The sequence below is a fragment of the Apium graveolens genome, chromosome 7, assembly GCF_009905375.1.
Source record: "Apium graveolens cultivar Ventura chromosome 7, ASM990537v1, whole genome shotgun sequence".
Classification (NCBI taxonomy): Eukaryota; Viridiplantae; Streptophyta; class Magnoliopsida; order Apiales; family Apiaceae; genus Apium; species Apium graveolens.
In genome coordinates this window covers 148,586,919-148,659,007 of record NC_133653.1, presented here as the reverse complement: position 1 = coordinate 148,659,007, position 72,089 = coordinate 148,586,919, and the positions used below count along the sequence as shown (strand labels likewise).

The following is a 72,089-nucleotide window of genomic DNA, read 5'->3' as shown; positions in this document are numbered from 1 at the left end:
CTCAAGACAAGGAAGTTGATAAGGGGGACAAAGAACAGGATGATAAGGAGAAAGAATATTGGGTGCTCTATTTTGATGGAGCATCAAAAACAAATTCAAGTGGAACAAGTTTGGATTTGCAAAGCCCTGATGGGTTCTTGATTGAGTATGCCATGAAGTTAGACTTCCCGACCACAAACAATGAGGCAGAATATGAAGCTCTGATAGCTGGACTTGGCTTAGCAGGGACACTTAGAGTCAAGAACTTAAAAATCTGTGGAGACTCGAAGCTGGTCATATCCCAGGTAAAAGGAGAGTTTGAGGCAAGGGATGATATGATGGCTAAGTATGTCCGCCTAGTAAGGGCTGTGATGACCCAATTCGATGAATGCCATGTTGAGCACATTCCGAGGGAGGAAAATGCTAAGGAAGATGCATTATCAAAGTTTGCTTCATCTGAGATAGAGGAAAGCTCAGGAAGTGTATACTTCCGCGTTCTGAAGACACGGAGCATTGATGTTAAGCTTGTAGCTCCTATAGGTCTGGGGACGTCATGGATAGATCCCATTAAGACTCATATTGAAACTGGATGGTTGCCAAACAATGCTAATGAAGCACGAAAGTTGGTTGTTCGAGCGCTAAGGGACTCTTTGATAGATGGGATTTTGTATAAAAGATCTTTTTTCCCTACTTAAGGTGTCTCAGGCCCGATGAGGCACGCTTGGCTCTTGAAGAAGTACATAAAGGCATATGTGGGCAACACTTGGGGGGCAGAGCGCTAGCTCATAAGATAACCCGTTTAGGCTTCTATTGGCTGGAAATGATGGCTGATGCCAAAGAATATGTGAAGAAATGTGACCACTGCCAGAAGCATCAACCTGTCGTTAGACAACCCTCCGAGATGCTGACCTCCATCAACTCACCTATCCCCTTCGCTATGTGGGGAATGGATATACTTGGACCTTTCCCCATGGCCACGACACAAAGGAAGTTCCTGATTGTAGCCATTGATTATTTTACTAAGTGGATTGAAGCCAAGCCTTTGGCCAAAATCACAACTAAGCAGGTTGCACAATTCATGTGGGAAAATATCATGTGCCGATATAGAATTCCCCGCATCCTAGTTACTGACAATGGAACACAATTCAACAATAAGGAATTCAAAAAGTATTGTGAGGAGAATGAAATTGAATTACGATTCACCTCTATGGCTCACCCGCAAGCCAATGGACAAGCGGAAGTTGCGAATCGGATAATCCTGGATGGACTAAAGAAGAGGATCGAGAAGTCAAGGAATAACTGGGTGGATGAAATACTCCCAATACTATGGACCTATAGGACTACCTGTAGAGTCACGACTGAAGCAACTCCCTTCATGTTAGCATATGGGGCAGAAGCAGTTATTCCTGTAGAGATATTACATTCCTCCCCCAGGATTCAAGCTTTCAATGTTGAGGAAAATGAGGAAGGGCAAGGGTTAGCCCTGGATCTAATTGATGAAGTGCGAGATGAGGCACATGCAAAGATAGTGGAATATCAGAAAAAGGCTTCATTCTACTACAACCTGAGGGTTAAAGAAAGGTTCTTCAAATAGGGTGACTTAGTCTTAAGGAAGGTGGAAGCTTCTGGTGTAGGGCAGAAAGGGAAGCTTGCCCCAAATTGGGAAGGCCCATACAAGGTCAAGAGTGTTCAAGGTAGAGGAACCTACAAGCTTGAAACTATGGATGGTTTTGAATTCCCGAGAACTTGGCATGCGCAAAACCTGAAGGTTTACTATGTGTAAAACAGTTAAAGCATGATTCTCACTTGTCAGAGTGACGGGTAGGTTTAAAAGCACCTTGAAGCTTTGCTTACTTAGGATTTTTATAGAAGATATGTATAGATTTTATCAAGGTTGAACCCATCTCATGTAAGGTATCAAGAATACCAAGTTATAATAAAAAGCGTTCGACTTAATCTAGCCTATTAGATTGATGCATTGTGAAGGATAAAACCAAGTTATAAACTTGAGTTTGAAAACTCAGAAAAAACACGATGATACTTGGACAATACAAGTAAAAATAGTAAAAGTCAATTACAAAGTTCGATAATGTCTAAAAAAGAAAAATACATAATAATGCAAAGAACTTAGGCCTTAGAAGGCTCAGATTCTTCAGAATCACTATCCGAAGTCTCCTCGGACGTGTCTTCTGTCGGTCCCTCTAAAGTCTCTTCAGAAGTCTCCGCAGAGGTTTCCTCGGAACTATCCTTGGATGCTTTGGATGCCACAGGGGACGCTGGTTTTGGAGGCTCTTTTACCCTGTCCTTCTTTATAATAGGCTCGGTCTCCTCCTCAGAAGAAGATTCCTCCTCTTCAGAGCTGGATTCAAGCTCCTTCCTTTTTTGGCCTTGGCCCTGGATCCTGAGGGCGCTCTAACCGGGGACACTGAAGGGCCATCCTTAATCAAATTGGTGAGTTTATCTGCAACGCCCCCAAGTGCTGGGACTTGCACCGGGCAAGGGAAGGAAGATTGTTCAAAGACCTTAGGAAACTCGTCCTAGATAGCCTCTACAGCAGCGTTCCACCCTTCCTTATAACTAACTAGATGGAGGAGGGCATCGTGCTCTACCATTAAATCCTTGAATTCTTGAGTATCCATCCAGCCGTCAAAGGCTTTGTCTTTTTGAGCCTTGAGAATAACAATCTCATCCCTGGCCGTTTCAAGATCAGAAGTTGAGGAGGCAAGTTGGGCTTCAAGAGCCTCTATACGCTGGTTAGCCTCCTCCAGTTTCTTGTTTGTGTCTTCCAGACCAACTTTCCAAGCCTTGTCTTGGTGAATTGCCCCTTAAAAGTGGACGTTTGCCTGCAAGAGACAAAGGAAAAGTGAGAAACAAGAAAAATTACGGTAGGAAGCTATAGATACCAAAAGAAAAAGACGTACCGTAGCCAAGGCCTGAGCTCCGAAAAGCTTGTTAGCCTCCAAGTCCTGTTGAAGGAAAAGATCATGATAATCCACAAGAGAAATGGAATGCATAGACCATTCCTTGGAAAGCACTGTGTTGCCAACAATCGAATCCTTTCCCCGGATTCCCCAAGCGGGTTGGAAGAAAGCCCCTGGTTTTTGTTTTGTACGTAAAGGTTGGCTGGGCCTTCCTCGCCTGCTTCCTTCACTTGGAGTAGGAACTCTGGGAAGCGATCCCTGAGGCGCGGGTCTTTGAAGACCTTCCCGGCACGTTTCATCCTGGTCGTTTCCAGGTCTTTAGGCTTTGTAGCCTCTTTGATCTTCTCAGCCACTGCAACAAATAAGATAAGTGAATTGAGAAATTAGCAAAGTAAAAAGTGGGAGAAACGAAGATAGCTAGAGAAGGAAGGAAACATACTCTTTTTAGAAACGGGAGAAAGGCCACGTTCTACAAGAACGGTCTCCCTGATAAGATCCCAAGAGTGGGAAGTGAAAGAGATATGTCCTAAGTCCAATCATGTATGAGGATTTAGGAATAACTTTTATGTAATCTGTTTTGATTTCATTGATATTAATAAAAGACTTATTTTGTTGCGGGCTCTATCTATTTAAATGTTTAAATAAGATATACCACAGTTTAGAGTAAAGCTTTTTATGGATTGTGATGAGATCATAATAATGAGACCTAAAAGATGATAACTCTAAACTTAAATAGTTCCTGGTCGTAGGATTACTAACTGGTAATTAATAATCCGCAAAGATCGGTACATACTATGCTTGCTTCATTATGAATGATGTCTGTTCTCATAGACATTTGTGTGGTGACACTATAGCTAGTATGTAGGTGCTTATTATAGAATAAGTTCACTGAACATGACTCACACAGCTGAACAACTGATGGAGTTCACTCACGTGTCAGCAGTTGTTCATATAGTGATAGTTGTACAAGTATCCTTAGACTTGAGGTCATCATAGTCATCTTGTGTACACTGAACTATGCTTTGGTTTAGTTCTTAGTCTCAAGGGACAATTATAAGGGCTCTACTGGGTATAGGAATTTGTACATGAAGATAGTGTATGATCAATAAAGTATCTACCCCTTCCAGTGTAGGAAGAGAATGTTCAATGCTGATCCACTTATGTTAGTTCAGGAATCTCTGGCCAGAGTGAATGAAATTAGAAAGGAGTTTCTAATTTACATTAAATAGAACTAAGCATAGTGAATGGGAAAGCAAGTGATTAAATAAGATAGGCTTGACACAAGTTCCATGCCTTGTATTTAATCGTGACATTGCAGGGTAGAAGGAATTAATTGTATGATAACTACTCACTGAATAGGTTCTTGGTATTCTAAGCAGTGAATTCGTATTATCCGGATAGTCGCGATATGCTGAGAAGTATCCCTCACGATGTAGAATAAATATGATTAATTAATTAATCATATTTAATGAATTAGAGAATTTATATAAATAATGGTAAAATAGTTTTATTATTATTTATTTCTACTACCGGCTTAATATTGAACCTACAGGGTCACACCATAAAAGAGAATGATTTAATGGTGGAGGAATTAATTAATAATGGCTGATAATTATTTATTTATGAAATAAATAATTAATTGGCAAATTAAATAATTGATTAAATGAGATTTAATTGATTATAAAAAGGTTCTTAATATTATTAATTAAGAATTTAATTTTTGGAAATTAAATCAAGAGAGAGAATTATTTCTAAAGTATTTAGAAAAATGATTAATAATTAAAAGGTGTTTTAATTATTAATGAGAATAATAAAGTGTTAATAATAATAATATTTTATTGGAAAATTTCCAGCTGAAAATTTTGCCTATAAATATACTATTATAGACCCTATTTTTACCTCAACCAAAAAGATTTACAAAATCTTAATTCTCTCCATCTCCTCCTCCTTCATTACATCGTTTTCTTGGTGGATACCGGTGGAGTGCTTTATACTTGAGGAGTAGCTGCTAAGGATCTTCGTTCATCATTTTTGGATCGCCATTAAAGACCTCCATCTTTCCATTAACGTAAAGCTTCTTAAGATAAACATACTGAACTACGAATTAAATATTATTTTTCGCATGGATCATGCGGAAGGTTTCATTTTTTAAGATTTAAATTTACGTTTTCGTTGCGTTTATGTGCTAAAAACCCTTCAATGGCATCAGTGCTACTTGCGAAAAGTTTTTAATTCGTTTATGTGTTTAACTATTTTCGATATATGAGCATGTACGTGATTCGCCATAATTTGATGTAGATATAATATGCTTATATATGTATGGTTTTGAATATATGATATTCATGTGAGTTGTATAATCATAAGATGATTATGTAATCTGTATATATACTGATATATACATGATTTATGTTTGTTCTAATTATGAGAATCATATTAGATACGGATTCTGAATTGGCTGCTGCAGATTTGCTGAAATCTGGGTCTGGTGTGCGACTTACGCAAAGGAATACCCTATTCCATAGGTAAACGAGCGTCTAAACAAAACTGATAGCAAAAGCTATCAACAACTCGTCTATAAGGCGTTTGACGTCATTTACTGCCCGTAAACAGTGATTCTTATTTTTCTGATTTGATTTTGATTTTTCTGATTTTTGTCATATTTTCTTTTTATGATTAGATCATGGATAATATGATATGTTATGATCAGATTATGTGTTTTAACATGCTTTTATGTGTTGTATGAGCATGGTGGATGGTTATGGCCTTTCGACCTTAGTGTAATGGTTTTGGTTTTAAATACGAATTGCATGTCGTTAATCTTTGTAATCATAAATCTTGAATGTAACTCGAGTTATTCTTGTAAGTTCATTAGATTAGTTTTACTTTCAATCATGTAATGTAATTGAAGACTCAAGAAGGCTATCCAATGGAGGTGATACAAAGAAGAAGACGAGGCATACAAGAAGTCTAAACAAAGAAGAAGACTTATGTAATAAGTAGTTTTATTTATTTCCATCACCATATTAGATTGACCTTGATCTTTATCATGAGCTTGATAAAGATCACATAGGATGGGGCCATAACCAAACACATTTACTTTATTGCACTTTACATTTACTTGTTTATTTAATTTTATATATGAGATATATGCCTATGTTTACCATGCGATGATAGATTTAGGTGAACTTAAATCAATATAAGACGTGCTCTAGAAAATCTAGAATAGGAATCATTTCTTGCCTTAACAATAAATATTATGAATACGATCATGAGATTCTTGTGTTTATGAAACACGTAATTGAATATGAATTTTTAATATTGAGAGAAAGGATGATTCTGTCAACAACAGATTTCTATCTGTAAGAAAGGGTTATTAAGTGACGCCTCTTGACAATGCTCCACCCGATCTGGGAATCATCTGATTATCGATTATTGATTTGAAATATTTAATTTAAAAGGAATAATCTCTTTATAATATGATTATAATTGTAACGTAATATAATCCCTCTAAAATTAAATAATATCAAGTAGTAATTGGCCAATGACACAATGGGCTTGTGTTGGTCATAGCCTTCCAACATGGTAGAAAGTGGTTCTTATTTTTAAATCATTGTCGTTTCGTGCTACAGCCGAGGGCTTTGATTTCGAAATAAGAAATACTTGTCTATTACATAGAGATGGGTACATTGAATTAGAATATAAAGGTCGGTACGTGCCACAGTCGTGGGCCGTTGGAGACTGATTCAATTGTACGAAATGTTGGGTTAGACTTGACTTAGAATATTGAGTTTGTCATGCCACATCCGTGACTCAATTATTCAAGAGGCTAAAGTTATATTAGGGAATAACATAAGATGTAATTGACAAGAGTTTTCTGCCTATTGAACATCACATGATGTTTCGTGCCACAGCCGAGGTTGTGTGATGGAATGTAGGATCCCTATTCCCACTAGCATTATGAATGCTTAATTTTCACTTAGGGGGTTGAAAAAATTAGATAAACTAGTGGGAGACACTTATGAATAAAGACCCGATTCATATAGTGTTTTGAAATGAAATTGAATATTTGCTAAGTATTGTTATTTGTTTATCATTTACAGATTTACTATATTCGTCATGTCTTCTACACTATCACTCCGGAGCATACTAGATGCACACAAGTTGACTGGTCCTAATTTAGCTGTTTGTTTTCACTGTAACAAGTTGGGGCACTGGAAGAGGAACTGCAAGGTTAATCTTGCATAATTAAAGAAGAAGAAGGGTAGTAAGACTACCGCTTCTGATTCAGGCATATTCATGATCGAAGTTAATATGTCACTAGGTCAAATTTCTACTTGGGTATTAGATACTGCCTGTGGTTCTCATATTTGCAATTCATTGCAAGGACTAAAGGGAAGTAGGACTCTTGAAAAAGATGAGGTGATTCTACGTATGAGCAATGGAGCAAGGGTTGCAGCCATATCTGTAGGATCATTTAGTTTACATATGCTTATGGGCATGACTATTATTTTGAATAATTGTTATTACGTTCCCTCTATTGTGAGGAATATTGTTTCTATTCCTATGTTGGATGTGGATGGTTTTTCATTTATTATTAAGAATAATGAATGTTCTATCCTTAGAGATAATGTTCTTTTTGGACGTGGCATTTTAAATAATGGTCTGTATGTATGTGACGTAGAGCATGATTTACTTCAGATTGAACAAACTAATAAAAGAAAATGAGAAGATGAAAATCTGACCTATTTATGGCACTGTAGGCTAGGTCATATTAGTGAAAATAGACTGCGGACATTGCATAAGGAAGGGTTACTTGACCACTTTGATTTTGAATCATATCCTACATGCGAGTCTTGTCTATTAGGTAAAATGACCAAATCTCTTTTTAGTGGACATGGAGAGAGGGCTGCAGATTTGCTAGGATTGGTACACGCAGATATATGTGGACCAATGTCTACGCAAGCCATGGGTGGATTTTCGTACTTCATTACTTTCATAGATGATAGATCTAGATTCGAATATGTGTATTTGATGAAACACAAGTCTGAAACCTTTGAAAAGTTCAAAGAATATAAACATGAAGTGGAGAAACAAACCAAACACAGTTATAACTCTTCGATCAGATCGAGGTGGTGAATACTTGAATGGAGAGTTTCTAGATTATCTCAAAGAAAATGGTATAGTCTCTCAGTGGACTCCTCCATATACTCCACAGTTAAACGGGGTATCTGAAAGGAGAAATCGAACTTTGTTAGACATGGTTCGGTCCATGATGAGCTATGCGAATCTTCAAGTATTCCTATGGGGTTATGCATTGGAAACCTCAGTATATTTACTGAATAAGGTGCCTTCCAAATCTGTTCCTCAAACACCATATGAGATATGGAAAGAAAGGAAACTAAGTCTTAAACACGTTAAGATTTGGGGATGTCCAGCTTATGTCAAGAAAGTTGACCCAGATAAGCTGGAATCTCGATCCGTAAAATGTAATTTTGTGGGATATCATAAAGAGACTTTGGGGTATTACTTTTACACCGATCATCGGGTGTTTGTCACCAGACATGCTACCTTCTTCGAAAAGGAGTTTATCCTTGAAGAAAATAGTGGGAGCAAAATTGAACTTGATGAAGGTCAAGAAACATAAACTACTACAAATCAAGTGGAAACACCTGTTCAGACTGAACAACCTTCTGTGGAACAGCCCATTCGTAGGACAGGGAGAGTGTCTCGCCAACCTGAGAGGTATTATGGCCTTGTCATTAAGAATGACAATGAGTTGTCAATCATTGATGATGACGACCCTGTGACCTATAATGAGGATATGAGTAGTGTTGACTCAGAGAAATGGCATAGTGCCATGAAATCCGAAATGGAATCTATGTATACCAACCAAGTATGGACTCTGGTTGAGGCGCCTGAAGGTATTAAGCCTATTGGGTGCAAGTGGGTATACAAAAGAAAGATTGGAGCAGATGGCCAGGTGGAGATCTATAAGGCCAGGCTCGTGGCAAAAGGATTCATACAAAGGCAAGGGATTGACTTTGATGAAACTTTTTCACCTGTAGCCTTGTTAAAATCAATTCGGATTTTGCTTGCGATTGCTGCTTACTACAACTATGAGATCTGGCAAATGGACGTGAAAACGGCCTTCCTCAATGGGGAACTTGAGGAGGAAGTGTATATGACACAGCCAGAGGGTTTTCTTTCCAAGAGAAATGAACACCTAGTGTGTAAACTGCTGCGAACCATATATGGTTTAAGGCAAGTTTCTCGGAGATGGAACATCCATTTTGATGAGACAATCAAAGAGTTTGGTTTTATCAAAAATATAGATGAACCATGTGTCTATAAGAAGGTTAGTGGGAGCGTGGTAACATTTCTTGTATTGTATGTGGATGACATACTTCTTATAGGAAATGATATACCGATGCTACAATCAGTCAAAGTATGGCTATCAAAGAACTTCACCATGAAGGACTTGGGAGAAGCATCATACATTCTCGGTATGAAGATCTATAGAGATAGATCTAGAAGAATGATAGGTCTTACCCAGGGTACATACATCCAGAAAGTGCTTAAAAGGTTTAGCATGGAAAACTCCAAAAGAGGTCTCATACCGATGAGCCATGGAGTGTCCCTTTCCGAAAAAATGTCTCCTAAGACACCTCAGGAAAGAGAGCGTATGAGTAAGATTCCTTATGCTTCAGCAATAGGATCTATCATGTACGCGATGTTGTGTACAAGGCCTGATGTTGCTTATTCAATTAGTGTGACGAGCAGATATCAGTCCAATCCAGGTGAAGACCACTGGAAAACAGTGAAAAACATCCTTAAGTACTTGCGAAGGACTCAGGACATTTTTCTTGTTTTTGGTGGTGAATCTGAGTTGAAAATAGAGGAGATGTCAACGTCGAGAGAGTTGACACACATAACAACGTAGCAGACCCACTCACAAAGCCACTTTCTCAGAGTCACTTTGATCGTCATAAAGACAAGATGGGTATTAGATACGAGAGTGATTGGCTTTAGTACAAGTGAGAGATTGAAAGAGATATATCTTAAGTCCAATCATGTATGAGGATTTAGGAATAAATTTTATGTAATCTGTTTTGATTTCATTGAAATTAATAAAAGACTTATTTTGTTGCGGGCTCTATCTATTTAAATGTTTAAATAAGATATACCACAGTTTAGAGTAAAGCTTTTTATGGATTGTGATGAGATCATAATAATGAGACCTAAAAGATGATAACTCTAAACTTAAATAGTTCCTGGTTGTAGGATTACTAACTGGTAATTAATAATCCGCAAAGATCGGTACATACTATGCTTGCTTCATTATGAAGGATGTCTGTTCTCATAGACATTTATGTGGTGACACTATAGCTAGTATATAGGTGCTTATTATAGAATAAGTTCACTGAACATGACTCACACAGCTGAACAATTGATGGAGTTCACTCACGTGTCAGCAGTTGTTCACATAGTGATAGTTGTACAAGTATCCTTAGACTTGAGGTCATCATAGTCATCTTGTGTACACTGAACTATGCTTTGGTTTAGTTCTTAGTCTCAAGGGACAATTATAAGGGCTCTACTGGGTATAGGAATTTGTACACGAAGATAGTGTATGATCAATAAAGGATCTACCCCTTCCAGTGTAGGATGAGAATGTTTAATGCTGATCCACTTATGTTAGTTCAGGAATCTCTGGCCAGAGTGAATGAAATTAGAAAGGAGTTTCTAATTTACATTAAATAGAACTAAGCATAGTGAATAGGAAAGCAAGTGATTAAATAAGATAGGCTTGACACAAGTTCCATGCCTTGTATTTAATCATGACATTGCAGGGTAGAAGGAATTAATTATACGGTAACTACTCACTGAATAGGTTCTTGGTATTCTAAGCAGTGAATTCGTATTATCCGGATAGTCGCGATATGCTGAGAAGTATCCCTCACGATGTAGAATAAATATGATTAATTAATTAATCATATTTAATGAATTAAAGAATTTATATAAATAATGATAAAATAGTTTTATTATTATTTATTTCTACTACCGGCTTAATATTGAACCTACAGGGTCACACCATAAAAGAGAATGATTTAATGGTGGAGGAATTAATTAATAATGGTTGATAATTATTTATTTATGAAATAAATAATTAATTGGCAAATTTAATAATTAATTAAATAAGATTTAATTAATTATAAAAAAGTTCTTAATATTATTAATTAAGAATTTAATTTTTGGAAATTAAATCAAGAGAGAGAATTATTTCTAAAGTGTTTAGAAAAAAGGATTAATAATTAAAAGGTGTTTTAATTATTAATGAGAATAATAAAGGGTTAATAATAATAATATTTTATGGGAAATTTTCAGCTGAAATTTTTGCCTATAAATATACTATTATAGACCCTATTTTTGCCTCAACCAAAAAGATTTACAAAACCCTAATTCTCTCCATCTCCTCCTCCTTCATTACATCGTTTTCTTGGTGGATACCGGTGGAGTGCTTCACACTTGAGGAGCAGCTGCTAAGGATCTCCGTTCATCATTTTTGGATCGCCATTAAAGAGCTCCATCTTTCCATTAACGTAAAGCTTCTTAAGGTAAACATACTGAACTACGAATTAAATATTATTTTTCGCATGGATCCTGCGGAGGGTTTCGTTTTTTTTTAAGATTTAAATTTACGTTTTCGTTGCGTTTATGTGCTAAAAACCCTTCAGGAAGTCCCATTATCTTGAGTAAGGAGGTTGAAGGCCTTGATCTCCTCCTCAGATAAAACTATATCATTAGGGCTCCCATCCACAGCTAGCCGAAAAGACGAACGAAAGAGGGTGCCCCAATCGCCGCCCTCCCAAAGGACATACATAAAATCCTTCTTCCACCCCAAGTTATTATAAGGGATGGACTTCCCATTCACTATGTGGGGAACGGTGGGGCGTTGGTTCAAAGAAACCAATCCCGGATTCTTGTCGGGGCTGTTCTTGAACTGAAAGATCTTTCTGAACACAGCAACCGAGGTAGGGACGTTGTGCTTGGCGCATTGCGACAAGTAGCAAAGAATCAACCTCCAAGAGTTTGGAGGGAGTTGGCAAGGGCTGATGCCCACATCGTCTAGCAGAACAGGGATAAATGGGTGAAAGGGGAGTCTAATACATGCCCTTAGAGTGTCCCTGTAGACGCATATAGCATCTTTCTTCCATTGACAGGCCTTGTCGGCCGGACCCGCAAAAACCAGCTTGAAGGGTTCTTTGATTTTAAAACAAGTACTCAACTTGTCCAGCTCCTTTGGATCTCGGAAGACACTGATGTGGTCGTGCGCATCCAGATGCGCGTTAGACGGGTACTCATCCCCTCGGGTGTTGATCATATTAATCAAGGAAGTGTACCTTTATCGAATGGGGAACTCATTAGACTTTTTGGCCACGTTCATCTTGGCCAAATGAGTCATTCTCTTATCAGCCATCTGAAAAAAGGGCGCAAAAGAAGACAATTTTAAAACACAAGCTATGCAAAAACGAGCAAAAGAAAAGAAGAGAGAAAGGTATTTTACCTGAAGTGACGCTGCAAAAACGGGCTGGCTTGCTAAGTGAAGGTTTTGGGGCTCAAAAACTCCGACCTACAATTATTTCTCTGAGATCTTTAGGAAAAGAAAAGAGGAAGGGAATTCAAAAATGAGAAAGTGAGAAATGAGTGACCCTAGTTACTCCTTTATATAGGCAGAAAAGGGAAGATGAAAAGGCAGAAAAGCCCATTAAGCTGAAAGCTCAAAGAAAAAGCCTAAATTCTGGAATGTTACAGAATATCTTCAGAGTTATTAAGTTCTGAAACCTTCCAGAATATCTTCAGGCCCAAACAAGGCCCACATGCAAAAAAGGATTTGGAAAAGTGAAGGCCCAAACAAGGCCCAAATCCAAAAAGGATTTGGAAAAGTGAAGACCCAAACGAGGCCCAAATCCAAAAAGAATTTGGAAAAAAGCCCAAATAAGGCCCAATCCAAGTTGGATTAGGAAAAGCCCAACAAAGACCAGGGTTGAGGTCAAAATTGAGGTCGTAAATCCTATTCGAATTCTTTCGAGCAGGCGCCCGAAAAATACGGGTTAAAAAGACCAGGATGGAGGTCGAATTTGAAGTCGTGGATCCAGTTCGAATTCTTTCGAACAGAAGCCAGAAAAGCACTTATCAATAAGACCAGGATTGAGGTCGAAATTCTGGTCATAAATCAAGCATGAAACTTTTTGAGGAGGACCAAGATCCAGGTCGTAGGTTCGACTAGGATCCAGGTCGAAACCTTGGTCATGATTCCTAGTCGAAACCCTGCGAACATGAATCAAATAAGGACGAAAATCTCGACCAAAATCCAGGTCGAAGGTTCGACTAGGATCCTGGTCGAAATCAAAGTCGTGGAACCTAGTCAAAATCTTTCGACTAGGAATCAAATAAGGACGGAAATCTCGACCAAAATCCAGGTCGAAGGTTCGACTAGGATCCTGGTCGAAATCCAGGTCGTGGAACCTAGTCAAAATCCTTAGACCAGGAATCAAACAAGGACGGAAATTTCGAAAAAATCCAGGTCGAAGGTTCGACTAGGATCCTGGTCGAAATCCAGGTCGTGAAACCTAGTCGAAATCCTTCGACCAGGATTAAAAGGCTGGCCCAAAATTTGACTAGGATCCAGGTCGAATTTTTGACTAGAATCCTGGTCGAAAAAGGGGTAAAATTAGAAAATATTTTTGAAAAATTGCAGAAAATTTGGAAAATCTCGGAAGTAAAGGGAAAATTCCTAAAAAAAATAGCAGAAAATTCCTAAAAAGAAGGAAAAGGTAAGAAAATAATAGGGAAGTTTTTAAACAACCCTGAAGCCACGTACAAGGCAAATCGTTGTAAATGTGTAGGTCGCTCCACACTTTACACAAAACGATACCCTGTCAGGGAATGAGTGAAATTAACTTTTGCGAAATCTTATACGGTTTCGCAAAAGTTGGGGGGCAAATGATAGGGGATAAATAGATCCTGATTATGTAATTAAATATTACATTAATTACACATGATTTGGGCTGCTAAGCCCAATAAGAAGATGTATGACATTCAGACCAAAAAGGTTAACACATTGATCAGGCCCGATGGACCAGATCGGGCCTGATGGAACAAAGAAGGCCCAAAACCCTGAATATTAATTAATTTCATGATTAATTAATAAGGGAAAAGTCAGCTATTAAGAAGAGTCCCAATAAGGACATAAATCCTTGCAGATTAGCCTCCAAGGGACCTAGAAGGATAAGGAATCAGTTTCCTACCACTTAGGACTCCAAAGTCCATTCTAATTCTGAGACTTGACTACCAAGTATCCTATACAAAGTCCAATACAAGGACTCCCAACATCTATATAAGGGGCCTCACCCCACAAATCAGAACTACATTTTTGACTTGATCCTTGGCAATCAGCAAGGTACGTAGGCATCTTGTTAAGGCAGATTGAGTCACGAAATACAAGAGCAGTCAAATTGAGCCTCGAAGCTCACGTTCCTTAGTAATAAACACATCAATTATATAATTTGTTCCAGGAGAATCAAGTCAAGTGAAGAAGGAGAAGAAAGTTAATGTTGGTCATATGTCTATCAAGCAATTGAATGACAGATTGGAGAAGATTGAGATTAAAACAGAAGCTAAAAAGAAAAACAATAGAAATGGGAAAGTAGGGATTAACAAACATAACAACTACACACCTGATAAATATGCTCCAAGAAAAATCTGTGTTAAGTGTGGTAATGTTAATCACTTATCTGTTAATTGCAAAATTGCCATGCCTACTCATATGTGTGTACCCTCTTCTTTTCCCAACATGACTGACATGCCTTCTATGCCTATGAATGCTATGTCTGCTCAGAATATGAATGCATAATTTTCTAATATGCCATTTGCACCTAATCCTTATTATGCTGCATTTAGTATGCCTCAAATTCCATTTAGCATGCCTTACTGGAATAACATGTTTGCAAATAGCATGCCTTTCCCTGTTAATCAAAATATGCATGATAATTAAGTTTTAATGACTGGTTTCAAAGGTCCAACTCAAATGACTAAGGATGAATCAGAAATTCCCAAGTTAAATGAGGTCAAACCTAAGAAACCAAAGAAGAAAGCTAACAAGGAAGGACCCAAGGAAACTTGGGTACCAAAATCAACTTGATTTGATTTTGATGTGTGCAGGGAAACAGAAAGAATCTTTGGTACCTGGATAGTGGTTTTTCAAGGCACATGACTAGAGATTCTACCCTGCTCACAGAATTCAAGGAGAGAGCTGGCCCAAGTATTACCTTTGAAGATGACATCAAGGGTTATACTGTGGGATATGGCTTGATTTCAAAAGACAATGTCATCATTGAAGAGGTTGCCCTAGTGGATGGTCTCAATCACAATTTGTTGAGTATCAACCAGTTTTGTGATAAGGGCAATTTAGTAACCTTTAACTCAGAAGCCTGTGTTGTGACAAACAAAAGAAGCAACAAAGTGGTTCTCACTGGAGCGAGAAGAGGAAATATGTATCTAGCTTACTTCAACTCATCAAATGCAGAATTTGTTACTTGTCTTCTCAGTAAAGCAAGTCAAGAAGCTTTTAATAAAGCTGTTGCATCTAAACTTCAAGACCATGAATGAGCTTGTCAAGAAAGAACTGGTTAGAGGCATTCCTCAAGTGGAGTTTTCTAAGGATAGACTGTGTGATGCCTGCCAAAAGGGAAAGCAGATTAAAGCATCATTCAGAAAGAAGCTTGATTCAATAATTGAAGAACCTTTGCAATTGCTATACATGGATTTGTTTGGACCAGTCAATGTGTTGTCCATCTCAAGGAAAAGATTTTTCCTAGTAATTGTAGATGATTTCTCAACGTTCTCTTGGACATTTTTCCTAAAGTCGAAAGATGAGGCTAGTGAAATCATCATCAATCACATAAGGCAAGTCAACAATCATCCTGATTTTAAAGTAAGAAGAATCATGAGTGATAATAGAACTGAGTTCAAGAATTTTATGATAAGATTATTTTGGGAAGGGAATGGAATAATGCATGAGTTTTCTGCAGCAAGAACCCCACAACAAAATGGAGTGGTAGAAAGGAAAAACAGATCTCTTATTGAAGCTGCAAGGACAATGCTTGAAGAATCAAAGTTGCCAACATATTTCTGGGCTGAAGCTGTGAACACTGCCTGCTACACTCAGAATATTTCTTCGTTGAATCAAGCAAAGTGCATGACTCCATATCAATTGTTCAAGAACAAGAAGCCAACTTTAAATTTTCTTCATGTCTTTGGCTGCAAATGTTATATCTTGAGAAATCAAACTGATCAATATGGGAAGTTTGATGCTTAAGCAGATGAAGGAATTTTTGTTGGATATGCTGTGGGAAAAGCATATAGAGTCTACAATCTAAGAACCAACATTGTTATAGAATCAATACATGTTGTGTTTGATGATAAAAATATTGAAGGACTGCAAGATGAAGATTCTCATGAAAGCCTCAAGTTTGATAATGTGGAGATGGTTAGTTATGATAGTGATGATGAAAGTGATCAAGAAACAGTGAATAAGGATAATGCAGAAAACTCTATTACAAATGAAGCACAAAATTCAACATTTGTTGAGTTACAAAATGCTTCATCCGTCGGGAGACAATCAGCCTCATCCGTCGGAACACAAAGTGCACCATCTGTCAGGTCATCAAAAGAAGCTGAAAGTCAAAATAGATCACTTACAAAAAAAATTCCTTTCTCAAATTAAAGATTCACAAACTCAGGGGGAGTTTCTAATAATCAAAACTCAGTCACACATCGAGACAACAATGAGGCCTCTTCATCTAGAGCTAATCTACCTCAACAAAGAAAATGGACAAAAGATCACCCCTTTGAGCTCATCATTGGTGATGTGTCTTCTAGAGTTCAAACAAGGAGAGCAACTCAAGAAGAATGTCAATATAGCAGCTTTCTATTTAAGGAAGAACCAAAGAAGGTAGAAGAAGCTTTGTTGGATCCTGATTGGATTTTAGCCATGCAGGAGGAGCTAAACCAATTTGAAAGGAATAAAGTATGGAAGCTGGTACCCAAGCCTAAAGGAAAGAATCCAATTGACACCAAATGGGTATTCGGAAATAAGATGGATGAAAATGGCATACTAGTAAGGAATAAAGCTAGATTGGTTGTTAAGGGATATTGTCAACAAGAAGGAATAGATTTTGATAAAACTTTTGCTCCTGTTGCAAGACTTGAAGCCATCAGAATTTTCTTAGCCTATGCAGCTCATGACAATTTCAAGGTCTATCAAATGGATGTCAAAAGTGCTTTTCTGAATGGAGATTTGGAGGAGGAAGTCTATGTTAGTTAGCCTCCTGGTTTTGATGATCCAAATTTCCCAAATCATGTCTACTATCTTTTAAAAGCACTTTATGGACTGAAGCAAGCACCTAGAGCCTGGTATGACACTTTATCAAAGTTTCTTTTGGAAAATCACTTCACAAGAGGTACTGTTGATAAAACTTTATTCTTTAAAAATATTAATGGCTCTAGTATACTTGTTCAAATTTATGTAGATGACATTACATTTGGCTCCACAGATGAAAAACTTTGCAAAAAGTTTGCCAAATTGATGCAAAGTAAGTATGGAATGAGCATGATGGGAGAACTAACTTACTTTCTTGGCTTGCAAGTTAAGCAAGTTAGTGATGGAATATTCATTAGTCAAACTAAATACATTCATTATCTTTTAAAGAAGTTTGAACTCATGGATTGCACATCTGTAAAAACTCCCATGGCCACTGCAAGCAAGCTTGAATTAAACACTACTAAAAAGTCTGTGGATATTTCAAGCTACAGGGGCATGGTTGGCTCACTTCTGTTTTTAACAGCTGGTAGACCAGATATAATATTTGCTACTTGTCTTTGTGCTAAATTTCAGGCTGATCCTAGAGAATCTCATTTAGTATCTATTAAGAGAATTTTCAAATATCTCAAGGGAACACCAAAACTTGGCATTTGGTACCCTAGAGATCCTGGTTTTGATCTAACTGGTTATTCAGATGCAGATTATGCAGGTTATAAAATAGACAGAAAAAGTACAACAGGAACCTGTCAATTTCTAGGGAACAAGCTTGTGTCCTGGTTCAGTAAAAAGCAAAATTCAGTTTCTACTTCTATAGCTGAAGCTGAATATATTGTTGCTGGTAGTTGCTGTGCACATATTTTATGGATGAAAAAACAATTGTTGGACTATGGTCTACAAGTGGATAGGATTTCTATTTTCTGTGATAACACAAGTGCAATTGTCATCATTGAACATCCAGTACAACATTCAAGAACAAAGCACATAGACATCAAGTACCACTTCATAAGGGAACATTTGATGAATGGTACTGTGGAACTGTATTTTGTTCCAAGTGAAAAGCAGCTTGCAGATATATTTACCAAGCCACTTGATGAATCCACATTTTCAAGGTTGGTAAGTGAATTAGGTATGCTTAATTATTCTTGAATCATTTCAGATATTTTGCAAGTTGTTATGCAACCAGAAATTTAATTGATCTTTCTATTTTGATGAAATTTTGGCTAAGTCAAAATTTACATTCCGACGGATGCTCATTATCCATCGAGTTTGATCACCCGTTGGAATACAATTTGTCTATAAAAATCAATTATTTTTTAGGAATATTTTAGAACTCGACGGATAACTGTTTTATCTTCATCCGTCGAATTGTCTCAATCCTAGCCGTTAATTCTCTGAACATTATCCATCGAGTATACTTATAGTTTGTAAGCATAACACGACGGATAAGTGACAGAATTTTTACAGTTTATTCATTTTTTAAACGGCTATTTTGGGCAATATTTATTGATACTTTATTTCACTTTATTATTTTTGTCATTTTATCTCTGAGATAGTATAAAAGCTAAATTCTTTTTCATTCTTTTCATTTATCATTTTCAAGATTCAATTGCTCTAATTTCTTTCTTCTCAAAAGCAAACTGTCTCTTTGCAAACTTTCAAATCTTTAGCAATGGCACCTGTGGTGAAAATCATGTCTCAAACCGGTTATATCTATGAGAAAAATAACTTCTCAGCTTTAGTAAACAAGGAGATTCAACAGTCTGGTGACTACCATAAAATGATGGATTTTGTGAAGAATTGCAAACTCAACTATGTCATGCTGGAAGCACCCACCATTTACTGTGAAGTTGTAGAAGAGATATGGACAACTGTAATTTATAACTCAACGGACAAGACCAACACTTTCACTCTAAAAGGTAAACAGTTTTGCATAAATAGTGATATTGTCAAAGCATGCTTTAGGATTCCTGATAATACTGTAACTGCTTCACACAAAGATACTGACATTGTTAACATGCTTAACTCTATGGGCTATGCACTCACTACCTTTAAGTTAAGTGAAATTAGAAGGTTGGGTCTTAGGAAAGAATGGAGTTATCTGTGTGATGTGGTAACTAAAGTGTTTCTGGTAAGATTAGAAATTTTGATTCTATAAATATATACATGCTTAACATGCTTTACATGCTAGTTACTGATAAGTATTTCAATTTCAGTGACTTGGTTTTGTTTGAGTTAGGCTTTAAGTTAGGAGAACTTAATACGAGAGGTAAAAGTATTTATTATGCTAGATTCTTTATGATGCTTGCTAACCATCTTATTGAGAATATTGTTATTGAGAACCCAACCAACAAGCTGAATTGTTGGGTTCATGAAAGAAGAATAATTGCAGATCTTAATAGAGTAAATCATCACAAGGAGGCACCCTTATACTATTTTCCAGTAATGGAGGGACCTCAGGTAAGTGAGGTAGTTTCTTCTATCTCTACTCTTCCAACCTCACACATTTCTTTGCCTTCTAGTGTAGCTATGACATCTGTGCCAATGACCAAACATATGCCTACCCAAGATGCCAAAACTAAAATTCCAAAATCCAAAGATAAGAAAGTTCCCTCTGATTTCTTTCAAAAGAAATCAGTTGTAAAATCTACTAAACCTAAAGAAGGGAGTGTGAAGGAGGGTAAGAAAGGTGAGGGACAGGGTGAAAATCAAACAAGCCCTAAGAATAGGGTTGGAGAGGCGAGTGTTTCCCAGCCTAGCCACACTACAGTTTCTCAACAAACTGCAGTGCTTAAAAAGGATTTAAGCTCATTACTAGTTGCATCCTCCCAAAAGGATGTGACTATTGAACAAAGCTCTCAGCCAAGAGCATAGGCCAAGAGGGTAAGGGACACTAGCTCACCCCAAACTTATGCCAGAAAGAAGAAATCTAAACCAACTGGGGATGCACAGGGGAACACACTTAGTGCAAACTGGTGCTAAAGACCCAGTCACTGCACCTTTTTAAAGTCAGGTTAATGTGGCTCCAATAAATGTGGAGTCACAGCCAAAATCTCTCATAATTGAAGCACCTGATACACCAAATTCTCCCATACACTCACTGGATGTTGACATGATCAATACATCACTTCCAAATTCTCCATCTTTAACTCTCCTGGAGAAGCCAAAAATCCAAGTAAGTGAGCACCATCTTTTAGATGATTTGTTGGCTCATTTACCAATCCTTTCTGAGACTGTTGAGACATCTTTGCCAAAATTTTCATCAATCTGTAAAGAGTCTACAATAGTCTCCACTCCCAACTCTTTCATTTCTACTATCCCGATGGATATTCATCATCTGTCGAGTAGTGATTGTATCCCGACGGATAAGCCTAACAGCAGTCATCCGTCGGATAGCCATACTACTAACCTGATGGATATTCTTCATCCGTCGGGTGTCTCTGCATAACTTCAAATTTCTTCAATTCTTACAAGTGCAGAAGACTTATTAGTAGTGCAATCACTCTTAGGACTAAGAGAAGGGAGTGATTTGAGTGAGAGTCTGGGTTGCTCCCAGGAAAAATGAGAGAAAAAGAGTGACAAATGCAGTCCATTTCTTCAGGACTGGAAAAAGTGAGTGAGAGGAGTCCCACCTTAGATGGTGAAGGTGAGGGTGTGAGGGTGGGGAGCCAAGGGGAGCCCTTGATGTAAAAAGAGAGAGAAATTGAGAGAAATGCAGGTACAAGAGGAATAAGGATGGATATCATTGCTAGTGAGTCAATGAATGCCAATGATGCAGACATTGAGAGACTATCTCAGCATAATCAAGCTTTTATAAGTTCCATCTCTTTGGATGCTGAGGCATTTACTCATCATGTTCCAGCATATCAAATTTTGGCTGAACAGGGCAATGAACATGCAGAAAGGATACTGAACTTGGTACACACCACCTAGTCAATGCAAAGATCTAAGGATGCCATCACAGCTATGCCACCTAGGGCTGATGATGATGTTGACTATGGGACTGGGGAATCCGCTGATTTCTTTGGTGATGCAAGTAAAGATGGGTCACTGGACATAGGAGGAGAAGTAGGCCCTAGTTCCAAATCTGGTATGCCATCTTGGGTATTTTCAAAGCAATGTGATGAACACTATTTCAAGACCACCCTCATTCAACTTATAAGTCAGAAACACTCTGCTCTTCAATCCACAACAAATGCCAGCACCAAGAAGCTCCTATAGGAACACCTTGCTTCTCTTCAATTACAACAAATCCAAGGTTTTCAACACAATCAGGATGTCACTTCTATCAATACTGAGATTGATCAAATGAAAAAAGGACATTTCTAAAAGGTTGGATTCTAAACTTCCAGAAGCTACAATGCTTGATTTTAAGAGACAACTCAGGAAGAATTCTGATCTTGCCACAAAGATAGATTCCTTGGATACCAGAATGACTGTAATGGAAGCTTCTCTAACAGCTATACATCTACATCAAGCTCAGCAAACTCAAATGCTACAACAACTAGTGGTTGCACACTCTTCATCCTCCACTCTACATGATGATAACAAAAAGGGGGAGAAAAGCTCAAGAAAGGGGGACGGGGAGAAAGGCTCAAGTAAGGGGGAGATTCAGCTAAACATACAAGTCAGCAAAGTGATTATGCCAACAATTGCTTTCACAAAGCCACCGGTGTTGGATAGTATTGATCTAATCCAAATAGCAGCTGCAAAGCTTGAGTCAAAGTCAAATCCTAAGATGCTTGATGTTAAAGCTATAGAGAAGGATCTAGAAGAAAAATAGAGAAAGATAGATGCAAATATACAACAAAAGTTTGGGCCAATTCAGAAACCAGATAAAGTCTTCAGTCATCACTCTCAAGTCATGAAAATCTCTGTGAATGACATAAATATGAACTGTCTGGAAAAGGATCAAACTTCCTACATAAAATCTCCAAAAGCAAATTTCATCATGAAGCCTAAAAGAAACTATCCAAAGTTTTCAGAAAAAAATCCTATGGATACTGTGTATGAGACACCTAGGCCTGATGAGAAGAAGCTGCTGGCTAGGTCAATTGCCTTCTACAAAGATCCAACTGATTCAGTACTAAAAAGAAGATTAGCAAAGATTTACAGAAATGATAAGGAAATTTGTGCGGTGGTTGGACACCCCATGTTTGTGGAAGCTAAGAAGGAAGAGAAAGAGAGAATCAGGCAAGAAAAGAAGCAAGCTGCTTTGGATGCTAAAAAGCTTAAACAAAAGAAGAAGCAAGCTGTTATCTTGGCCAAGCTTCAAGCTGTAAAAACCACAACATAAATTCCTGTACAAACAACTGTAATTATTGAACCTAAGGATCTGAAAGTGCAAGAAGAACCACAGCAGAAAAGAAGATTCAGATACAAACTCCATTCCAAGAGGAAATTGAACTTTAGTGATGAGGAAAAGGAAGACCAAATTCCCAAAAAGTCAACAACTACAACTCAGACATCAAAACCCTCAGTGGTATTTGAAAAATTCAAAGTGGTCGATCCAACAAGGAATATTCATGGTGAGCCAATTGTTCCTAAGGATGAGCCAGTAGACTGGGATAGTTTGCCAATTCCTGAGCTAAATTTACCCATCTTCAAGACAAAGAAGACAAAGACAAGAGCAAGCAAAAAAGTGAAGCCAGTGATTCTCAAATCCAAGACCCCAATCAAAGCTAAATCTATAGTCAACAAGGGAGACATGTTGTAAATCTGTGACATCAAGGAGTTTTCTGACATAAACCTTTACTTAGATGAATTGGATGAAGTTAGAGGAATTGATGCCTCACAAACATCTCCCTGAAAGGCTGGTATTCAAATACAAGGGAGGAAGAGAGATCATTTGGCCACTTCACAGGATTCTCCTAAAAAGCCGAGCTGTGCTAATAAAGGTGTACTCTTCATTCAAAAAGAACTTTGGGTACAATGTGATAGCAAGAAGACTAGTTCTTAAGAAGATTGAGGAGCTGAGGAGTACTAGAGCCAAAGATGCACTTCTAAAAAATCTATCTATTCCCTTTACAGGAAAGAGAGTGCATCTGAGGACCTATTGGATGATGGAATTCAGGGATGAAAAAGGAGTTAGAAGATTCTTCAGATTGGAGGACCAATTGAGTATCTCTAGCAATGAGACTCTTTTGGAAATGCATGAAATGCTAAACTTTCAGAAGCTGCTGAACTTGAATTCCACAGACAACTCCAGAATCAAATTGAAGAAAACAACAGAAGGCTTGGAAAGAAATCCAGACAATCAAGGAAATAGATCTATATGCTCAGACTAGAGGAGCACCTTGATAATTATTGTGAGCAATTTCTTTGTGTACTTTGCATTATTCAATTTTCAGTAAATTGTAGCACTTATAAGTTTTATCTACTATTTTTCAATCTATATTTTTTAGGATGTTTTGTTATCATCAAGTTTCTCCTAATTTCTGGCTACAATTCCAGTAGACATAAATTGGGGAAGATTGTTAGGAAAATGTTATGTACTTGGTGATAAGCTAAACAAAATACCTTAGTAGATTTAACTTCGTAAAGTTTGTAGCACCCGACGGATGATCAATTATAGTCCCGATGGATGATTCAATATAGTCCCAACGGATGACTAATTGATATCCATCATGTGAGTAGCTTATGTAATAATAAGTAATGTAGCACATTTCTGCAAGCAACTTTGTGTAGAATCTGTAGTAGCATATGAGTCATGTTGACTGCTAGTAGATATGCAGAATAGGTTGATTAATTGTAAATATAAGATGTCTTGTAATTCTGTATAAATGAAATGGAGTCAAGTGTCAAATAGCTACCTGGCGGATGATCAACAAAGCTACCCGACTGATAACAAGCATGTACCTGATGGATGATTAATTCAAATATCTGTTGACAGTGACAACACATTCACATGCGTCGAGTGTTTGCAAAAGAAATGTGGCAGCCTGTCTAGCAAGGTTTTCGAGAACAAAGAAGCATTACCATTTCTATGATATTATGAAGATATTCAAAGATGCTGGAATAGAGTAGTGAAGTAGCATGGAGTTAGACTTGATAGGTTTTGTTTTATTATCCTGTCTTATTACCATGTAAACTTGGTGATATAAACCAAGTGTAGCTAGTAGAACAAACAACTAAGAAAACACATTTTAGAAGAGAAATAGATAAAACTGTAACTGTTAAGAATTTCTCTGTAGTTTGTTTGTTCACTTGTAACAGCAACTGTGAGCTATTTAAGCTTTACAGGGTTCTCTCGATATATATATATATATATATATCTGGTGGATACATTCAAATTAAAGACTTGTGTTTATAATTCTTTCACTCCGCACTTAGCAAATCACACACTTATATATTAATGAGTTTGAACAGTTTTAAAAAATCTCGAAAAGAAGCCAGAATTACAATCAACCCCCTTCTGTAATTCTTGTTGTATTGTTAGGGAATAACAAAGGGATAATTGAGCTTCATTTTGTTCCTACTTATCAGCAGCTGGCTGATATCTTCATAAATCCATTACCTGAAGCAATATTTACAAAGCTTGTCAATGAACTTGGTATGGTTAGTTGGGACAAATAATTTCCTTTTATTTTATATTTGATCAAATCCTGATGTATATTGATCAAATCCTGATGTGTCCTAAATATTGTTGAAGATATTATGTTGGAAATTTTTGATGTATTTTATTATATGCATGTTAAATTAAGTGAATTTATTTGTTAAATATGCATGTATAAAAATATATATCATTGTCATCATTACAAATCAGTCTAGGGAGACGCGCATCAATAAGATATTTTTTGGTTAAATGATTAAGTTAACTCTGCAGTTAATAATTAATCAAACCCCTAGTCCTTTGATATTCCCTCTCTCTTGGTTATTTACACCACCATTCTCATACAGTCTACTCATATATTCCCAACACTCAACTCTCAAATCTCTCTCAATCTTTTTCTTCTCTCTCACAAAAATGGTTCAATACAATATGTTCATGAACTACAAAACCTTCAACGTGGAGTTTAGCTGCGAAGATCGGCAACATGAATGGCACATCACTGCCATTTTCAATAAAGTATGGAACTGGGTTCCATAGGAGGTCTAGACGCACCTCCTGTTCTTCGAGATAGATTATCGCCTCCATCTCGATCGCCTAGAGGAAGAAAGGCGAGAAGCTCTCCGCCAGCAGGAATGGATCATCCATCTTGGTGTGCTGTTCATGAAGAGCAGGAGGAACCAATAAACATCAACAACTTTGGTTCTCCTAACAAAGTTCCTCTGCCTATTTCTCTTCACCATCAGCTTTTTCAGGCTTCTTAGACCAAGGCTGCTTGGAGTTCTTATCTACTAGACTAGGATACTTTTGTAATCTCTCATGCAAGCAATCAAAATTTCATGAAATGTAATCTTTTGATCTATTAATGAAATTTTTGGTTTACAAGATTTAATCTCTGTTATTTAATTGTGTGTGCATGTGATTGTTCTTTTTTATAGCCTGTTAATCTCTAAATCATACACTTAACATGTATCTTTTGATGATTGTTGAGATTAAATTATGGTATCCTAATGAGTTTGTGTTTTTGACAAATACTGATGAATTTGAATCGACAAATCCTGAAATTGTCAAATCCTAACAGATAAGCGGTTCCAAATACCGACGACAGGTCAGCATGTTCTAATTTAGAATATTATTGTTAAATAATTTATGAGTTGTGTTGTGCTGCAATTGAATATCTTATTTAATTATTGATTAATAGTGGATTATCCGTTGAACAAATTCACACAATAATTTTTTGAACAAGCTGTGCGTATTTTATTTCTAATTCCGCATTTTACTCCACTTTTAAATCCTATTACTCAGTAATTGCCATCTGTCAGAAGTCTAATTCACTAAGTTTCCTTCTTCGTGTGTGTTATACACAATTCAGCTTTGCAAAACTATATACTCACAAGAACTTCAGTGACACAAATCATCATACACACAACCTCACTATTCACATCACACCCATATCCTTACTCACCTCCTACATACATCATGTCATCTTCTGAAGTTTCACCATTCTTCAGTCAAACCACTATCATTCATGGAAACACCTTTGGCACCAATAACTATTTGGATTTTCTTACACATCATCCGTTTCCACAATCTTTTCATGATATTCTAGATTTCTTACTTCAATGTCCAATTGGGTATGCTGTCACAAATCCTACTAAGGTGCCATACAGGGCTGTAATGCATGTATGGAATACAGCTCTGGTTAATGAAACAAACACTATTTTCTCTTTTGAATTTAAGGGACATATGTATGAGGTTGATGCTGATGTCCTGGTTCAAGTCTTGAGATTGCCTGCTTATGATGGTGCTCTTGATAACTATGCAACTGAGCAACTTTTTGATATGCTAGGAACCCTGACCTATAAAGGTGAAATCACAACCATTGGAAAACTGACAAGGACAAAATTGAAGAGAGAATGGAATTTCTTCTTTGACTGCATCATCATGTGTTTCTTGAATAAAATAACAAATTTTGATGCTCTTCCATCTACTTCTCTGAAAATTGGGTACTCTCTCCTTTACTCTGGTAATTTTGACTATGGTAATACTATTCTTCAATTCATAATTTCTAGGATAGCAGATACATTAAGAGTTATAGGGTATACTATATTTCTTCAATTGATTCTCAATTTTCTATACCCTAATGTTGAATTTGATAATGATGAATTGATCCCTCTGTTTCAAATATCTGAGAAAGCTATCAATGATCACATTAAAAGGGATAAAAGAATAATTTTTCAGGACCTCCTTTCCTGCCTAGGGAGTTCAGGCAATTTCTGTTGAGAAATAGACCTACTCCTTCACAAGTGCCTGCAAATCTTGATGTTGGCACCTCTGTAACATTTCCTGATGCTGTGTAACAATACACTAACCATCTTATTTCTAACCCAAGCATTCTTTTTCCTAAATACATGAACCTATGCTAGCCTGGCAAGTTCTAAATATTTATATTCACTGTCACTTCAATAGAGATTAACAAACTATCTTATATGTTCTCGACGCACATAAGACGAATAGCACAATCAATACTAGGATATCATACAATCACCACACACTTAGGTATCAAAACAATTAACTATAGAAATCCATAACTAAATCCGTTAGAACCCCATGACAACGATTAGTTCATAACCGAACTCATCGTCACCATGGGTTCCAATGAAAGCATGGTAAATAAACTAAGATAAACTAGGTCTGAAATAACTGAATAATAATAATAAAGTACGTTAACAAGAGTATTAGTTTCAAACAACAAAGAAAACACGCATCCCAGATAACAACTTAAGCAAAGAGTCACAAGTAAAAACAAGATCTTCTTCTCCTTCGTTGTATTGTGCTATTAGGTCTTCTTGCTGCTCTCTCCTTCCTCTTCTATTTGTAAAATGTCTTTTAAAAGTCCTTAAATACCAGCCCAAACGATCAGGAGTCCAACAAATCAATCTTAGATTAGAATCAGGATTCTACAATTCCGACCTAACGCGGCCGCCCCGCATACCAGCGCGGTCGCGCTCGCTCTCTAACAAATAGGCGTGGCCGCTCCCAAGACTAGCGCGACCGCCCTGACCTTCTGGAAAAACTAGATTTTTCTGCTTTCTTGACCTTCTCGTGCTGGTTTCTTGTGCGCAATGGACCGAGGTTCTTAACCTAACACTCTTTAAAGCATAAAATATGCAATATCCATTCCTTCTTTCGAATATTCCCTGAAATGCAAAACACTACGAAAACACATCAAGAATAAAAACATCTTGAGTACAAAACACCAATTCGATCCTTTACGAAGCGTTCTAAGTGGATATAAATGCCACTTATCAAGCTTCATTTTGCTTTTTTGGACGCGTACTGGAGAACAGTGTTGTAGAGGTTGCAATTCTTTTCCCATTATCCATTTCTAAAATTTTACTTCAATATGATAGATTGTTGGGGTTTTGGGTTACATAGAACGATATATTTATAAGCCAAACATGTGGATGTAATATGAGATTTAAGATATTAATGGGATAAGTTTACATGTGACTTCTGACCTAATTTCAGACTTTCATCTGTATATCATAAAAACACGAAATGACTTCACACTGATACAAGTAAATGCAATAACTTTATTTCATTTCATCTGCAAAAAGTGAAAACTTTTATCAAATAGTTATTTTTTCCTCTGTATTTCATTTATATGATTTGACTTGTCGTTGCTTTTTTTCATTTGTCCTTCCACTTGAACCTTTTCAGTGTTTATCTCAAAATTATTGAAAATGCTTGCATGTGGTTTCTACTGTGTACTCACGGGATACCTAACTCATTTGCTGATAAGGGTTTATGAATTATTTTCATACTGCATTCAATAAATTAAATGACTTATCACATTTCACATGGTTGGAAATAATGACACGTACATCAACAAAATTAACAGCTTGTACATTTTCATTACTTTCTCATCCACAACTGTTAGGCTTATCAAAATTTTATTAACTTCTCATTATCACCCAACTACTTTCACGAGTTTCATGACTTTCCTTTCTATTTCATAATTTCATTTTCAGTTTATGGATGTACTTACCAATTTCAAATGGTACAAATTGCTATTTTTATATTTTTTATGATTTTTTTTATTCTCACAACACCCTAAATGTACGTTTACATCAAACAAATAACATTTTTATATATTATGTTGAACTATACTTCTAAAATTCATGATAATGAAGCCTCGTCAAGAAAAAATATATTCCCCTATGATATCTTTTTTCAAACAACTAAAACCATACAAAAAAATTGAAATTAAAATAAAAAATACATACTACAAATAGGTTTACATCATTAGGCAACAAAAAAAGAATTAAACCAAAATAATTTTTTGGGAATTAAATATGAGTGTTCCAAAACATGCCCTCGCGTAAAAAATGCACACTCGACTCACATGACACCCTTTTTGAAGGTACAAAAGTCATATATATACAACTTTTTGATTAAAATAAAAACATACACTAAAAATAGGTTTACATTACTATCCAACAAAAAAAAATTAAACCAATTTTTTTAAAATATTTAATATTAGAGCTCAAAATATGGCCTTTACATGATTTTTTTACCTTACGCAACAATACACAAAAGGCACGGAGAAAAGAAAAAAAATTTAAAAATAAATAAATATACCCCAGAATGCCACTACTTATGGCGGAACCCAAAAATACCCAAAAATAGTGACGTTCTATCCCCTTTTTGTCAAATTTTGTTTAGCTATGCCATAAAATGAAAAAGGCATCCAAAATGTGCTAGAAAATGGGCGGTGACCTTAAATGTCAACTATGGTCTAAAATGTCACTTTTGAAAATAATGGCCCAAAATGTCATTTTGTAACGGTATTTCGTCTTACATTTTGTATTTTAAAAAAATACAAAACGGTACATAGTGTACGTTTTGGCACTTTATTTTTTTTAATTTTTTTTATAATGTGCAAAATGTTAGTTGAAGTAGTGTTTTGGCTCAAAACGATACATCATATAACGTTTTATACCAAAACGTAACTTTATCTACCGTTTTGCACATATATTTTTTGTAAAAAAATATATTTTTAATCTCAAATAAAAAATTGTTAATCTTAAAATACAAAAAAATTATTTAAATTTTTTTAAAAACCCAAAATAAGATTATTGAACCCTAAAATGTTAAAATTTATTAAATTAAGTTACTTTTAAATTTAAAGTTATTTAATTTAATATTTACATATTTGGTTTCTAAGGTTTAGGACCTAGTTTAAATTATGGTTTATGATCTAGGGTTAGGGCCTTTACCTAAAACATAAACCTTAAATCGGTGTATATTTATTAATTTCTTTTTTAATGTTTATAAAACCCATAAGGGATTGATAAACCCTAAATGTTAAAAATTATTAATTTATGATATCATTTATAAATTCTAAAAATATTAAATAAAAATAAATATTGAAAAATGTAACATTAAATGATGTTTCCGGGCCCATAAATAATATATCAAAACAAGCTTAAAATAAGAAAAAAAAACAGAACAAACAAAACGTGACTTGATGTCATGTTGCTTCATTATAAATTGAACAAAGAAAACGTGACTTGAAGTCAGGTTGATGCATTATAAATAACAAAAAAAGAGGCAAATTATAGGATGTAACGTTTTGCTCTATTTTTTAAATACCATACAATAACCAGTTTTAAAGTAACATTTTAGACCATAATTTTCAAAAATGATATTCTGGACATTTTTAATTTAAATTGTGACATTTTAATCCATTTCTGGTATAAAAATGGACGGAGCCGTTGAGAAAGGGCACCCAAATATAAATACAGCCTCCTGACAAAAAATAAATAAAAAATAGATACAGCCTGGATTCCAATTTTGTAAGTCTTTAACACGCTCTGATTCTTATTACTTGACCTTTGATTTACGCTTTCTGTCACTTGTTAGGGAAATGGTCGTTTGTATTAACTAGGGAAGTATTTTTTAGCGCTGATTTGTTTCTTGATTCAAGATTTGTGTAGGATATATTATATACACATATAGGAGGAATTGAGGGTCAAGTTCTAGTGATGGTACCTGCAAATGATCATGTGGAGTCATTTCATAATTCTGTTCAACTAGTTAAAAATGCTTTCGAATCTAGTTTTCGAGAAGTCACTATTGATTTTGAGCAGTGTTGGTCTAGTTCTAGAAATCGTGCCAACAATGCGGTTAGTTTTGTGTCGAAAAAGTCCGAATTGAGGAGTTTGGAAAGTAAGCAAGGGAAAAAATTGCCAATTGAGTGCTTTGTAGGGGGTTTGTTTCATAATTTAGTTCAAAACTTTCGCAAGTTGAATTTAGGCACCGGTGAAAATCAATGTACTAGTTCTGATTTTTGTGGAGATATAGATACTCGGAATTGCAAAGAGTTTAATCATGTTAAGCTGTTTATTGATATTTTCGAGGGTAGAAGAGCAGATGTTAGTGGAGTTTTACCGAATCTGAAGTTCGCGAGAGTAGGAGGCGTTCCGTTGAGTAATGTTGTTGTATTAGATTCTGACAAGGAGGAGATGTCTCAAGCTCCTGCTGTTGTACCTATGGTGGACATACCTGCTGAAAGCGTATTAAAATCTGCATTGGCAGGAGGCATTTCTTGTGCTTTTTCTTCATTTATAATGCATCCCGTTGATACAATAAAGGTAAGGTGGAGTGCATATAATTACCAGGACAGATATGTGCTTAATTCTGTCTGTTTAGGTGGCTAATGATGCCGATTATCCATATTCATTTTGCAATTACATAATGCCGTCTTCTGTGAATCACCTGTTAATATTTTTAGGGGTCAACTGGATCTGCACATAAATATCAATTCCTCTTTGCTTTTAGAGAGTGCCAACCATTTTAGGATTTGTTTTTAAAATAGCTGTTTGAAATTCAGCACTTCCAAGTTGAAGAGAAAGTTGTTAGACTATACTTATTATCTATTTTAAAATATTGCTTAAACCATATATGCCGATCAATTAAATTTATATATCAATTTTTGTGGAGGGCTTGGATTTTAAAGCATATTGATATTGAGTAGATGGTACTTGCTAAACTTCATGTAATTGATTTTTATTTTTACAGTTACCTTTTTGTTATCCAAGTAGTATAAAAGCTTCTCAGTATACATTTTTATACTTCTTCTGCGAAAATTGATAGTAATGCCTAAATCTAGAATTCGGTGCCAAATGTGTTACTTCTAAGAATTTGAGACACTTGTGATTCCCATGCTTTAAAGTGTAAAAATGATTGGACCTTCCCATTATGAAAGACCTTTTTAGGTTGTAATATTGCTGACCATGCTTTAATTGTAAATTGAAAGACTTTGCCCATTTATATAGTCATAGAGACTTGTGGACAAAATGTTATTGTAATTATTAGCAACAAGAAAGAGATTAATAGTGCAGTGTTTGCCATTACCTTTTGGTCCTCTGACAATGTTTATGGGCTTATCAGACTCAAGTACAGGCATCAACAGTTACTTTGCCAGAAATTATAGTAAAAATTCCTCAAATTGGAGCTCGAGGACTATACAAGGGATCCATTCCAGCAGTTTCTGGGCAGTTTTTTGGGTAACTTATATGTTCTCTTTTTTTCTCAATATATTCCGTTAAGAAGCATAGAAGTTCTCGGAGGATGGGTGTCTATATGAAACACGAGACGCCATGTCCCGAAAACTGTATACAAAATGTCAAATATTTTACACGCCATGATACAGTATCCCTAGATTTGACATTCCGGTTTTTATAGTTTAATGTGATGATATCAGTTGGTGTACTATTTGAAGTTCAATAGACAGCCAACTTTAAACTTTTTAAACTAATACTGTTGCGTCCATTATTTCATTGTTCTTTCAAAGTATGTTGGCGAGATTTTAAATTTCCCCCACATACTTTCAATGATTAATATTTACAAAAATTAAGAGTATGCCTGCTGGGAAATAAATTATTTCTGTTGAAAATATGTGTGTATGTATAACACGTGTTTCCCAAGGTATATGTCCTTTTCCTTGGAGGTCCGTGTCCTTTTTCTGGTCTTATCCTTATCTATGTCCAAGCTGCTTAGAGTTTCCTTTCTTATGTTTTTCTCTTCTTGCTGCTGATTATATCTTTTTAGTTATGCTTATTTTGCAGCCAATATCCTTTTATTATTCTTATATTACAGCCATGGATTGAGAACTGCAATTTGTGAAGCAAGCAAGTTTGTATTGGTATATCTAGCTCCAACACTGCCAGATATACAGGTACGGGTATACTACAAGTTCATTTGGTGATCTATGCCTGGTTTATTTACCCAATTAGCCCTGTTGAAATGTGTAAATAGATATTAGAGAAAGATGGAAAAAAGCCACTGACTGCCAATAAACTAAGTTTTTCCTCGAGCAAGGATATATGTATTTTTTGTAAAAGAACATTTTACACATTAACACCGTGTAGTACATGTTCAGTGAGTAGTTTACGAATTGGTCCTTGCAGGTAAGGATAGGAAATGTCGTAAGTGTAAGTTACAAATTTTACTTGGTGTAATCATGTATGAATTAAATTAGTCTTCAATTGATATGCAAATAATGCTTAATGAAATGAAAAATTCGAGATATCAGCATTTTCTAACTATTTAGCTTTCTTTAAGCCTTTTCCTTCTCCCCATCTCTCTATAGCCCATAGAAAAAGTTTCTTTATACACTCACGGATTTTATTTTACGATGCTACCAGCTTGTGCATGACCTTGGTATAGCTGGCTCTTTCTGAAAATCAGAACTGCCTAGATTACCATGACAATATTCCAGACTGACATTTGCATTATATTCTTATGCTTAGTGCCTTGAAAACTTTTCATAAGATGACTTTTGTATCTATTTTGGTACACGTATATTTAGCATATTGTCAACTTTTTTTATGCAATTTTAGTACTCTGTTATCCCTTTTTAGATCAAAAGCTCTATTTTACATTTTTAAAAAGATCACATATGAAATATTTTCTTAAATAACTAATAATATGAATGCAATTTCTTTTTAATTATTGCCATGCATTTAGTATGTCAAAAGCCATAACGATTTACCCTATTGCTACTCTAACCTATAGTGTATAATTATCACCCGCATTTTACTGGATGAATGTGTTATTGTAACTTATTCACAAATTTGTAATCTTGAGATTTTGTTAGTTGAGAATGTTTCTCTGTATTGGCATGCTACCTAGGTTCAATCTGCCACATCGCTATGTAGCACTGTTTTGGGGACAACCTTTCGGGTACCTACTGAAGTAATTAAGCAAAGGTTACAGGCCGGAATATATGAGAATGTTGGAGAGGCACTCACTGGTACTTGGCAACAAGATGGCCTTAAGGGGTTTTTTCGAGGGACTGGTGCTACTCTATGCCGTGAAGTTCCCTTTTATGTTGCAGGTGCAGGGCTTTACGCTGAATCCAAAAAGGTATGTAGTTATTGCCTCGTAATATGGAATTTTTTTCCTCCCATACACTTGTTATATGACTTGTATATATAGTATTTTCTTCTCTTAGAGGTACAAAATTGCCTTTTTTATATACTGATTGAGTAGATTCGATTTCTACAATATGGTCAGCCTATTAAACTTTCTGCGTAACCTACATGTATGAGACGCACCATTCAATAATGCATTGTAGTTTGGTCAATCGTGTTTTATTCTAAGTCTCTGAATCTTTGAGAACCTCATTTCAATAATATCAGTGATGTTTTGGCATTGTAAGCATGGGAAGTGAACTTGGTGAATTGTCTTCTACCTGTGCACGGTGTTTATAAATCAAATTATCTTTTATCAACTGCTTCGTGTTATAAAAAATAATTCTGGACATCCCAGCATGTCTTCTACGGATACTTAGTTAGGCATCGAGGCCACACAAGCAGACATGCGCAGTGACCATGTGTAGGCTATCCTAGTCAAATGTTCATTAGAGTCCAGTACCTAATTTCACCAAAATTCATAATGTATCCCGTAAACTTATAAATTTATGTGGAGATTGAACAAGAACTACATTACTGCTTTCGTAAATATATAATATGCAAATCTTCAGTTTAAATATGCTGCAGTTGCTACCTTGTACTAATATTCAAAGTAACTCCAAAAGTTGATGTTTATTGACTAGATCTTACATAATATTTTACTGCTTTGTAAATATTTTTTGTAGTCATGCACATGTGCATTTTATGAATTTAGCAATAAACAAGTAGAAATCTTGGATATTAGCGAACCCAGATTCATTTACCCAAATGAAATTACAATAGAGGTGCACATGAAATGTTGGTAATATATACTGGAGGTGTATAAGTTGTGAATTGAGTCATAAGTTATTCTGATTATCCAACGGAATACTTCAACTAGGTATCTAGTTGAGTGGTTTCTGCCAAGAAACATTCAGTGTTGAAACTAGAGGGAACAGTTTGTAAGGATCTTTTATTTTTAAAGAGAGCTAGAAAGACATTCAGACAATTGTATTCTTTCCTTGTACGAACACCTCTTTGTCTCAATTCTCAACACCTCTTCGTCTCAATTCTTGTATTCTTTCCTTGTACGAACACCTCTTCGTCTCAATTCTCAACACCTCTTCGTCTTGATTTTCAAGGCGTGGTGGTGGATCAAACACCTGTTCGTCTCGATTCTCAACACGTACATGTTCCAATTGATGTATCCTAGTATGCACGTCGTCAAGTTTTGTTTCGAACGTAGTATTCGTAGATGTCATTTAAGTGGTAAGTGCTTCTATCCTTTTCAAAATTTGAGCCAAAGTCGGCTCATGAGGGTCGGTGCTAGAACCATTACGTGTATTAAATCCCCTGATTACCTAAAGGCTAAATGCAACGCTGAGATACCACATTAATTAATTAAACATAAATTTTGACTCGACCTCAAATATTATCGCTAATCTCAAGGTATTATAATAAATGTCACAAGAGATATGCAACAAATATGGAATAACATGCAACTAAGAGAATAAGCTCACACGAATAATGCAAGAAAATTAACTAACGTTATAAATTAAACACCTTATAATTTGTAAAATAAATCTAATATATAAAAACAGAAACAATGATTCATTTATAAAAAACATCTTTTGTTTCCAATATCAAACTTTTAATTCGATGGGTACTTTTTGTACCGCATCTTCCAAGATCCCAAGTCCAAAAAGCACATTTTTGGTACAAAGTTTTACCACTAAATCGAGATTGGTAGTTGCACTAAGAAATTGCCTATTCCAGATGACTGCTTGGAAGCTGGATTACCTGTCCGGGTGGATGGACGGTTTCTGATTGCATTTTGTTTATCTATGCCTACTCTATATCTAAGACAAAATCTATTCTAACAGGCTATGCAGTACCTTTTAGGGAGAGAACTTGAGCCATGGGAAGCAATTTTTGTTGGGGCTGTCTCTGGCGGGTTAGCTTCAGTCACAACAACTCCTTTTGATGTGATAAAAACCAGGATGATGACTGCTACTCCAGGGCAGCCTGTATCGATGTCCATGATAGCATTCTCTATTATCCGTCAGGAGGGACCCCTAGGATTATTTAAAGGAGCTGTACCCAGATTTTTCTGGGTTGCCCCACTAGGTGCTATGAACTTTGCTGGTTATGAGCTTTTAAGGAAAGCAATGGATGGAACCAATATACCAAAGGTCTCTGCTGCTACTTCTCCACGGAAGTAGAAAACATAATTTCAGACTGTTGAATGGAATTCTGCATGGTTCTTACATTATGTAAATGCTGCTTGAAAGCTTTCAGCGATTTTTGTATGACCAGGCAACTCGTGGTTATAGATATTTTGGTTATAGATATTTCTAATGAAGACTCCAGGCAAAGGTAAAATAAGTGTGTTTTCCGTGCAAGAGCAGCCCCTTGCTCCTATGTGATTTTCACCTAGGAAAGTTTTTTTTAACAGGGCTGAATTTTCCAAAATACATGTAGGCCTAGTGTTCTCGAAACGTATGTGGATGATGCCTATTGGGATTTTCAAATTTTAGTAAACACTTATTTCTAAAATGTTTATTCGTTTTCTCTATTTTTTATATACATATTAGTCATGTGCATCTATCTATACAATATCTGTATCTATACTAAACTATATATAATTTGTAATTTGATTAATCCTGTTTTTGATTATCTCTTTCAATCACGACCATTAGATCTCTTACCCAAATAATCATAATCGTTAGATTCGAATACTAAAAAAATACACCAAACAAGCTTACAGGAATCCCGCCAACAACAAATATTTATATTATTATTTATAAAAAATAAATTTCTAGGTTCGAATTCTGCCAACAACAAATATATTTATTAAAACTTATAAAAAAATGCACTAACCAAGTTCATAGGTTCGAACCCCTTACATCACCGCCAACATCAAACATTTAATTATTATTTATAAATAAGGTTAATGATTTTATACTATACTATATGATTTAACTTAAAGTTATACACAATCAAATTATAATTATATGGTTATCAATTTACGTATTTAATTATTTATATTAGAATTTCAATAAAATAATATAAAATATAAACAAAAAATATAAATATTAACGGAACTCGTGCATCACACACGTTTTAAGCTAGTACTATAGTATAATAACTGGAATGTGGTATAATTTGTAATTCAGTTAACCCCTCGTTTTGGTTATCCCTTTCCATCACGACCGTCGGATCTTATTCACCAAATAATCAGAGCCGTTAATACACTCCACAAGTTCGAATCCCGTCAACAACAAATATTTATATTATCATTTATAAAGATACATATAAGTTCTCAGGTTCAAATACAGTCAACAACAAACATATATATTATTTATAAAAATACATATAAGTTTTCAGAATATATACTATTTATATTATTTGTAAATAAGATCTCATCAATGATATACTATCTAAATTATTTGAACCGAACTTGAAATTATAATATATAATTATTATTTAATATTTAATTATTTATATAAATTTTACAAAATAAAGTTCAAAATATATAAATATTAATCAAGACCCGTGCATCGCACGGGCCGTAAGCTATATACTATAATAACCGGTACGTGGTATAATTTGGTTCAACGGTTATTTTCTAATTTTGGTTATTAAAATAAATAAATAAATAGTGTTGTATATTCGCTAAACTACTAAATTATTAAATTATTAAATACAGTCTACTTATCCTACTAAATTACGACCACAACGTATTTTATTATTAAAAAATAAGTAAATAGTATTATATATCCGCTAAAATTCTAAATTGTTAAACAACAAAATCTACTTATTCTACTAAAGTTATACTATTATTTTTATTATAAATTTATAATTATGATATATTTCAAAAAAAATTTAAAAATTAAAATATGACAAAATAAATAAAATTTTAAATATTAACGGAAATATGTGTATCACACGGGATTTAAACTAGTATAATTAAAAACTAAGGGCACTATTATGCTATGCATGCGTATTTTTTTAAAAAAAATTTAAAAACTGAATACGCATTATGTGGCTGCTTTCGCTTATATATATATATATATATATATATATATATATATATATTCTGGACATTTGAAACAGAAAAATGATGTATTTCAAGTCTTTTTCTTTTTAATATTAGATGCCACCCAAATTTAGTAATTTTGTTAATATTTTTAAAATTTCCGTGTTGAGAGCTAACAATAACAAAAAAAAATTGTAGAAAAAGTTGATATCATGAAAAACTAAAAATTTATTGATGAAAGGTGAAAATGAGAAAACAGTTGTTATAGAAAAAAAACTTCCCGGTAAATGTTAAAACCATGAAAAAATAAGAATTGTTAAGTGAAAATTCCTGAACTTTATACATATTTTTATTATATCATATTATATTTACAATAATATTAGTAAATTTTTTATTTTTTTATCAGAGTATAAATGTCTCCTTCAAATATTATCATTTTACAAAAATACTTTGCATAATATAATTTCTTTCTTAAAATATTACAATTTTATAAAAATACTGTTACGTATTTATTTTGTTTCTATATCAACTTTTTTGACATATATTTTAGAAGTTGCCATGAACTAATTGATTTTTTTGTTAGAAAAATATAACATATAAGTTTAAATAAGGTTGATTATCGTATTGTGCAACATCATCTTAAAATGATTAAAAATTTAATGTTTTAACTTGATGAAGTTACATCAGCGTCTAATTTTTATTATATTTTATGAGGTTCTGATTGAAAAGCTAAAATTATTATTAAAACATTTATATTCTTTTATTTGTTAACAAGCTTATGTTTTTTTTCATTTAGACTACTTATTTAGGTTTTATAAAAGGATAATAGATGGTTAGATTATTAAAAAACGGAATTTAAAATTATATTTCAAAGATATATGAACATTTAAAAAGAACAATAGTATATATTATATTATGGAAAAGTAATGTTAAACTTTCATTCTATTTTAAAGATATTTTCATAAGTATTAACATATGTATATATAAACTATATTAAAAGTTTGTTTGTTCGGTTCAGTCATTTTAATTTTAATTGATATTATTGAAATTAACTTTCTTCATTTTAGATTGTTATTCATGTCGAACTCTATCTAACTATACGTTAAAAGTTTGGTCGGTCGGTAATTCTAAATTTAATTGATATTCAACTTCCTTTATCAATTTAGATTGTTATTAATATCTTAATACCGAACTCTACCTATTTATTTATAATATACTATATTATTAAAACAACCCGCACTTCCACACCATTAAATATATATCAAAACTGAAATATAATACGATTTACTAATCGAAATATCTATTACAAAGATGATCATATGAAAGCGCAGCTAAAAGCGGAAGCCCAAAATCAATCTACTCCAAAACTAAGTTACTCGAACTCCAATACTATCCAACTCGAATCTTTAGACAAAACCTGAAATATTAAAAGAATGAGTTGCGAAACTCAGCAAGCAACTACCGTCCAATGACTCAAAATAATATTTTTAATTTTTCAAAACTACAATTTGGACACATAACACGTAACATTTATTACATAAGATTGCACAAATATTCGATAATGAAGATAACACAATATTTATGGCCAGGATCAAAACGAATCACACAACATATTCTATAATTCACATCATCACAATTCTTAATTAAATTAATAAATCTTATTAACAAATTCTTATTCTTAGTCCCAAAGTACTAAATCACACCTTATGCCACACTTTGCCAGTGACCGACATTTTATACTTTATGCCACACTTCCCAAGTGACCGTGTTCTAATTCTTATTCGATGAGGGGCTAGTTTACGTCCCTCGTCAAGTGAAACCGAAGCCTGACAAGGTATCGATGTGTTCCGTAACATGCACAAACTAGTTCTAAATTCTATGTATCATACTACCCAGTGATCGGGTTCTAATTCTTATACATGACTAAGACTGGGGAATTCTTTGAATTTGTTTCTTATCAATCACATATCAGTTTCATACATACGACAATCAAAACAAATATTTGAGCACATGAATCAAACAATATAAGATACGTTACACAATAATACGGAGCAATAAAAATTCACTTTTCGTAATCAAACATATATTTCATGTTTCAAAATATATGAAATCATTATTTGTCAGATCATTTGATCTTCAATATGGAAAAGGAAACAAGAACTCAAGGCGGTGAAGGACTTTATCTCAGAAGCAATTTTTTAGGTTTCCTTATTGTTGATAGAATAGGATTCCTGATACATTGTGTAGTTGTGCTCTATATAAAGTACAAATTAGGTTCATTCTATATGCATTGCGACATTGTTATATCTTTCGGATAACATAGAAGCTCTCAAGGATAATTGTTCATCCTTTCGAGAGAGTACGTTTGTAATAAGTTTTTATCAGTTAATATAAAAACTGTTGATTATGTCGAAGTTTTGTCGAATAGATTGTATTAACTGTATTCCCCCCCCATCTAAAGATGATTAAGGACCTAACAATTGGTATCAGAGCTTGCTATTAACATAAAAAGAGTTTAATATCTGAAAATCAATCTACAATGGGAGACAAAGAAGAAGAGACACATAATCCGAAACCACCACCCCTAGCCACATCACAGGTAAGCAACAACATGAGTAGGTATGAAGTAATCAAGGTGTCTATCCTGAAGATACATGAATATCCAATCTGGAAAGTCAGGATGGCCATGTGCTTGGAAGCCACGGATCCTGAATACCTAAGAAGGATCTATGATGATCCTCATAGACGAATGAAGGTAGTTGTTTCGCTGACATGAGAACCAGAGAAGATGATAGACAGAGACAAGAAGGACTACTCTCCTGAAGATATCTCATCTATCATGAAGGATGCTATGGTTAGCATATCCTGCACAACAGTATTGATAGTGTTATGTCCAATAGAGTCATTGGATGTAAGACAACAAAAGAGATATGGGATGCTTTAGAAGTAAAGTGTCAAGGTACAACTGCTATCAAGAAGAACAGGGGGACATTACTTACTCAAGAATATGATCACTTTGACTCAAGGGACAATGACTCCTTAACTGAGATCTATGACATATTTCAGAAGTTGCTGAATGACTTATCCCTTGTCAACAAAGAATACGATTTGGAGGATTAAAACTTGAAGTTCCTACTTGCTCTCCCTGAAAAGTAGGACTTTAAAGTCACATCAATAAGGGATAACTATCAACTTGACATCACACCTCTAGATGAGATCTATGGAGTTCTGAAAACTCATGAACTAGAGATGGAGCAAAGAAGCACGAGGCCAGGATCAAAATCTAAACCAGTTGCACTCAAGGTTGAAGAGAAGCCAAAGGACAAAGTTACTAAACCAGTTGCACTCAAGGTTGAAGAGAAGCCAAAGGACAAAGTTATCACAAGGAATAAAACAAGACTGGTTGCAAAGGGTTACTCACAACAAGAAGACATTGATTATGATGAGACATTTGCTCCAGTTGTAAGGCTATAGGCAATAAGAATCTTTATTGCCTATGCTGCTCACAAAAAGTTTAAGGTGTTCCAAATGGATGTGAAGAGTGCATTTATAAATAGAGAACTTGAAGAGAATGTTTATGTTGAACAACCTCCAGGGTTCATTGATCCAAAGTATCCATATCATGTCTACTTACTGGATAACGCATATTATGGACTGAAGCAAGCTCCAAGGGCCTGATATGAAATACTTTCTCTATTTCTGCTAGAAAGTGGTTTCACAAGAGGTACAATTGATAACACTCTCTTTTATAAATACCATGGTAAGGACTTGTTACTAATACATATATATGTTGATGATATCATTTTTGGATCTACTAATGATAAACTCTGTGAGAGATTTGCAAAGTTAATGCAGTTCAGGTATCAAATGAGTATGGTGGGAGAATTGAGTTACTTTCTGGGGTTACAAGTTAAACAGACTGATGAAGGAATCTTCATAAATCAATCCAAATATACCACGAATTTACTCAAAAGATTTGGAATGCAAGACTGCTCAACTGCATCAACTCCCATGGCCACTACAACCAAGTTAGATTTAAATACTTGTTATTTAGTAGATATAACTAACTACAGAGGTATGATTGGCTCACTCCTATATTTGACTGCTAGTAGACCTGATATCGTGTATGCTACCTGTCTTTGTGCAAGGTTCCAAGATGACCCTAGAGAACCTCATCTATTAGCTGTGAAAAGAATTTTTAAGTATCTCAAATGCACCATGAATCTGGGATTATGGTATCCTAGAGATTCAGACTTTAAGCTAATTGGATTTTCAGATGTTGATTTTGTAGGATGCAAAATAAACAGGAAAAACACTTCTGGAAGCTTCCAATTCCTTGGTGGCAGATTGGTTTCTTGGTATACCAAGAAACAAAAGTCAATTTCCACATCAACTGCAGAAGCAAAATACATTGATGCAGGAAGCTGTTATGCTCAGATTCTATGGATGAAGAATCAGCTGCTGGATTATGGGTTAGACTATTCTTATATTCCTATATATTACGATAATCAAAGTGCTATTTCAATGACAGGAAATCCAGTGAAACATTTAATGACTAAGCACATCAGCATCAGGTACCATTTCATAAGGGAACATGTGGAAGCTGGTACAGTGGAGATGGTCTTTGTTCCAACAGATTAGCAAGTAGCATATATATTCACCAAGCCTCTCTGTGAAGCTACATTCACAAGATTGGTGAATGAATTGGGAATGATATCAGGATAATTCTCAAACTCTGATAATTAAGTCTGCTGATATTTTTGAAGCATGGTATCTTATTATGTGTCAGTACTTGGTAGATACTGATTATTATGCTAAATGTTGATACCATGATAACATGCAAATTGTGATAAATGATCTTATGTGAAAAATTACATGTTGAACTACTGATTATGCTTACATGTTCTGTTATTAGTTAAACTTGCTTTGACTAATAGTTTATGTCAGTAGTTGATAAATCCTGATAGTTGTGATTACATGTTGTTAATGGTCAAACTTTGATTGACTATTTTACTGAAAATATTATTTAAATCAGCATTGTAATTACAAGGTTGAAGTTCGCCTCAGATGAGAAATTTTTCATGATTACAGGTGTTTACCATTGAGTAAGGATTTGGAACATGTTCTTTTAATGCATAACTTTATTCTTGGGAATTGTGCATACAGTAACACCCTTTTACATGATTACTTTTTAAGTCAATCGTATATCTCCACGTGTCTTATTAAACTGAACGTGACTAAATTAGTGGAGAAAAGTGTTGTATAAAATCAATTTTGATTTTAGATGATGCTTTACTTATCTTCGTTATCTTCTCTCCGCTACTTTACCCTTCTCAAAATTGTAAACTCTGAAACCCTAAATACTGTTCATAAATATTTCTTGAAAAATTAACCATGACTTCACCTGCTGCTTCTAAACCATTTGATTATGGTGGTGCAAAGTTTGTGACTAACAACTATTCAGCTATCCTGTCTAACAACAACGTGAAAGTTGATTTTCACATTTTTCAGGACTTTCTTAGATATAGTGAGATTGGGTTTGCTCTCACAGCTCCACCCACAATCTCTGGTGACCAGGTGCTTGCTATCTGGAGACTGGAGTATTTGATGATGGAGGAGCTAATGGATCTCCAAGCCTTATATTTGAATTTGACAATACAACAAGGATTGTAACTCCTCAAACTGTAAGGGATGCATTACAGTTGCCTACTCATACCTCCTACTCAAGACTGGTAGGTGATATTGAGATGAGGAGATTCTTTACTGAGATTGGCTATGAAAAGGATTTGAAGAACCTTGGTCAATTAAAAAGGAATGGGCTAAGGAAGGAATGGAATTTCTTCGTTGATTCCATCACAAAGGCTTTCAACAACGAATCTTCAAATTTTGATGCCTTGCCCATTATGACACAGCAGATAGGGTACTCTCTAATTCATGGTTCACATTATGATTATGGTAGAGTAGTTCTCTCTTTTATTGGTGATAGGATAAATGCTGATAGAAATATAGTATATTATGCTAGATTCTGTCAGTTGATTTTCAATGCTTGTTTTCCTAATACCCCTATCCCCTCTAATCAAATAGTGTTAGTGTTTAAGTTGACAAAAAGGGCTTTATTCGACTTAATTTCACAAGATGAAAATCGGTTGAATTTAGCTCCTTTGAGGTTATCATTAGTTGCAAGAAACTTGTTTTTAGCAAGGCTTCCCGAGACTTATGGTTTTCTTAACAGACAAAGTGCTAAGCTGCAAGAAATCACCATTGGAAACCCCCCTGTAGCTCACCTCAGCACAACAACTCAAACATAAACTCATCCACCAGAACAATATCAAACAGAAGTCAACTCAGGTCTCTCTCAAAAGACACTTTTTGTAAAACGAAATAAAGATTTGGTAAAAAGAGCTACAAATTCTGCTATAACTAAGTCAAAGATGAAGCATCTCAAGTTCCTTATTCTTCAAAACCTTCAGAAATTGTAAAGAGGAAACTTTTACATGCTGGATTAGAATCAGATTCAGATGAGGACAATGCTACCTTATCTTCCAGATTTCCAAACCTTTCGTCTGATTCTTCTCCAAAATCAGTTGTTCCATCAACTGAAAAAGACACAGCTGTTGATACTAATGTAAATCCCAGACCAAAGAAAAGAAGATTGGTCAAAGCCTATTACAATCAACACTTGCTCAAGCTTAAACATGAAATTGCTATGGAGATAGAGGGTGCATCAAATCTAAATTCTGACATCCAGACTACTGCTGAGGCACTTGTAGAGCTGTCTGAAACTCCAGTCATGCAATATCACAAGAGAGAGAGAGAGAGGGAAGTCTCTCATGAGCAAGTAGAAGCTACTGTCAAGAGGATGCAAAGGAAAGGACTTTTTCCTAGATCTAACATATAAGAACTTGTATCTCAAAGGGGTACAACAGCTACATCTTCTGATCCAATCCCACAAGAACCTGCACCTCAAAGTGGTGCATCAGATATTGAAGAACAAGAGCCTCTGATTGAAACTGCTCAGGAGTCTATTACTGTAATTGTGGAGAAGAGTACACAAGAACCTGGTTGTCAAAGGCATCCAGCAACTCCTGCTTCTTCAGCTACACAAGAACCATTGCATCAAAGTTTCAATGCAAGCCTTACTCCTGCTTTAGTGACTCTTATTATTGATGCTGATGGCAGAGTTCATCCGTCTCAACTGTCTACTGATATTTTATCAGTACCACGACTGAATGTTCGCACATAATCTACATCTTCAGATTCACAAGGTATAAATACTGTTATTATTTTATCAACATTTATTTTTAATACTGATTTAGTTATTTCGGCATTTATTATATTTTTCATGATATAAATCTTGTTGGCATGATTATTTCTAGACCTTATTTAAGGACTACCTCTAGTTGTTTGATCACAGATCACCATTCTTTAGCCACCTCTTATTTCCATAGGACAATCGTTTTGAGCCTTTTTCTGTGAGAGGTGTGAAAAGATTGAGAGAAAAACAGAATTTAAGAGAGGCATGATCCTTCCTGAAAAAAGGAGAGGTAGATGAGAGATAGGATTTAGTAATCTTTGTGAGGAAACTTTGACTATCAAAAGTCATGAGATGTGTGGTGTGAGGAGTAGTGAGACTACTGTAAAAGAATAGAGAGATTCAGTTTTATTTGCTCTATATTTGCAGGTGCTCAGAGCACTAAAGGAACAGATGCTGAAAAACAGTCTATTAAATCTCAGGAAAACTCTGATGTACCAAAGGCTATTAATCTCCCTGCAAGTCTAAGTATTGATACTTTCTTGCAGTCCATACATTCTACTATTCCATCACATGAGATAATCCCTGTTTTTGTTGAAAAACAGTCCATTTACTCTACTTTTCCATCACCTAAGGAAATCCCTGTTGTTGCTGAAGATGTAGTAGCACAACAATCCATTCATAAAGTTTCATACATTTCAGAATCACCAAAACATTCTACAGGAACTGAGGTCCTGGAAGTTAATTTTGAAGCTCCAATTCATTTATCTATAATACTTGAAGATGTGGAGTTAATTGTTGTAGGTGTGGAAGCTTCTGAAGCTACTGGATCATATACTGCACCAATTTCTCATTCTATTCTACATGCCGAAGCTGGTGATAAAGTTCAGCAATTAGTGCAAAATCCAGTTGTTGTTGAAGAATCTAATGACGGTGAATAAGCTAATATTTCTAATGCTATTTTAGATCATAAGGATGATCTTTTCTTCCATGAAGATATGCCTATGCATGTGAGACAACAGAAAATGAAAGAGTTAGATGCTAAGAAGAAGCAGGATTATTGTGATAATCTCTGGAATGCTCATTGGAAAGATGATACATATCCTATTTCCAGAACATAAGTTGTTGCACATCTGGAAAAAGCAGAACAGAAGATTACAAATCCTGATGTGCTGAATCAACTGAAAGCATCAACTTTATTTGTCAGATCCTTACACACAGCTCATGAAGCAACTACTACTCAAATCAATTAGATCAAAGAATCATGATTGCTTCAAAGCTGACTACTCATTAGGAAATTCAGAAACAAATTTCACCAATAGTTGCCAGACAAACTACAATTGAAGCCAGTCAAGCCCTATTGGAAGCTAAACAAACTCAAATGTCTGATCAACTTATAGAAGTACAGAATTCAATGGAGCTGATTCTTTCTCTACTGCTTGGTGACGATGCCAAAAAGGGGGAGAAAATTATTAAATCTAAATGCAAGCAGCTGACATTGACAAGTACTGATGATGAAAATCCTGATGGAGGTAATAAGGGGGAAAGAAGGAAAGAAAAAGGAGAAGAGGTGAAGAGCTAGTTGGAGTTAGTGGTTCATCAAAAGCAATCACTAGATTTCAGTCTAGACAAGGAGGAGAAAGTAAGAGGAATGAAAGAAGAGTTGAAGATTTGATTGTGACTACTAAAATGAAACAATCTTCACAAGTCACAACTGCTGCTGATGAAGACCAAGGTATCCTGTAGAGAGAATCTGGTGCTGAAGCAAGTCAATATCTTCAAACTCTGAAAGTTAAAGGAAGAAAAACAACTATGTTCTACAAGGATCCAAAGATTCAATTATTTGACTCTGAGGTGAGTAGAAGAATATTTGCAAAAGTAAATCCTGAAGTTGATCTTGAACAACTAAGGCAAATGGAGGAAGACTTCAAGAATTCTATAAAGACATCAAATGTCGATATTGTTGTTATTTCTCAAGTACTTTATGAAGATGATCCTTTTAACAGACCGACCAGAGGTATAGTTATAAGGGAAATCAGTCAGGCGAAAGATGAAAGATCTCTCAGATCACAAGTTATTGGAACTGCTGACAAGAAGCTTAAAGCAAAGAGAAGATAGAAGTAAAGTCAAAGATTTCAAAGCCTAAAGCCAAAACTGTTACAAAGAAGAAGTCAGTATCTAAGGAATCTAAATTTCAAACACTGATAGATCCACTTCCGCATCAACTAATCTTGCTTCAATATACTCAAACATCTCCACCCCTAAATCTTTTTTTTTCCTTTCCAATACTCATTTTTTTCCCAATATCTTCTCGACCCTTAGATCTATCACTAATTACCCCAAAACAGCTTTTTGCTTGATCTAACTTCCTTTCATTAATCCCTACTCTTTCTCTCTTTCCTCCAACTTTTTCATTAATGGTCATTCTTATTTTGGACGCTAAACCACCATTTTCTTTTTCAAGTAACATAATTACCCCAACTTCCAACTCAGAAACAGTCTTTATGAACCCCAAATTTTATATTATTCTTGTCCTTTTTCTTAGGTAAAACTATATCTAATATTTTACTTGTATTCCTAAAACAGTTCCATACTTCTTTTGCAGTTACTCGATCAGGAATACCATGAAGAAAGATTGTAAAGTTACCTTCCTCCGATTTATCCATCTTTTATTTAGTCATCTTTCCTTTCTTATACTTCCGATTCTGAACCAAATTCCACTCGCCCTTTTCTTTGCTGACTTTTTGCTTATAAACTTTTCCACCTCTGGCTCCTTAGAACCACTATCTATTTTGATTTTCTCAGGTTTCTTTATCGTTGTAACCTCAACATATGTTTTTACTTGTGAAGAACATTCCATCTCCAAACTTATCTTCTCCCTCTATTTCCATTCAAAACCTCCCCTGATTTTAAGGCTTCTCCAATAAATTTGATTTAGAACTTCCGTTACAACTTGTTTATCTCCCATGAAAAAATTATCCATGACCTTCTAATCCACTATATCCTTATTAGCTGATACAAAATCTTTAATTATTGATTCTCCTTCTTCATCCTTCTTCTTATTCCCTTGATTTCTTCTGCCCGAACTCCGTTCATAGATGCTGTAGTTTCGATTTTGAAATTTCTTACCGTTAACTGTATCTCTCTTCATCTCCCATTATATTAGTTGAATTTGATGTAACATTTTTTGAGTTCAAATACAATAATGTAAAATGTTGATCAAAGCCTTGGGGTTAAATCAAAAACATGTAAACTATTAATCCGTGATAAAATAAAATGTTGTGCAAAACATGCTTGTACAATAACAAGACTAAGTCAAATTGACAACCCTAAGTAAGTTGCATGATAATCTATGTTTTCATTATGTATTGTAATTCTTAAGTTTGTAAAAATGTTCAAGGGCAGACTGGAGTCTTTTTATGTAAACAGTATCAAGCCTAAGAATTATATCTGGAAGAAGATCAAAAAGATCATGCCTCAGAAGGATTGTGAGGAAGCTTGAAGTTGAATAAATCTGTTTTGAGAAAAATATTCCAAGTCAAGTTCTCTACAAGTAACAGATTAAGTATAATAGAGAAGTCATTCGAGACTCTAGAATGACTTATCGACAAGTCAGGAAAAGCTATTAGAGAACTCAGAGATATCGACAAGGAAAATTTAAGACATGAAGATTGGAGATATCGACAAGTCATTTCTTCACTAGAGAACTCTGAGGTATCGATAAGTCTATTTGTCATTAGAGAACTCAGAGTTATCGATAAGTCAAAGTGAAGACATGAAGATGTGAGATCTCGAAAAGCCAAATTCTCTTATCTCAAAACACTGTGGAGTGATGAGATCTCGATAAGCCAATATACTTATCGAGATTTTAAGTTCTCTATATATAAAATTGGATATCTCGAGGTAAAATTCAAAGTACAAAATACAGAGCAGTTCAATATGCAAGATTATCAAGCAACAAACAATCTAATCAGTTGGATTGACAAGTCTACAAAAGCAGCTTGAAGAATACAAGATCAAGGGCCAAGATTAACTGACAAAGTAAAGTCACAGGCGTGCAAGATTAGCAAAGATACAGTAAGTCAGAAATAGAAATATTTGATTATCCAAAAATAGGGTTTAGTACATGTTGTTGCATGCTGTGTAATAACCAATTTTTACTATTCTATAAAGTAAATACTAGATGCTTTGTTTAGTTGTAACAATTTAGATCAGTATTTTTGTATTCTCCCAAGGAAATAGCTAAGCTCTTTATTATCAAAGAGCCTAGAAATTTTGTAGTAAGACATTCTTAATTTTAATATAAAATTAAGTGAGTTTTTAAAGATCTGTGTTTTTTATTGTTAGATGCTTAATTTCAGTGTTAATACATTTCACTACAAGATTTAATTTACTTTGTTCACCACCATAAACAAATCAAGAAAAGCTCAAAAACATAAAAACACATTCACCCCCCTGTGTGTTATTCATTACCTAACGAGTGGTATTAGAGAAAAATTTGAAAGTAAACAGATTCAAGATCTTGGAAGAATGAATACACAGAAAATTAGTAGCATTAAAATCCCTACTTTTGATAAAACTAACTACACTCTATGTAAGAAGAAAATGATGCTGTTTGTCAGGATGGCCAATCCACTATACATTCAGATTCTCAAGAATGGGTCCTTCACTCCTATAGTTAGAGTTGAGGAATCTACATATGGAGACATGGTCATCTGATAAGTGGATTTTATATCCACTTGGAATACTTTATTACAAGCTTAAATTGGTGTTTTGGACTCAAGTTGTTGGTATTTTGATGTGTTTTTGTGTTAATGCATTTCAGGTATCAGTTAAATGAAGAAAAGAGCTTTTAAAGGAAATATGATGAAAAGTGATCAGAATTGGAAGCCAAGGCCATTGTCAAGTTGTAGAGAATCTCAATAGCTTCGCGTGGGCAGTTGAATCGCCTAATTTTGACGAGTAGAACTCAAGTTATGGTCAAAACAAGATTCATCAGAATATTTTTCCAGTCAGTAGCTGAGCGCCCGCTCAGCAGAGCTGAGCGCCCGCTCAGAGAGCTGAGCGCCCGCTCAGGAGGCGGCTGGTCGCTGATTTCGCTGAAAAATTCTTTTTTGAGTAGAATTTGACGATTTTAAGGGTCCAGGTCCACTAGGGGCGTATATATACTTAAAAAAAAGGGTTTTCATCATCCGGGAAGATTGGGATACCAAGGAGAAGACCTAGAAGCACAGAACAACTCCGAAAAAGAAGATCTTGTTTTCAACTTGTGATTCTTTGAATTAGTTATAACTTTGGATGCTCGTTTTCGTTCTTGTTGAACCTAGATCTCGTTTATTCGTACTTTGATTATTATTTAGTTTATTAAGACCTTGTTTATACCATGCTTTCATTGGAACCCATGGTGACGATGAGTTTAATTATGGGCTAATCATTGTCATGGGATTCTAGCGGATTTACTTATGGATTTCAATAGTTAATTTGTTTCGATATCTTGGTGTATGGTGATTGATTGATATCCTAGTATTGGTTGTGCTTATTCGTCTTATGTGCGTAGCTAACATATAAGATAGCGTGTTAATCTCTATTGAAGCGACAGTGAATATAGAGGTTTAGAACTTGCCATGCTAGCATAGGTTCATGTATGTGTATGCATGATTCGTAGGTAACTCTAGCCGTTTTACTTGCTCTATGTAATCAAGATAGATAACTTGTTCTTAAACCGTTATGTTGTCAAATTCTATAGACATATAGGGTCTCAATATAATTGGTGCCTATTCAGCTTCTATCTCTTTTGTGGATGTTTGGTAGAATGGTACTCGTGCAACGAAAGTTGGCGTTTATCAGTTTCGTGTTATCTGATTAGTGTCCTCACCATCACATGCTAAGGTTAAGAACAATAAGGCTATTGAATGGAGTAGTAATGAAGTTAGAATCCCATGTTTATCATATATAGTAATTCAACCTCAATTCTCTTAGTTAATGTTATTTAGTATAATCTCTTAGTTTAATAAAAACCCAATTTTTTATTTGTCTTAGCATTGAGCGATAACCATACATTGTTGCATAGGTGCATAAATTGAACTTAACCTAAACCAGTCTCCGTGGGAACGAATCTGATTTATATCTTATACTACTTGCGAACGCGTATACTTGCGTGAATATTAGCGCGTGTTTTCGCCCTAACAAGTTTTTGGCGCCGCTGCCGGGGACTCGGTGTTAATTTTTAGTTTATGTGCTTGTCATCAGTGGTCGTTAAAGTTCACTGACTCGGATTCTTTTACTTTCACGGTTTATTTGTTTGTGTTTCAGGTACTCATTACAATGGGAGATCCAGCAGCACGAAAGAAAGCCTTGATGGATTTTTCTCAACCCAAGATCAATGACATTCAATCTAGTATTGTCCGGCCAGCTATCACATCTAATACCTTTGAGATCAAGCCCGGCATAATTCAATGGGTACAGACTTCAGTCCAGTTTGGGGGTTCTCCAACAGAAGATCCCAATACACACATTAGGGATTTCATTGAAATATGCGACACCTTCAAGTTCAACGGTGTTTCTGAAGATGTTGTGAAGCTGAGACTGTTGCCATTCTCTCTGAAGGACAAGGCTAAGAGCTGGTTACACTCTCTACCAGCTGGTTCGATTACTACTTGGGAAGATCTTGCTCAGAAGTTTCTTACTAAATTCTTCCCTATGGCGAAGACAGCTGCACTCAGGAATGCTATTACTCAATTTGCGCAGCAAACGGGAGAATCGCTAAGTGAAGCTTGGGAGCGCTACAAGGAGATGCTTAGGAAGTGTCCTCATCATGGAATTCCTGATTGGATGATCATCACTTGTTTTTACAATGGGTTGGGAGCACAGTCTAGACCCATGCTCGATGCAGCATCAGGCGGAGCATTATGTGCAAAGAGCTGTGAGGAAGCTTATGATCTAATTGAACTGATGGCTGCTAATGAATATCAGTATCCAACCCAGAGATGTCCACAGGGCAAGGTAGCAGGAGTTCTTGAGGTGGATACAGCTACGGCTATCACTGCTCAACTAAAGGCATTGTCTATGAAGATCGATTCTCTGGTTAACTATGGTGTTAAGCAGATAACCAGTGTTTATGAGTTGTGTGCAGGTCCGCATGCGACAGAGCAATGCGCTATATCTAGTGACTCAGCTCAGTTTGTGAGCAACTTTCAGAGATCGCAACATCCAGTTCCTGCCACTTATTATCCTGACAACTGGAATCATCCTAACTTCAGCTGGAGCAACAATCAGAATGCGATGCAACAGCCATTCCAGCAGTTTGCAAATAAGCTATTTAACCCTCCTGGTTTTCAGCAACAATTTACACCAAGACAACAACTCCAATTTCAACAACAAACTAATGATGCAGGTCTATCTTCGAATGAAAAATCTGAATTGGAGGAGTTGAGGCTTATGTACAAAAACCAGGCTCTTATATGCCAAAGCCAGGCTGTTTCTATCCAGAATCTGGAGAACCAAATAGGGCAAATTGCTAATGCCTTATTGAATCGACCACCAGGAACGGTTCCTAGTGATACAGAAACAAATCCAGGCAAGAGGGAAGTTGAAGAACAGGTGAACGCCATCACCTTAAGGTCTGGAAAGGTCGCAAGCCCCCAAGTTCAGCAAGACGAAGAGCCTGAAAAGTCTCAAGTTCCAGAATCTGAAGTTTTGGCTGAAGAAGATGTGCATAAGGAAGTAGAGGTGGAACCAAGGAAGACTACTGTGGAACACACTCCTCCTGAGAGTAATACAGGGGAGAAACAGATCTATCCTCCACCTCCTTTTCCTAAGAGGCTGCAGAAGAAAAAGCTGGATAAGCAGTTTGAGAAGTTTCTGGAGGTGTTCAAGAAACTTCATATCAACATACCTGTCGCTGAAGCTCTTGAACAGATGCCTAGCTATGCGAGGTTTATGAAAGGTATTCTCTCTCAGAAAGTGAAGCTCGATGACTTAGAGACCGTTGCTCTAACGGAGGAATGCAGTGTTGTGCTGCAACAGAAGTTGCCTCCGAAGCTTAAAGATCCTGGAAGCTTCACTATTCCTTGCACCATCGGAAACTTGTCGTTCGATAAGTGTTTATGTGATTTAGGAGCTAGCATCAATCTGATGCCCTTATCTATCTTCAAGAAGCTTGGTCTGCCTGAGCCGAAACTAACATACATGTCATTGCAACTAGCTGACCGTTCCATCGCTTATCCACGAGGTATAGTGGAGGATGTCTTGGTCAAGGTGGATAAACTCTTCTTCCCTGCTGACTTTGTAATTCTTGATTTCGAGGAAGATAAGAAGATTCCCATTATCTTGGGAAGACCATTCTTGGCTACAGGCCGAACTATGATCGATGTGCAGAAAGGAGAGCTTACAATGAATGTTCATGATCAGAAGGTCACTTTCAATGTGTTCAAGGAAATAAAATTACCCACAGCTAAAGAGGAGTGCTTTAAAGTAGAGCAAATTCAGGTTTTGAATGCACCTCTGTGGAAGAGGAAGTTGGATGTGCCATTCGATTCTCTTGGGTTAGCAGAGCTGAAAATTTCTCAGGATCGTCTCGAGTCGTCTATTGAAGATGCTCCTACACTTGAGCTCAACCCACTACCAAATCACTTGAGTTATTCATTCTTAGGTGTACCCCCTGACAAGGGGTTGGGATATATCTTTGATGATGTAGAGGGTAGCCGAACGAATCCTCCAGTGCCTATAGAGGGTTCTTCTCATGTACAGCAGGTAGTTGATCGGACTGGTGTTGGTGACGAGCAGTACAGGCGAGTAATTAGGTGTATGGAGGCCATGCACGACATTCACCGTCATCTTGCTGAAGATTTGACACACGCTTTCGGTACTATTTTTCGAGACACTAGTGGTGAGGTTGATTGGCCACCTGATCCTCCACCCGAAGAGGGTGATCTTTCCGACGACTAGGTATGCCTGAAATCCTTATTATTGCCTTCAATGAGGACATATAAAATTTTAAGTTTGGGGGTGATAATGTAAGGATTAGTAGTGTGTGTCCATATAGATTCATATAGATTCATGTTGCATGTTTAGTTGTAGTTCATTCATATTTTTGTATGACTGTTCATTTAGGACATATTTGTTTGTTTTTATGCAATTTCATATAGTTGCATTTGCATGCATATTTAGCATGATCCCTTAAGATGAACTATGATATTGGATAAGTTGATGTTGATTTGAGTGTGGTGATGAGGAATAAAGGGATGTTTAAGTCTTAATGAATTGATTTGCATGCCAGAAATAAATATTTTCACAAAGTCTTATAGGGTTGCTTTTGATCTAGATCATGATCATACTTGTTTGTTGTTGAGATTTAATCACTTGGTTATATTTAGAATTTGTGATATTCTCGTAATGACGTAAAAACACTGATTTTTTTTTATCTGGAGAAAAACTTGGATTTCATTGCTAGTTGTTGTAAGGCTAGGCGTCAAATGGCTAGTAGCCGGCTCATATTTTTATGAGTAGTCTAGGGTTGAATGAGATGGAGCGAAACACACTCATTCAGAAATTGTTGAAAAAAAGGGAAAAAAAAGAAAAAAAAGAAAAAAAAGAAAGAAAAAAGTATGTGTTTATGCATAATTGATCAAGAGTGAGCTCTTTAATACTCGAGTTATTAAGTTCTAGGGGACTTTGTGCCTAGTGACCTAAGGCTTTTATAGTCTGGGATCCGCTAACCTAACGCTCGCTACATGGGTATTATTGTATAAGTCTTTTGGGACCTCATTCATTGTACGATCAAATAAGCATCTTTGCTATGTGTTCAATAATAGTGTGAATCCTTGTATAACTCTAGTAGAAAGGAGGTATTGTGAGTCATAATGTGTTTATTGTCTATTCTGTTTATAAATTTTTGATTGTTTCAATGATAGATAAGTTAGGGTTATTGATCTAGTATCGAGAGTATTTCTGTTAAGCATCCACACACGCACGTTTCTGGTTTGTGAGTTGGTTTGTGGGATTTATTCAAACTCTGTTTCAAGTTATTGCATTCTTAGAGGCATTGGCTTATTCATTTGGTTATGGTTATTCTGAGGGGATCGATTGCATTATCATTTAGTTGCATTCACATAGTTGCATTCATGCATTAGGTTTGTTTTGTAGTTTTGAGTCTGTTTATGCTTGAGGACAAGCATCGATTCAAGTTTGGGGGTGTGATAAGTGGATTTTATATCCACTTGGAATGCTTTATTACAAGCTTAAATTGGTGTTTTGGACTCAAGTTGTTGGTATTTTGATGTGATTTTGTGTTAATGCATTTCAGGTATCAGTTAAATGAAGAAAAGAGCTTTTAAAGGAAATATGATGAAAAGTGATCAGAATTGGAAGCCAAGGCCATTGTCAAGTTGTAGAGAATCTCAATAGCTTCGCGTGGGCAGTTGAATCGCCTAATTTTGACGAGTAGAACTCAAGTTATGGTCAAAACAAGATTCATCAGAATATTTTTCCAGTCAGTAGCTGAGCGCCCGCTCAGAGAGCTGAGCGCCCGCTCAGGAGAGCTGAGCGGCCGCTCAGGAGGCGGCTGGTCGCTGATTTCGCTGAAAAAGCTTTTTTTGAGTAGAATTTGACGATTTTAAGGGTCCAGGTCCACTAGGGGCGTATATATACTTAAAAAAAAGGGTTTTCATCATCCGGGAAGATTGGGATACCAAGGAGAAGACCTAGAAGCACAGAACAACTCCGAAAAAGAAGATCTTGTTTTCAACTTGTGATTCTTTGAATTATTTGTAACTTTGGATGCTCGTTTTCGTTCTTGTTGAACCAAGATCTCGTTTATTCGTACTTTGATTATTATTTAGTTTATTAAGACCTTGTTTATACCATGCTTTCATTGGAACCCATGGTGATGATGAGTTCGATTATGGGCTAATCGTTGTCATGGGATTCTAGCGGATTTACTTATGGATTTCAATAGTTAATTTGTTTCGATATCTTGGTGTGTGGTGATTGATTGATATCCTAGTATTGGTTGTGCTTATTTGTCTTATGTGCGTAGCTAACATATAAGATAGCGTGTTAATCTCTATTGAAGCGACAGTGAATATAGAGGTTTAGAACTTGCCATGCTAGCATAGGTTCATGTATGTGTATGCATGATTCGTAGGTAACTCTAACCGTTTTAATTGCCTATGTAATCAAGATAGATAACTTGTTCTTAAACCGTTATGTTGTCAAATTCTATAGACATATAGGGTCTCAATATAATTGGTGCCTATTCAGCTTCTATCTCTTTTGTGGATGTTTGGTAGAATGGTACTCGTGCAACGAAAGTTGGCGTTTATCAGTTTCGTGTTATCTGATTAGTGTCCTCACCATCACATGCTAAGGTTAAGAACAATAAGGCTATTGAATGGAGTAGTAATGAAGTTAGAATCCCATGTTTATCATATATAGTAATTCAACCTCAATTCTCTTAGTTAATGTTATTTAGTATAATCTCTTAGTTTAATAAAAACCCAATTTGTTATTTGTCTTAGCATTGAGCGATAACCATACATTGTTGCATAGGTGAATAAATTGAACTTAACCTAAACCAGTCTCTGTGGGAACGAATCTGATTTATATCTTATACTACTTGCGAACGCGTATACTTGCGTGAATATTAGCGCGTGTTTTCGCCCTAACATCATCTCAGCTCATTATGCTCCTAAAGATCCTTCTGAATACAGTGATCCCGAGAAAGAAATAGTTTCCCTAGATAGTGGCTAGCAGCTGATCTTAATAGAGTCACTTGACAATGTAATAGTACAACAACATTATCAACTATGACACTGCTAAGCAGATCTGGGAAAAGATAGAGATTGTTAGATATTTTGAGATGTCATGTCTAATATGATTCATGTTTAGTTTTCAGATCTTAACAAACAGGACATATCAGGACTTACTGAAATCAGGACTTACTGGAAGTCAGAACTTAATATCAGAACTTAAGGTCTTATCAGAACTTAAGCGCGGGAAGACTTTCATATAAGGAAGGAAGCTGATTTACAGGAGAAGATCGAGACTAAAACAAAAGAAGATATGCATGGAAAGAGATATAAGACTGGAAGACTTGTAGAAGATATCTGATTGATATATTTTAGGAGATAGAATTATATTCCATATCAATTAGAATATATCTTGTAACTGTGTACTATATAAACACAGACTTAGGGTTTACACTAGATGTGTTATCATTATCGAGAAGATTATACATTGTAACCTAGCAGCTCTTAGTGATATTTGTTCATCATTGAGAGAGAACATCAATTTATATTGTAACAGAGTTTATTCAATATACTTGATCTTTGTTACATACTTGTGTTAAATCGATTTGATTGTATAAACACTGTATTCAACCCCTTCTACAATTTTGTGTGACCTAACAAGTGGTATCAGAGTTTATCTGTTAACACACATACAGTAAAGATCCAAACAATCATGTCTGAAGAAACACAAACTCCAACCAAGCCCACCAAAACTCAAGAAACTCAAAACACTCAAACCCACAGTCGATATGAGACTATTAGGGTTCCCATACTGAGACCTTCTGAGTATCCCATATGGAAAGTGAAGATGGCTATGTTTCTGGAAGCTACAGATCCAAAAATCTTGACAGAATTAATGAAGGACCACATAAGCCAACCAAGCTTCTGTTGTAGTTGCTGATCAACCAGCAAAGACCATACCAAAGGAGAAAGTGAGTATACAACTAAAGACATCTCATCTATTGCCAAGGATGCAAGGGTAAGGCATTTGCTGCATAGTGCAATTGATAATGTCATGTCAAACAGGGTAATTCATTGCAAGACTGCAAAGGATATATGGGATACTTTGGAGACAAGATGCCAGGGAACTGATGTAATCAAGAAGAATAGGAAGACTATACTCACACAAGAGTATGATCACTTTGAGATGATGAGTCATTAACTGATTTATATGACAGGTTTGCCAAACTCTTGAATGATCTGTCACTGGTGGACAAGGAATATGATCTTGAAGATTCAAATCTAAAATTCCTTTTAGCTCTTCCTGAAAGTTGGGATTTGAAGTCTTCTACCATAAGAGACAACTATGACTTTACTAAAACTACTCTTGATGAAATCTATGATATGCTCAAGACTCATGAACTTGAGATGGATCAAAGGAGCAAGAGGCATGGAAGAAAGTCAAGGACAGTTGCTCTTAAAGCTGAGGAGGAATCTCCTAAAGTTGTTGCCTCAAAAGGGGGCAAAAGAAAGGCTCTCATCATAAGTCTGATTCAGAGTCATCATATTCTGATGATGATGATTCGGAAACTGAAAGTTTACCTGAAATGGATGCTGATGAAGAGATCATGAAATTGTGTGCTCTTATGGTGAAGGGTATCACAAAGCTAGCCTACAGGAAATTCATAAAAGGCAAGCAGTTTTCCAGGAAAAGTGGAAGTTCTGATAAGAAAGGGTTCAGAAAGTCTAAAGGTAAAGGAAAGTCTGACAGAGGAGATAACTCAAATGTCAAATGCTACAATTGTAGTGAAAGAGGCCACATATCTCCTGACTGCAAGAAAGGAAAAAGTGACAAAGGCAAGGCACTTGTCACGAAGAAGAAAAGCTGGACAGACACTTCAGATTCTGAATATGAGGTGAACTATGCCTTGATGGAAAATGCTGATGGCAGTCCTGAAACTGCTGAATTAAAGGTACCTCAAACAACTTATGCTTTTCATACTGATGATATTACTGAGTTGAGATTATATCTTAAAACCATGTTCATTAGTTATAGAGATCAAACTTTAACATGTGAAAGATTAATATATGAAAATATTGCTTTTAAAAAGAGAAATGACTATTTAGAAAATGAGTTAGTTTTTCTTCATCAAACTAAGAAAGAAAGAGATGATGTTTTGTATTTTAGAGATGAAGTGCTAAAATTGAATGAATCTTTAAAAACTGATTTAGAAAATTGAAGAGAGATTATCAGAACTTGGACTAACTCTGGCAGAACAAATCAGAATTTACTAAGTAGTGGAAACTGGAAAGATGGCTTAGGTTATGGAGATAATAAAAGTGAGAAAGGAACTAAACAAATTGAGGCAATTGTTGTTAAACAGACTGCTAAGCCAAAGGTAAATCCTGTTAAGTTTGTAGCAAAAACTGTAAAGTCTGATTCTGAAAAGTTGAAAAAATCTAGGACAGAAGTAAAAGAAAAATCATCTTCTGACAAATTAGAACATGTTAAACCAACTGAAGTAAATATAGTCTTAATGACAAAGAAGCAGCTTAAGCATAAGCTGAAAGAGATTAGAAATGTGAACAAGGTAAAGGAAGTTAGGAAAAATAGGAATGGTAAGGAAGGTGTGAATAAAAGCAATAATTATATGCCTGTTCCTAATATGTTAGGTCACACACACTGTAGAAGGGGGGTTGAATACAGTGTATAGCACAATCAAATCGAATTCAAAGAACACAAGTAACAGAAAATAAACTTTATTAAACTCTGTTACAATGTAGAACTGTCCTCTCTCAGTGATGAACAAATATCACGAGAGCTGCTAAGGTTACAATGAATATTATTCTCGATAATGATAACACTTATAGTGTAAACCCTATGTCTGTGTTTATATACTACACAGTTACAAGATAATCACTAATTGATATGGAATATAATTCTGCTTCCTAAAATATATCAACCAGTTATCTTTTCTTCCAAGTATTCTATTCTTCATAGAATTCCTTCTTCATGCATATCTCTTCTTGCGTTTGTCTTGATCTTTTTTCCTTTCAATCAGCCGCCTTCCTTATCTGAAATTTTCCATTAAGTCCTGATATTATCTCCTGATAAATATCTCCTGAACCTTAAGTACTGATAACTTAAGTTCTGTCTTCAGTATAAGTGCTAATATCCAGTTAAGTACTGATTTGTCCTGTTTAAGTAAGATCTTAAAACTAAATACAAATCATATTAGACATGACATTATCGAATATATCTAACAATCTCCCCCAACTTGTAAATTAGCATAATATACAAGTTTAACAGATATTTGATGATGTCAAAAACATTAAGTACAAATGCATGAGAATTTAACTAGATAACTACAACTTACAGTCCTTAAAGCTTTACCAACTTTAACTTCTGATAACAACTTCAGTCTGTACACACATCAGAATTCGAGCAGTTGTAGATCTTGACTTGGCTTCACTTTATGATCTCTTTGATGTCAGGAGTTGTTCTGAGATAGGTCTTTAACAAATATCTCTCAACATATCTGAGTTCATCAATCATCCTCCTTTTAGCATCTTTAAACTCTGCAGTATCTTCACCAGTTTGGAAGATAGCATATCTGAGATCATTAATTTTTGCTTTTCTCAACTCCTGATCTAGTCTGATAATATAGGCTTTGTCAGACTCTAGATTGAATTCAAGTCCCTTAATACCAAGATATGTTCTAATCTTTGCAGTATTAGGTTTCATATCAACAATATCACCCTTGTGATCTCTGTACTTGGGACAGTATGTGCTGTCAGACTTCACAGAATAAAGCCTTTTCTGTCTCTGAATTTGAGTCTTCAAATAATTTGCAGCACTTTCTGTTAATCCGTCCTTCACTTGAAGTAAGAATAAAACATGTTCTAGTTCCTCAAAATACTTCAGTGGTATAGCATTTTCCCTTATATGGTAAACCCTTCCATCTGTCATGAAATATAACAAGATGTGTTCTTTCAAGAAGGTATGGTAAACCATCTGTACAGATTCAAGTTGATTCAATCTTTCAGGAGTTGCTCCAACACTTGGTTCACTTAAGGAATTTGGATCATTGGTTGTGTTTTGCACTCTTCTTTCATCAGCACTACCCAATCCAGATTTATCTCTTGCTTCCTTTCCAATAACCACTCTTGCTTCAAAACCACTTACTGCAGTCTTCAAAGGTTGAGTCTATTTGGCTTTAGTGAATCCTGGTAAGAGTAACTTTGAGGATTTAACATGAGCAATGTCAGAGGTTTCCTTTGACTTATCTTCTGATATCAAGCCAACTTGAGCTATGTCAGAGGTTGCTTGCTTCATAGTTATATCAGAACTAACTATATCTTGACTCTGAACAACTTGAGCCATGTCAGAGTTTGTCTTAGAAATCTTCCTTGAAGTCAGAGTAAGATTAGCATCTTCATCTGAAATTTCTTCATCCATAGGAGGCACATAAACCTTTACAGGTAGACCAACTTTTTCTTTGCCCTTGGACCTTGGATCTATCTGCAATTGTGATTTGGCCTTGGTTGCCACATGATTTACCCTTTCTTTTATCACAATGCCTTTGGTCTTAGGAAGTTTCTTTTTAACAACAGGAGCTTCAGACTTGGAGTTGACTTTTTTCTAACTTAAGTCTAGCTTCCTCTTCCTTTAGACTCTCAAAGTCCATTCCTGGATTTTCTTTCAGAAATAACTGTCTTGAAATTTCTTCATCAAGTTCCAAAAGTTCATCAGAACTTATCCTTTTACCAGCATCAGAAGTTATTCTTCTCCCGGTATCAGAACTTGTTCTATGACTTGTAGTTCCAGCTTTACTTGATGAATGATCTTTACCTTGACCATGACCTCCACCTATTCCATAGTTTCCCGGGTCATTACCATCATCCATTTTCTTCAGTGTCTTAACAGGTTTGCATTTGGACTTAATTACCTTCTCCCCCTTTTTGGCATCAGCAAGTAAAAGAAGAGAGAGAAGCAATTCCACCGAGGATTGGATCTCATTGAGTTGATCTTGCTGAGAAGCTTGATTTTTCAAAATTTCATCAATCTGAGACTGTTGCTTCTCTTGGGTTTTCTCAATGTAGGTAATTCTGTCAAAGGTAGGTTTAAAAAACATCTTCTTGTCCAGCTTGGCAACTGTATCTTGTTGATTCAAGGATTCTTGAATCTTGTCCACCTTGGCCTGAGTTACTGATTGTTGACCTTGAAGGTGCCTTGTACTAAGTACAGTAACTCTTAGTTGTGTCTTGAAATCATCATTGACTAGCATCTTCAGCTTTTGCCAAGTACTGAGCAAGAATCTTTTCAGAAGGAACAAAAGTAACTGTGTTCCACTCCTTAGTCCACTCCTGTCCTCTAGAAGTTTCAATCCAAGGAACTGGTGCTTCCCCTGTAACAAACTTCTTGACTATCTCAGCTTTTGAAGGAGCTTGTAGAGGTGCATGTCCAGAAGGACCAGCTGCATCAGCATCTGCATTTGTAGCAGCATTACCAGTATCATCAATATTTGCAGCATCAGAACTTACAGAGTCAACATCTTCAGCATCCTCTGATAAAAGAACAGTATGAGAGGCTATGGAGGCTTCAACATCATCCTCTAAGTGCTGATCTCCAACTATGTTCTGATCAACAGCCATATTCTGATGCTCACCTAAAATCTGATCTTCAGTATCTAGATGCAGAGAAGGTATTGTAGGCAATCCTGGATTAAAATCAGCATCAGGAATTGGTGTTATTGGTGGAGTGACATGAGTTGGTGGAGCTTCTAGATACAAAACCTGAGGGACTTCCAAGTTATGAATGTCAATTTCATCACTTGGCCCCTGGGTATCAGCATTTACTGGAGATACTGGAGGTGTGGGAATTTGAATAGTTTCTGGCTCATGTAGTGGAGAGTGATGAGTTTCATGAAGGTCTGGGTCAGCACTAGGCGAATTGTGAGCTTCAACAGGGTCTTGTGAGATCAGAGATTCCTGACCCCCTTCCTTAGCTGCTGCTTCCATTCCTTTTCCAGAATCTTCAGGCCTTTTTGCCAATGTTTTGAATCTTTTAGCTTTTAAGGAGACTTTAGGAGCCGTTTCATCAGAATTACGCTTTCTAAGCCTTTTTAGGGGCCTAGAACTCCTAATATCAACATCCTCCTGAGAAGAGACCTTCTTACCTTCTAGAACAACAGGTTCTGATACAGGATCCTGTTCCTCAGCATCTGATTCATCTCGCAGAATGAATCTCCTTCTCTTCTGTTGTGTCTGAGGTAATTTCTTAGTCCTCTTAGGTTTGGAAGATGAAGGCTGCACTGTAGGATCTGAAAGTTGAGGTTGAGAAGTTTGAGGTGGTTGAGTAGAAGTGGTAGGTGCTGATGGATGAGGTGCAGACGGTTGGACATCAGGATATAGCGCAGTGTATTTAACGGGATCATAGGTTATTAAGGCTTGTTTGACAGATAAAGGAATTAAGAGGGGTCTTAACACAGCCTTCTTATTATCAATAGATAATAAGTCAGTAAAAGCTCTTTTAGCTATTCTGAATGATGAAATTAATTCACTAGCATTTCGGGGCTTATTATCACAATAGAAACTATAGATAAGCTGATAGAATCTAGCAAAATAAACAGTAAATCTATCTTCATTCATTCTGTCCCCAATAAAACCTAAGACATCACTTGCATAGTCAAAATCAGTTTAATTTATGAGAGCATACCCGACTTGTTGGCTGAATCTGGGAATTACATCAAAATTGGAACATTTGTTTGCAAAAGCCTTGGTTATGCAATCAAAGAAGAAACTCCATTCCCTCCTTATGAAAGATCTCTTCAACTGGCCCAGCTTTGCCAATGTCCTCTCATATCCCAGACTGGCCATCATGTTTTGAAGAACTGGCTCGTCAACAGTAGAATAAACACAGTTCTCAGGTAGCTGCAGTGCTTGTCGAACCGTAGACAATGTCCCAACATACTCATCCTCCCCTGATGAAAAAATAATACTTGGGGACCCTTGAGCACCACCATCATCATATACACCGCTACTCCAACACTCCAGTACTTGAGTACTAGAGACTGCTTCGGATTCAGTCAGAGCATACCCAATATCAGAACTCGAAAGAAAGTCCTGAATGAAGTAAAGTTCAGAGGGTGCTTCTGACTTGCTAATAATAGTAGAGAAGTTATTAGGAACAAACGTAGCTCCATCGAAAATTATGTCCTTGGGTGCCATGAGAATTCGTGAGAAAGAAAATTGCCTGTAAGGTTTTTGATAGAATGTCTGTATGAAAAATCGGCAGTAGATGAGAGAGAATAAAAGTAAAAAGATAGAGATAAAATGTAATAACCCCAATTTTTGAGAAATTTTGAAACCCTTATGAATAGTGTTTTTGCTGAACGAGAAAACTTTTCATGCCACGCTATGTAGGGGTTCTGTTATTGATCTTATGGGATATTATTAGTACTCTATATGGTATATAAGTGTATGTAAAGATCGTCAGAATCCAATTCCGAACACTTTGATTTTTCCCGGAAATCCACTAGATACGGAAAGAATTGAGAAAAAGGTAACAGGATAAAAATGATTTAAATTAAAGGATTATAAGAGAGGATCATAGAAGGAATACAATATATTGAGAAAGGTTAATGGAACCTTAGTAATAAGATCCCGGGTATGATCCCTCAAACGATAAACGAGAACGAAAGATAAGCGAACCGTAAAACAAATAAGTGACCAAGAGACAAGCTTGTACAAGAAGCCAGGGATTGTGACATCATCAAACCACAAGGTGTGGACAAGTGGGAGCATTATGACATGTGCAAGGTGACACAAGCATGATATGGGAAGGAAGGAGGTGTGGTGGCTTTTTAACCACACAAATTCAAGGGCAACAAGGTAATTAACTAAATCAAACACAAAAACAAGCCAACCAAGCCAAGAAAAATCATTTTCATCAAAACCAAAAAGAAACCAAGGCATGGTTCATCATGCTCTCGGCTTTTTACTATTGCAAATGGGCAAGAATTCAAAAACTCAAGATCCAAGCCTCCTAAATTGGTGAGTTAATTCCCTAATCATCTTCATGCTTAGTTAGGGCTATATCATGAGTTTAAGCCATCAATTCCTTCTCAATCTTCTTCATTTAATCAAAGAAGAAGACAATGAATAGTGTTTTCAAGTTTTTAACTTGAAGTTTTTCTTGTTTTCCTTGAAGATCCAAGCATTCCTAAGACTTCTCAAAGCTTCTTAAGGCTTCCTAGCTCCTCCCACCACTTCAAGGAAGGTATACCATCTCCAAACCCTAGATTCCTATGTATTATAAGATGATTTTGATTAGTAGGGTGATATGGTAGCTTAATGTTGGTGATTTAGAGTTTGGGATTGAATTGGTATTGAAATGGAATGGTAAATGTTGTTGTTTTGATTAAAAGAACTTAAGTATGATTAAAGTTAAGCTTAGGCATAAGTATGAATGATTAAATTGAATTGGTTGGGGTTGTTATGATGTGATGAGGATGGATGTTGGTTGTATGTTGGATTTGAGGTTGATTTGGAATGGGTTTGAATGGTTTAAAATATTGGAAATCGCGTAAACATAGCCGTCGTAACGTCCGATTTTCTTTGGACTGTTTTTGTGCATAGCATTAGGACCCGAGAACCCCCTGCTAGATTATGACCACTTCCATGTTTAGATAGCTCATGTTACGAGCTTCGTTTTGATATGTAGTTCGTTCGATTCCGATGCACGGTTTAGGAGAAATGACCGTTTCAAGTAACGGCATTTCGCGAACGAAACTTTTCCCCTCGCCTTACTTTGAAACATAGGTTAAGGACCAAAAAGGGTTAATTAATGTATGAAACATTTATGGTAAGTGTGTTAGGCAGTTGGTAAGACACTCGCGAAGGAATCGCTTTAAAACTCGTAAAGGTTAAATTATTAAAAATGGTGGAGCCGAGGGTACCCGGGTGACTTAAGCAAATCAGTAAGCGCAAAACGAGCGTTAGAGTCTGAGTTGGTTAGAGTATAGATTTACAAGTGACTTTGGTTTAATTCCAACTTACTTGTTGCTTATAGGTTACCAGACTCGTCCCGAGCCATTCGTAACCCCCAGTCGCTCAGGCAAGTTTTCTACCCGTTATACTATTGTTGTGATGTATATGTATATATGCATGATCTTGTGATAAATGCATATTTGTTATTAGCAAATTCTTGCGATATATTGTAGCATGTGATGTGGTACATATGCATGCCTGTTTCGTATTCTTGATTTATATATCTGTTGGTTCAAATGCTTATTCGTTGCATAATACCTATGCTAGAGATAAGCGGTATTTGCGTATACCCTTAGTATAGGGACCCAAAGGTGAAAACATTTTCTAAAATCGGGAGTCGAGGATCCCGAGTAGATTTTATATATATATATATATTTTTATATATATATGGTTATAGTTTTCAAAACTATTAATCGAATAAGGTTTATTCGATAACTTTATTTTATTATTGAATATTATCTTGAATATTCATTCGAGGGCTTATGACTCCTTTTATTTTATTAATTGAATATTATTTGAATATTCATTTGAAGATGTATGACTCCTTTATTTTATTTAATGAATATTATTTATAATATTCATTCGAGGTATTATGACTCCGCTTATTACTGAAATATATTCTTTATTTCATTAGAGAATAAAGTGTTAATAATCAAACTTATTTTCGATTATTCAAATAAAGATAATACTTTCATATAAGTATATCTTTGGTTATTTAATGTTTATTTCAAGTATAAGTTTTAATACTTCTACTTCAATTATTTTTATAAAGATTATTCTTTATGGGAATATTATTTAAATAATAATATTCAGATATTTTCTAATATATGGGGACTGATTTACTTCATTAAATCAGCTTTACTCCAAACACTCTTTAAAGTGTTTTCGAGTCTTCAAAATGATTTTTAAAAGTTAGAGCGGATCCCAAAACTCATTTTTATATTTAAGATCTTCCTTTTTAAGGGGATTTAAATACTCGCTCAAAACCTGGGGAATCCGGCTCTGTGGTGTGTTTTATATTCGCAACGAGGTTGCAGTTTTGGTAAATGAATTGATTACTTGCCCAATGTTCGGGAAGTAAGCCCATCTAATTGAGTCGGCATAAGCGACAGGCCGGGGTACGGTCTATGAAAGTGTAAGTGGCTGGGTGGCAGTCCATCAACGCGTGAGGGGCCGGGTAACGGTCTAGCGCGAGGTCCTAATGCGGCCAGGGTGATGACCGGTGATGGATTCATCCATCTACAGTAGAAAAGGTTACTTATTGGTATCTTTGCCTGATCAGCAAGATATCTGGTTTATGCCAAAATTCTTTTCCTTTCCAAAATTCATTGGATGTTTCAAACTCTGTTCATACTTTACATAACAGAGGTTCCAGGAAATGTTTAAGAGATATATATATGTGGATATATATATATCGGGACTAAATAAAGTATCTTGTAACTTTATTTCATTCAATAATATTTCAAAGATTGAATCTATTCAAATCTTGTCTTGTAGTCTCATCTATGTGATGAACTTTTGAAACTGATTATAACTTGAACGGTGGTAGTTCAAGTAGTATTGGGAAAGATATAAGTATATTGGGGTATTTGGTAACCTCATCTTTTAAACTTATATCTAATTAATAATTGTCTTATGAATGACAAAGATTTTCAGAAAAACGTTGAGACAAGGTTAGATATATGAGATCACCTTGCAACGATATTTTTTTTTATACAGTTATACACTGGGACTTTGTGTATATTATGCATGGAAGAGGACTTCCAATATTTTGAAAAGTATATATGTATATATACTGAATATTTTGCGACTTCATCGCATTAAGATATCAAACTTGGTTCATTTCTTTTGACCAAGACTTTCATGAGTATTATGAGTAGGCTCATATACTATTAATCATTATACATATTATTTTGGTGGGCTTGCTGCTCACCCTTGCTTTCTTCTTTCATCACACAACAACAGATAGAAAAGATGAACAGAACCAAGCTCCCGATTCGCAAGCGATTAGGAGACGTTCCGCAGTTTTCTAGAAGCATTGATGCCGCCGTAGCTGAGGTAGGAACTACCAATAGGCTAGGCTTTCAACTTTTGATGGACCAGATTTATTTATATTTATGAATTGTAATAATGGCAAAGAAATGTAAATTTATTCAGAAAACCTTTTAAGGTGTATTGGCAGATAATTGTGGAATAAAATGACTTGTGGTTATTTTTGGATGTTCATCTCTGAGACTATAACGTGTGGTGTGTGTGTTTATTGTGGGGTCACAGTACAGAGTAGTTGAGTAATTATTAAGATTGGGTGTTATTAAGGGAAATGGAACTCGTGACGACCCGGATCCCCGACCCCGGATCTGGGGGTGTTACAGAAATGGTATCAAAGCTAAGCGTTATAAACCTCAGAGATGATGGGACGTTAAGATAATAAGTTCACTAAGATAATAAGAACCCTTGCCAAGTTCATAGTCGGACTACCTAACGTAGTACTGACAGTTAAAACCCTTATGGGAACCCTTATAAATGTAGCGATAGAAGCGTAGTTCGTTATCGTATATGGTAGCGGGACTCCGAACCCTGAAGTTGAGGAACATCAACGCGATGATGTTTTATTACTAATTAGAGATCAGATTATGGATCCGATAGAGCGTCCTAACGCAGGACCGGATGATGTTGATATTGAGGATGTAGCGGTTGAGGAGGTTGTCCTAGAAGGGATAGTTGTTGAGGAGGATCCCAAGGAGGATCCTGACAAGAATGAATAAAGGACCATGGAGGAATTGATAACCATGGTTAGGGAAACTACCAGAGGTAGGATTGGTCGGTCACTACCGGAGGTTCGTTCAAGTTTGTAAAGATAGTAGCCCCTTTAACGCGGCTTACTCGTAAGACTGAGAAGTTCGAATGGACAGAGAAATGCGAGAACAACTTTTAAGAACCGAAGCAAAGGTTGGTGACATTCCCTATGCTGGCATTGCCGGATGGAAAAGGAGATTTTGTGAAGTGTAGTGACGCTTCGCACAAGGGCTTAGGGTGCGTGCTTATGCAGCACGGTAAGGTAATCACGTACATGTCAAGACAATTAAGGTAATATGAAATTCGATATCCCCGCCCATGAGCTTAGGCTCGTGGCAATAGTTTTACCCTAAAGATTGGAGGCACTACTTGTATGGAGAGAAGTGCAAAATTTACACAAACCATAGGAGCTCTAGTACCTTTTTACGTAGAAAGAGCTCAACATACGCCAGAGGAGGCGGTTAGAGCTAATCAAGAATTATGATTGGGAGATTCTTTATCATTCGGGGAAAGCCAATGTGGTGGCTGATGCCCTTAGTAAAAAGGAGAGACTCAAGATGATAATGTCTTTTGGAGAGTTTATAAGAGATTTTGAGAAAATGGAAATAGAAGTGAAGGTAACCGGAGCCGGTACCGAAAAGCTGTTTGAGATTGCAATACAGCCCGAATTATTGGAAAAGATCATATTGTGCTAGAAAAAGTTATGAATGAAGGCAGGGAGCCAACAATTAGATAAAAGATTAATATCGAGAAAGATGATAAGGGAATAATGAGGTATTCCTATAGAATTTGGGTTCCGAAAGTTCAAGAGCGTAAGGATGAGAACTTAGATGAGAGCCATAGTTTGAGGAATAAGATTTAGAGCAAACCCTGAACGTGATAGTCAGGGAGGTCGCCATCAAGATAGAAGGAACCCATGGCATAATGGAGTGGAAAATGAGGATTTTAAATTAAAAGATGACCCCAATTATGGGGAGTAGGATGAAACATTTCATACTAAGGAAACAGAAAGTCGAGTAAGGAAAGGAGACCCGAGACGGTACTCCTATACGGCAATTCATGGACCTGTCTAAAAAGAACTTAGACTATTATCCCCAACCACCACCCTGAGGAGACAGTGCGGTGAGAAATTCTTTCAGGACCTTTAAGTCGCTAAGCTCTCAGAGTTCCATGAAACAAGCTGACCCAGCCGAGGCAAGAGCCTGGCTAAAGGAAATATAGGAATCATTTGAGATTCTAAATGATTGACGAATCTCAAAAGGACTGTTTTTGTCACTTACCCTCCCAAGAGAGAGACCACCCGCTGGTGAAAGGCCAAGGAAGGCACGGAGCAAGAGATTATAATAAACTGATTAAAGTTCAGCCAATTATTTTCGGGAAAGTAATTCCCAAGGTTATGGAATAGTGTAAAAGCTTTAGAGCCAGAACAAAGGCAGACGAGTATGATGAATTATGAATCTAAGTTGTAAAAGTTATCAAGATTCGTTCTGAAGACACGAATCCAGAATGACGGGATGTTTGAAATCAATGCTTATGTTGTGTTGGTTCATGAAATAACGATAAGAGAAAGGAATATAAAGGCAAGAGAGTTTGAGGAATGATAAGGGAGTTGGGTATGAGGAAACCCTAAAGACTCGTAGAAATAGAAATAGAAGAGTATGTAATCATCAGGATGAGGGTGATTCACCATGAGTTAAAATTGATGGTTGAAGGCATAAAAGTTATGTATATTTTATCCCCTTTAAGTTGGGAGGATTCGAGGAAACCTTGAGTTAATTCGAAGGATAAATAATGAGACGCGGATAGACTGAGGAGACAAGAAAGTAAGAAATTAAGAAAATTGGATGAAGGAAGTGACCTTCAAGAATGGGAAGTGTAAGACCGGTGGCTTGATACCCAGGAAGGGAGACGCCAGGTATGAAAGATATCCCAACATTGAGGTGACTGTTGAGATAAACAACAAAAGTAAATAAGGAATTATTAAGAAGAAGTTCACGTTGAACATGACCAATATCTTCCAGAACATCCATGTTATCATTACCAAATCAGGAAAGAAAAGCGGATGACCATTGTTATCTTTTGGAGGCCATATGGATTGACCTCAATTTGAATAAGGATGCTATTATGAAGTTAGGTATAGACTATCGAGGTGGGAATGATGAATAAGATAATCTATCAAGGATATATGACTTGATTTATCCATGGAAGGATGCAGGTACCTTTTAAAGGTGGAATTAAGGATAGAACATTGGTAACTTAAAATGAATCCTAGGGGAATGCATACAGGTTGACATTTCATCCTTAATAGGGATAGTATGAGTTTTGACAGTATGAATTGGAAAGGATTAAGGTAATAATAACCTTTAAGGATCAGTGGAGAAATTTTTCAGAAGTATATAGACAATGGTTCTAGTATTAGTAAATGGTATTGTGATATGCCCTGTATCTAGGGAATACAGGAGGAACGATTGAAGGATAACCTTAGAGGTTTTATAAGGAAAAAGGTAATATTCAAAATTCTCAAGAATAGAAATGTGGATAAAGGAAATATGACGTAATTATAATGATGCCAAGTGGGGCACGTGTTAAACCACGAGAAAGTATGGATCGAACCAGTAATGGTCGAAATTGTTCAGGGCAATTAGGACTTAAGATAAAAAAAATGTTCGAAGTATGATTGAGAGTCAGTCTTGACAGTGATTAGCCTCTAAAGAATGAGGCAATAACTTATGGAAAAATGGTGATATTTTTTTTCCCATCTGATTTTAAGGAAAACATCTTCACTCAAGCAGTGATCGGAAATAAGGTAAAAAATTTATTTGGAGGTGGTTAAAATGACATTGACTGTAAGGAAATTTTACTATCAGGAAAGGCCAAAGAGGCGGCCGACACTTTAAAGGTAAGTGGATAATTATAGACGCGTGTGCCAAAAGAA

At 35.8% G+C, this 72,089-nt stretch overlaps 1 protein-coding gene and 1 non-coding gene across 3 annotated transcripts; one reads left to right on the top strand and one right to left on the bottom strand.

Moving 5' to 3' along the window:
* Positions 1–30,639: 30,639 nt before the first annotated feature.
* On the top strand, positions 30,640–36,976 carry LOC141671758 (uncharacterized). Of its 2 annotated transcripts, none has more exons than XM_074478093.1 (5): positions 30,640–31,488; positions 32,288–32,403; positions 32,948–33,074; positions 34,031–34,264; positions 36,174–36,976. In XM_074478093.1, the coding sequence occupies exons 1-5, from the start codon at positions 30,880–30,882 to the stop codon at positions 36,510–36,512; spliced, it is 1,425 nt and encodes a 474-aa protein (XP_074334194.1). In that variant the 5' UTR covers positions 30,640–30,879; the 3' UTR covers positions 36,513–36,976. The 2 variants fall into 2 exon arrangements, with proteins under 2 accessions (XP_074334194.1, XP_074334195.1); XM_074478094.1 differs by having other exon boundaries at positions 30,641–31,488; positions 32,996–33,074.
* A 15,319-nt stretch (positions 36,977–52,295) lies between these two features.
* On the bottom strand, positions 52,296–52,402 carry LOC141675378 (small nucleolar RNA R71). Its single transcript, XR_012556034.1, has one exon. It is a non-coding gene; the product is annotated as a small nucleolar RNA R71 (small nucleolar RNA).
* Between the last annotated feature and the right edge of the window lie 19,687 nt (positions 52,403–72,089).

Excerpts from the sequence above, each read along its gene's own strand:
- LOC141671758 (XM_074478093.1), top strand. The coding sequence starts at position 30,880 with ATGGTACCTGCAAATGATCATGTGGAGTCATTTCATAATTCTGTTCAA. Across the intron at positions 31,489-32,287 it reads ATCCCGTTGATACAATAAAG|ACTCAAGTACAGGCATCAAC; the intron begins GTAAGGTGGAGT and ends TGGGCTTATCAG. Across the intron at positions 33,075-34,030 it reads CAACACTGCCAGATATACAG|GTTCAATCTGCCACATCGCT; the intron begins GTACGGGTATAC and ends CATGCTACCTAG.